The following is a 72,089-nucleotide window of genomic DNA, read 5'->3' as shown; positions in this document are numbered from 1 at the left end:
AGAGAGAGAGACCAATAAGAAGAAACCCTGTTCCTTCACACATGTAGTCACAACTGCACCAAATAAATTTTAGCATGAATAAATTGTGTTTAGTTTGGAGGGTCTTATTTTTAGGCAAGTTACAAGGCTGTTTGACATAAAACAGGAGCTAACGGCTGTGAGGAATGACTCCTGTAGTGCTATTGTGTCTGTCACAGCTGACAGATTACAGCTATTATTCTACCTAAAATGTCCACCGAAGTTCCTCTGTATATGTGTCTGTGCATGTTAATTGATCAACTCACATTATTAGAGTGGAGGAGATTTGAATAATAAGGCTGCCTCATTAACTAAAGAGACAGTGCAGTGAAAGGAAACATGAAGCTGAAATATATTTATAGAAAGGTGCTGTAGAATAACTGCACACTTCGCTGTTTCTGCTGATCCAAGATAATTTTCTACCACAGCACTGTGAAATTGCTGAGTGTATAACAATGACACTTTGGCCAGAGGATCCAGGACCATACGTTGCATACCAATAACAGGAAATGAGATAATTATGAGTCATTTTCATGGTGTTCGTTTAGGGTAACCCTTCCAAACACCACGACAAGAGGAGACCAGTAAAATCTGAACTGCCTTTTTCTATGATAATGTGGCTTGTGTTTTCCTTCATGAGACATTAAATAAGTGTTTGATGGTTGACTATAAATGTAATTGACAATAGAAAGATTTAAAAAACAGCAGCCACATGTTATACACCTGGGACTACTGTGAGCACTACTGCTGCTGAAACTGTTGTGGTAAATATATAATATGTAACACATACAGTATACTATTATTATTTTTTAATCTTTCATACTGTAATATGTGCAGTCACAGAAAGTTATCAAAATATTGTTAAAGTCATTAATGTGTTGGACCATGTTAGTAAACTATTTTGTACTTTGTTTAACTTCCTATGAAGTAAATACACATTCATTAGAGGTTGGGAACTATTCTAGCTGCATCTAGCCACCGTGGCACAAGGACTAACGAGCTTTTTGCCTCTTTGCCTTCCTGTCTTAAAAAAACATGATAAATCTATTTAAAGCACTGTGAAAATCTACAGCATTCAAATTTCAACCTGAGGGCCCAGTTTTATTTGAATGTGTAGCAACCCCATCTTTTCCCCTCTGTGTCAGTGTCCACATGATGTAGAAGGCAAGCCAGAGGTTTTATGCTGGACCACTGTCTTAGAAATTACTGTTTGGAATGTCTCAAGCTGTTCCACCTCTTAACATTGTATTTGATGATTTTACGTCTTATTATTTTCTTTTGTATAAAATGTTGCTTTGTTTTTGTGGTAAACGTTGCCATCTAGTGGTTCTGTGGTGCAGCAGCGCGTGGCTTTGGAAATATCTAGTATCAAAGCGGTGGGAAAGGCATAGTCTGTGAGTTTGAGGAACTAATTTAGATGCATATTACTCCGATAAGTAATATGCTAATAGTTAGATGTGTATAGTTATGTTATTATTGAAGTGTTAGCCTGAGCTACCACATACATTAGTTGATGGTATGCAGTTTTAGGAATGTACACTACCGTTCAAAAGTTTGGTGTCACTCAGAAATGTCCTATTTTTGACAGCAAAGCACTGTTTCTTGCAATGAAGATAGCTTCAAACTACTCAGAAATACACTGTATACACTGACAATGTGGTAAATGACTGTTTTAACTGCAAATAGCAACTGCAAAATGTTTTTTGATACAATATCTACATTGGTGTAGATGTAGACTTGGCAAATTGTCCTGAAGTTTGAGCTCATGTGTGCAGGTTTTGTGTTATCTGTATGCTTTAAAACTCGGGACAGAAGGAGAAGTTTTCAGAGAACCTTGGTGTGCACTTTGTGTGAGCATCAACTTGTTCGCTCCAACCGGGTGCCTTTCTTTTCTTTTACCTATTCTTTTCCTTTCTTTTTTTAATTTTTCTATATGCATATGCAGAAATAAATTTAAAGGACAATTTTTGGAATTCTTTTTTTCATTGAGTCGTCAGAAGCTCTCGTTATTAAAAATCGAAATCCATGTTAATAAATTACGTGATGAATGACAATCACATAGACCTGTTCTGTCTCATTGAAACCTGGTTGCAGCAGGATGAATATGTTAGTTTAGATGAGTAGACTCCAATGAGTCACATCAATTATCATGTTCCTAGAAGTACAGGTTAAGGTGGAGTAACAGCAATTACTCCTAAACCTAAACATATAATTTGAGAGCCTCATTCTCAGCCTTTCTCACGCAGACTCTAAAACCCAGAAACCAGTTGTGTTTTGTACTATTTACCATCCTCCTGCTCCATATTCAGAGTTCTTGACTGAATTCTCTGAATTCTTATCTGACTTCTGTCTTCAGTAGAAAACTTTACTGAATGACTGAGACTCATGTTTTGGTCAGAAATGCTTTTGGACCCAAATAAGAAAACAGAACCAGTTCTTTGTCAGTAAATATTTACTAATAAGTACAATAAGATAGTAAATGTTGCTGTGGCTGTTTTAAGGAGCAGAAAGAGAAAACAGTTGCTATGGGTTCAAGAGACAACGACGCAAGAATGGACGTGGCTAAGAACTCACTTGTTAAACCAAAGTAAACTAAGCTGTAGGGGAAACATAGTGAATAAAAGAAAGCACCAAATTTCTTTCACATTCAGCAGTCACCTTGCTGAATCTTTCATATGATTTGTGATGAGGTAAGGATTCGACTTAGTAAAGAGCCAGTGGTTTGTGAGACGGCTATAATATTGGCAACATTAGCTCTGTAAACACACCATGCTGTGAGGCTAATCAGAAATTTTAGCTTAATATCAAGTAATACTTTTAGTGTTTAGTAATACTTTTAGTTTTTAGTTTTAGTTTTAGTCTAGAACCCAGAAAAAAACACCTGTCTTCAGGAGAGGTCAGAGCAGGGGATGGCAAACTTGGTCCTCGAGGGCCGCTGTCCTGCAGTCTTTCCAACTCTCCCCACCTCAGTTACCGGTGATTACCTCAACCAGGTGTGTTCAGTCAGTTGAAAAAGCTAACTGACACACCTGGTTAAGGTGATCAGCAGGGAGACCAGCCCTCAAGGACCAGGAGTGCCCAGCCCTGAGTCAGAGTCATTATTATGGATCGGCCTGTAAGCAACAGGAGCAGCACACTTTTTAAACTGTGAGGACTATTTGTCTACAACTCCTCATACTGCCATCTTACTAACCCCAGTGACAGCTGGGCTGTTAGTTGTTAGTATTAGCAAGATCTGAGGGCTTAGTGGGCTCATAAGCCCTATGAAGTCATCTACTGTAGACCCACATACCCTCCATCAAGGCAGCATTCCTCTGTAAAGGAGCTGTTTTCTACCTACTGTCGTCTATGGATGCTCACAGGGGAAAATATCTGAGTTTTGTTAGTTACATTTGACATTCCAGGGTGAACTATAGCCATGACCCTTATAAGCACAGAAGTTCAAATAATTCAGTTCAATTCAATTTAAATTATTTTTGTTTATAGAGCATCGATTCACAATTCTGTAAAAAAGTCATCTCAAGGCACAAAGTAGGCTTAAGCAACTACTGTTACTAACTGGCAAACAGGAGCTAGGGTCCCATTAGCGGGAGAACAGGGCTGCTGAGGCCCACAAGCAAAACCAAATAATGGACCCAAATGCAACAACCACAGACCAGAATGCATGAACTGAAGTGATTTGATGACATCAACTAAACATCACTGGTAAAAGGTAATGTTCACTAAAAGCTAGACATGTAACAAACACAAACAATGACACACACACAGAAACAAACCTTGACACATGATAACAAGAACCATGAAATCAAAATGAACCGTCACGGACTGCGCACAAGCTAGAACCTTAAATAATCATACAAAGAACAGGTGAAACAAAACACATACATTACAACACAGGAAGCAAACAGGAAATGAAAACAGATGACAGGACTGAATCCAACCACCGGGAGGCCGGACAACGGCAACCTAACAAATCCCATGATGAGTGAGTGACTAGATAACCTGAGAGTTTAAATTGATGGTTTTCACCAGTGAGCTCGTAGCTTTGACATAAAAATCATTTGTTTTTCAGTGACTTTTGGGCAAGTGACGAATATTTCCATCAAGGTTGAATGTGTGGAAAACAGATGTGGCAGTAACTCATGTCATTGTGTAGGTAAAGGAGTTTTTATATATGTAATCAGCTGCCCCTCACCCTGTTTCATTGTTAGACCCTGTTCCTGTGGTCCGAGTCCTTGTACCCACTGTCATTAGTTAGATCTGTCTCCATAGCCTTTAGGATTGAAGCACCTACTTGTTTCTGTCTTTGGTTTATTTTTATATCTATTGTTTGGTGTAACACGCTGGATGCCTGGGTATTCATGTACTCTGTCTGTCAGTCCAGTGTTGTGTGTGTGTGTCTGTCATGTGTGCCCAAACCTGTGTGCAAAGAATAGCTTATCGTTCTTAGTTTGAGTGTTTGTATTTGGTGTCTGTATGTTTTTTATGGTATGTTCTGTCCTGTGGTCATGCATTTGGGTCCTCCTCTTCTCCCCCGTCTGTCAGTCTGCCCTCTGCTCACGTTGAACACATCTAGCCAAGTGAGGGTATATTTGGTGTTTCCCTGCTGTTAGGGATTCTATCCTATTTGTATCTGCTCCCGGTCATAGTGGGTTTAGTGTATGTTTAGAAGTTTTCTCCTTCTACAATGCTCTAAAAGATAAAATAAAAAATTAAAAATTATAAGATGACTTTAAATTTATTTATTGATTTATTAACTTAAAATTTTGCTTGAGTGTAATATGTTTGGCTTTCAGTATATACAGTAGTTGTACTTTGTATTTTGTAAGGTCCTTGTAACTGGAGGTTCCAGCCTTTGAAACATACAGTATTTTAGTGAACAGTATGTATGAAATTATCAAACAGATAAGTCCCTGCCCAGATCTTTAGACTAAACACTAGCTTCTAGTTTCATAGAAGACGTGAGAAGATGAAAGATCAGAGAGTATATAGAAGGTGAAGGAAAAAGAAGGAGGGAGGTGTAAGTTGTTATTATTATAGAGGGAAAACCTGCAGTATGGATCTGGTACTGTAGATTGGCCATCATGTGACAAATCATTCATTAAAAGGTAAAAGCTCTTGTTTTCCTGAAAAAATATTATTACCAGTTTCTATGAGAACCACTAAACTAATCTAAAATCTCCTAATAAAAACTTCTACAGTGAACATGTACAAGGACGACGGATTCCTGTCAGAAGCAGAAACAGTGGAGGCCACAGTAGCTGCAGTAACAGAAAAGGATTTAAAAATTGGTGTAGATGAACCAGGTGCTAACAGAGGAAATCACTTAGAACTAAATGGACGCTAATTGCTAAGCATTCTGGGAGCAAATATTTACTCTAGGGAAAACTACGGTGTCAGAATACCTTAAGAAAATCAAACTTTAGTAAGTGACTCAAGAAGTTCAGTTTGTTTCATGCAGAGTAATTCACACAGTCCTTCAATTCCCAGCATTAAACATGTCAATCTGTCTAACCCAGACAGAGATAAATCCAACAGTAATTGGTGCAGGAAATCAGGCAGGGTCTTCCAAAAAAATATACTGTAAGTTGTGGTCAGAAAAAAGAATCTTCAGGTGAGATGGTCACAGCTTTAGACTACAGTAGTACAGTAGTTGTAGCCTAAATATTTGTAATCCATCCTGCAGACTACAAACAAAAAACAACACACATCATGTCTGAAGATCATCTGACTGATGATCTGATCAAAGGGAAATGAATCACTGCAAACTAGCAAACTCAGATTTTATATTATTGCTTTGAACTGTGGATCCAAGTCTCGACCAACACTTATCTCCACTTTAGTACTAACAACATGAAAGCCCACGATCATTATCATTATTATGCCCAACTTACTTCAGCATGTGGTAGCTCCATTCCTGCCAGTTTGTGTTTTAGTGCTCTATGAAGGAGGTGAGGCTGCTCCTGCTTTAAGTGCTTGGATCTAGCTCTGCTTGCTAGTGGTCAGGTTTATTTCTCCTACTATGTACTGTAAGACCCATCAGTTTGTTAACTTGGTCAAAGTTGGTTAAAGTTAAGATGAAGTGTATGGAACTCCAAAGTGCTCATAATTAAATTAGTCAATAGAACATTATGAATTAAATACATATATAAATAAATGAGAGACAACTATGTAAACTGACCATATAATTATGAAATAACCGCAAACATTTTACAAGTTAAGCTTATTATGAAATATGTTTCATTATCCTGTAAAATCTGCTCATTACTCTGAAATTCTATTTCATAATGATTATTTTCATAATAATAACAACATTCCTTGCATCTGCTTTTTTTGCCAGGCTCATAGAAATGGCTATAAAATCATCATACATCAATACATCAATATTTTTTTAACCCTTTTTTGTAAATCACTTAAACAACTTGAGACCTACCCAAGACTACCAAGCTTTTTATTATCTTCAGAATTTTAATCCTTCAAATGCCAGTTTTTCTGTGTGAAGTACTGCTTTTCTTAAACAAAAAACACAAAAACATGTTTATTTTCCATAAACTAAATAGTAGGAGGATGGGGTTTTGGTTGTGATGAGAGATTTGGATATGGCAAAGATAAAAAAAAAATTGGTTTGATTGCATTAGTATTTTTTATGTAGTGCCAGATACTCGCTCTGGAGGCCTTCGTGGCTGAAAAACGCCCTATAGACTTCAATGTAAACCACGTTTTTTAATCTCACTGCCATCACACTATGAAACCATGCATTCTGGGATGTCAGCGTTTCATCTTGAATAAAGGTAGTGATATTTGACATTGTTAACATATTTCACCAGATTCAGCCTCTTTTCCATTGATTTAAAGAACGAATGATTCATCAGTAAGAACATTGATTTTATGAAAATTGCATCACATTTGTTACTTCAACAACAAAGAGAACACACAGTGTCCACATTTTGTGGGCCCTAGAATCATGTCAGTGGGTGCTTGCATGTAACGCAAAGTGCTAGAAGGAGATGGAGACCAGACTTGCCCATTTCTTGCTGTCCACTCTTTGCTGTCCTCTCTCTCTCTCTCTCTCTCTCTCTCTCTCTCTCTCTCTGTGAGGCGGTGTGTGAGTGGGAGCTGGGCGATTGTCAGACTGACTCAAACTTTTTGCTTGTAGTTTGTCAATATTTTTTTCCACGGTGGTGTTTTTTGTAGTTTTGTTCATGAGTGGGGTGTGTAAATAGATCGGGTAGGGATTTTCACCGACCGGCGCTTTCGCTGGTCGGGTTTCCCGGCGTCGGTATGCTGTTTACCGAGCTAACGCGGAAGCACGGCCTGAAGATCGCCGCTGGTGCACAAAGCATCAAGTCCTCCGCCAGGATGAGCGGCTCGGTGGTGATCTTCCTTGACAGCGTTGAAAAAGTGAACTCCGTGGTTCAAAGAAGCGTCGTCATTAGCGACTCATTTGTCCCCGTGTTTTCTCTGACTTTGTCGAACATTCCGCCATTTATCAGTGATGAACTGCTGAGTCGAGAACTGTCCAGACACGGCAAAATTGTTACCATCGGGATGCAAACAACCAGAGCTGCGACATGTGGTCTCACACAGGAGGCAGACGTACAAAAAGGACGAGGACCAGAACCTGGTCCTCATGCTAAAAGTTGATGAGTTTGATTACACCCTTTTTGTAACATCTGAGACCATGAAGTGCTTCGGTTGTGGGATAAGTGTGTGAACCGTGTGTAAGTGTCGTGCCTGCACCTGTATGCCAGAGCGAAGCAGACAGGCACTAACACAAAAAAACAACACAAAAAGTATCGCTATCGATATCGGCGATTCTGGTCCAGTATTTACTTGGAATCGGATCGACACCAAAGCTTGCAGTATCGCCCATCACTAAATAAGTGTAGTTTCCAGTCAATCACAGTTTTACTAATGGTCTAATGTTTCTTTATTCCTTCGTTGTCCTCAAACCAACGTAAGAGCCAGATGGATAAACATTCATACATTGTACAACAAAGTAAATGCTCTGTATCAACTAATTATCATAATCAATTATCAGTTTACCATGTAAATGAGCACAAAATACTGTAGCTCTACGACAGGGGTGGCCAACCCTGATCCTCGAGGGTGACTGTCCTACTTGTTTTCCAGCTCTCCCTGATGAATACCTTGATCAGGTGTGTCAGGTAGCTGCTTGATTGACTCAACACACCTGGTCAGGGTAATCAGTATTAGCTGGGGCAGGGAGAGTTGGAAAACCAGCAGGACTGTGGCTCTCGAGGACCAGGGTTGGACACCCCTTATATTCGATTGATCATAATATCGCTTTCAACTGGAGCTTTAACCAAAATTCTGTCACTAGGTTCCTTATTACTTTCTCTTCCTGTAAACTGCTTTTACCGATGTAACCATTTTATCCTTTCACCCGTACCTTTTTCCTTAGTGCTGCCTTCAGGGTCCCTTCAAAATAACACACTCTGTTTGACAGAATGTCGAAAGGCCATAATTAGAATATTTAATATTACACACAGACACAAATACATTTTGCATGGAAATACACAACATTCTCAGACAGTAGAGTCAGTATTTGCAACCCAGTGGTTTTCAAATCTGGGCAACATAAAACTGGATTCAGATGCGTCAGTTTGATAGACACTAAGAGCAACCACTGTAGCATTAGGAAGTCAATTGCTAGTTAACGTGGTTGCTAATTAATTCTGAACACTCCATTCTCCTCCACCTCTCTCTCAGCATCTACTGGAATACAATATGATTTTCTTTTTTAAAACTTGAGGACAGGAGGAGAAGGCGAGGTCTAATGTTCATTCTTGATCCAGGCAGGCTGCAGTCACCTTTGTCAAGTAGCAGATGTGGCATGTTGATCACTCAGTCAAATGTAGAGCAGAGTAGATGCTCAGTTCCTTCACTCTATCACTGCTGCTTTAGTGACTAAAAATATAATTGACTTGTCGGCCTTCCCAGCTGATAACAATGAAACCATCCGCGGGGAAATTTTTCTGAGCGTGGCAGTAGAACTAGGACTAGTGGAGTACAGGTTCACTACATCTCATTTTAGGTTTGTTGAGCAGAGTCAGAAGTTCAAGATAATTCAAATAATTTTAATGTTGAAAAATTTGTAAAATGTTATATTTCTGTAGGATCTGCATCAACATCTGTGGAAAAACATTCACTTATTGCATCAAGCAGCTCTTTTCTTAATGCTCACATAATGACACTGATCATTTTTTGCTATATGATATTAGTTATTTTCCTCACAACAACTCGGTCCATGACTAAATTGAATTCCACCTGCACAAAATGAAATTGAGCCATGCAGTTTGTTTCTTTTTTTTATTCTTTAGCTTGGACAATACTTTGGTATCAACAAAAACTGTGAATAAATGTAAAAATAAAAGGAACTTCACTACATTGCTAAGCATGAGGCAAAAATATTACATAGTATAGAAATAAAAAATCCAAAATCAATCAGCAAAGCTTAAAAGCCAGGCGAACAGAGTCATTATAATTCAAAGTAGATACAGTACTTAGCAAGGGATTTATCTGGCATTGCAACAAGGCCTGGCAAACCACCTAACTGGATTTAGGAATTGGCCGGCCGCAAACGGGTTTAGACACAGGAAGTTTGCTTAACTGAATAAGAATGCATTTTCTCAAATTAAGTACCTTTACCCAATCAGGTTAGTACACAAGAAAATAAAATAAGCACACGCATACATATTGACACTGGGCCCAAAATGATCCGGAGTCTCTGTGAGAGTTTTTGTTTTTTGACTTCTCCAGTGCTTTGAACACCATCCAGCCATCACTGAGGAGGAAGCTGGAGATGGCAAGTGTGGACCAACATCTGGCTGCTTTGGAGCATCAACTACCTCACAGACCACACCACAGTCCACAGTTTGTGAGGCTGCGTGACTGTGTATCTGATGTGGTAATCTGCAGCACAGGGGCAACTGAGGGGACGGTTCTCTCCCCTTTTCTGTTTACACTGTATACTTCGGACTTTAAATACAACTCCCACCACTGTTACCTCCAGAAGTTTTCTGATGACACCGCCATTGTTGGATGTGTAATGGTCACCTCCACCACACAAACAGGTGAACATCCAGGGCTCAGACCTTTGAGACTGTAGACACTTTCAAATACCTGGGCGTTCACCTCAACAATAAACTGGACTGGTCAAACAACACAGATGCACTGTCCAAGAAGGGCCAGAGTCACCTCTACCTGGATATCCATCATCGAATAACCCCTCCCACTCCCTGCACCACTGTGGAGGCTCTGACCAGCTCCTTCAGCACTAGACTGTTGCACCCACAGTGCAGGAAGGAGCTACTGCAGGTCATTGCTCCTCACAGCCATCAGACTCTACAATATAGCAATGCAGTGACACTGCATTTCATCCTTATTATTATATTGCATATATTGTTATATATTGGTATTACATATATTGTTGCTACATTGTTTCCTTTTCTGTTGGTGTTTTACTGGTACTACTGTTTACTGTTGTTTTTCTGTACTAGTATTACTGTTCCTTTTGCACAATCTTCTACTGTTGGTGTTTACTTTCTGTTGGTGGTTTATTGGTATTACCGCTGTTGTTTTACTGTAGTTTTTCTTGCACTATTATTACCATTCTTTCATTTTACACATTTTTTTCTATTGCTGTTGCCAATCAACAGCCCTCTTTAACATTACTATTAAATGCAAAATCACTTTATTAAACACAATAAAATATACCTGGACCTATGGTATATATATATATATATACACACTCTATTCTCACCCTCCGCGGTGGTCTCATCCATTTTCCAAGCTCGGGTCCTCTACCAGAGGCCAGGGAGCTTGAGGGTTCTGCATAATATCAGTATCCAGGCAACATCAGGAGAAAGGAACATGACTAACTAGAGAAATACCGAGCGCTCAGAGAAGAACTGGAGAAGGCTTGGAAGGTGATGGCCACAGTGGTGCCTGTGGTGATCGGAGCACTGGGGGCAGTGACCCCCAAACTGGAGGAGTGGCTACAACAGATCCCTGGAAAAACATTCGACATCTCAGTCCAGAAAAGTGCAGTCCTAGGAACAGCAAGTGTCATGGACTCAGTTTCTTAGTCACTGTTTTGTCCACTTCCGGTTTTGTGTTGTCACCACTTCCCGTTACTTGACCTGTCTTAGTGGTTCCAGCCTTACCTCCGTTCCTTGTTTACCACACCTGTTTGTCATCAGTGATCAGCTCAACTGCATTTAAGCCCCAGGAATCGCAATGTCCAGTTGCCAGATTGTCTGCGTTTCTTAGCCAGCATTCCAATGTTACTCCACTCTAGATCTCTTGTGTATTACCCAGTCTTGTCATCCTTGTCCTGATTTTTGCCTGGTCTCTAATATACTTGTGTGTGTATTTAGACACTCGCCTGTCTCTGACCTGCCTTTTGCCTGAACCTTGCCTGAATTGGTTGGCCTTCGCTGTGTACCACTGCCTGTCTGACTACAAATCCATTAAACGTCTTATCTTACCTCAAGTCCACGCTGTGCTTTTGGGTCCTAATTCCTGAGTTTGTGACAGCAAGAATACTGCGCAGAACCCTCAACACCTTCCTGGCCTCTGGTAAAGGTCCCGAGCTTGGAAAGTGAATGAGACCACCCGTGGAGGGTGCAAAGGGAGTTTTTTTTTAATATTATCTGATTTAAAATTATAAAAAAAAAAAAAAACTCCCTTCTCACCCCACGCGGGTGGTCACATCCACTTTCCAAGCTCGGGTCCTCTACCAGAGGCCAGGGAGCTTGAGGGTTCTGCGCAGTATCCTTGCTGTTCCTAGGGCTGCACTTTTCTGGACTGAGATGTCGGATGTTATTCCAGGGATCTGTTGTAGCCATTCCTCCAATTTGGGGGTCACTGCCCCCAGTGCTCCAATCACCACAGGCACCACTGTGGCCTTCACCTTCCAAGCCTTCTCCAGTTCTTCTCTGAGCCCTTGGTATTTCTCTAGTTTCTCATGTTCCTTTTTCCTGATGTTGCCATCGCTTGGTATTGCTACATCCACCACTACGGCTGGTTGGTTCGCCATTACCATTCTGTCAGTCTGGATCTGGAAGTCCCACAGGATCTTGGCTCGCTTGTTCTCTACGACCTTGGGAGGTGTTTCCCACTTTGACCTTGGGGTTTCCAGTCCATACTCTGCGCAGATGTTCCTGTATACTATGCCAGCCACTTGGTTATGGCGTTCCATGTATGCTTTCCCTGCCAGCATCTTACACCCTGCAGTTATGTGCTGGACCGTCTCAGGGGCCTCTTTGCACAGTCTACACCTTGGGTCTTGTCTGGTGTGGTAGATCTGGGCCTCTATGGCTCTGGTGCTCAGGGCCTGCTCCTGTGCGGCCAGGATGAGTGCCTCTGTGCTGTCCTTCAGCCCAGCCCTTTCAAGCCATTGGTAGGATTTGTTGAGATCAGCCACTTCAGTTATGTTCCGGTGGTACATCCCGTGTAAGGGCTTGTCCTCCCATGATGGTGCCTCTTCCAGCATCTCATCCTCTGTTCTCCACTGCCTGAGACATTCACTCAGCACGTCATCTGTCGGGGCCTTATCCTTGATGTACTTATGGATCTTGGATGTTTCATCCTGGATAGTGGCTCTCACGCTCACTAGTCCTCGGCCTCCTTCCTTGCGGCTAGCGTACAGTCTCAGGGTGCTGGATTTGGGTGGAACCCTCCATGCATGGTGAGGAGCTTTCGTGTCTTAACATCTGTGGTCTGTATCTCTTCCTTTGGCCACCTTATTATTCCCGCAGGGTATCTGATCACTGGCAGGGCATAGCTGTTTATTGCCTGGGATTTGTTCTTGCCATTGAGCTGGCTTCTTAGGACTTGCCTTACTCGTTGGAGGTATTTGGCTGTTGCCGCATTCCTTGTTGCCTGTTCAAGGTTGCCGTTTGCCTGTGGTATTCCAAGGTACTTGTAACTGTCCTCAATGTCTGCTATTGTTCCTTCTGGGAGTGAGACCCCTTCTGTGTGGATTACCTTGCCTCTCTTTGTCACCATCCTCCTACATTTCTCGAGCCCGAATGACATCCCGATGTCCGAGCTGTAGATCCTGGTGGTGTGGATCAGTGAGTCGATGTCTCGCTCACTCTTGGCGTACAGCTTGATGTCATCCATGTAGAGGAGGTGACTTATGGTGGCCCCGTTCCGGAGTCGGTATCCATAGCCAGTCTTGTTTATTATTTGGCTGAGGGGGTTCAGACCTATGCAGAACAGCAGTGGGGACAGTGCATCTCCTTGGTATATGCCACATTTGATGGATACTTGGGCAAGTGGCTTCCCATTGGCTTCAAGGGTGGTTTTCCACAACCTCATCGAGTTTGCAATGAAGGCCCTTAGAGTTCTGTTGATGTTGTACAGCTCCAAGCATTCAGTGATCCATGTGTGTGGCATTGAGTCATAGGCTTTCTTGTAGTCGATCCAGGCTGTGCACAGGTTGGTGTGTCGCGTTCTGCAGTCTTGGGCGACTGTTCTGTCTACCAGGAGTTGGTGTTTGGCTCCTCTGGTATCCTTACTACTGCCCTTCTGTGCTTCGCTCATGTATTGACACATGTGCCCACTTATCTTAGCTGCGATGATGCCTGACATGAGCTTCCATGTTGTGGAGAGACAGGTTATTGGCCGGTAGTTGGGTGGGACTGCACCCTCTGAGGGATCCTTCATTATCAGGATCGTTCGCCCTTCGGTTAGCCATTCAGGGTGAGTCCCATCCCTTAGCAGCTGGTTCATTTGTGCTGCCAGGCGCTTGTGGATTGCAGTGAGCTTCTTTAGCCAGTAGGCGTGGATCATGTCAGGGCCAGGTGCTGTCCAGTTTTTCATACCTGAGACTCTATGTTGGATGTTTGCCACTGTGATAGTCACTGGATTCTGTTCAGGGAGGTTGCTGTGGTCTTCCCTCAGATCCACCAGCCACTGTGCATCGCTGTTGTGTGACGCCTCCCTTTCCCTTTCCCTCCCTTTCCCATATACCTTTCCAGTACTGTTCAGTTTCCAGCCTTGGTGGGTCTGCTCTGCTGTTATTACCTTGCCATTGAGAGTACACTTTCGCAGGTTGTGTTGCGAACAGCCGGTTTATTCGTCTGGCTTCATTGTCTCTGGTGTATCTCTTTAGGCGGCTGGCCAAGGCTTGTAGCCTTTGCTTGGCAGTTTCGAGTGCTTCAGGTATGGGCATCTGGCTGTACCTCTTGGGCATCGATCTTTTCATTGCACCTCTCTGGGCCTCTGTCATTTGGCTCACTTCCCTCCGAGCTGTCTTGATTTTTGCCTCCAACCTTCGTTTCCATGGTGGGTATTATAGCCAAGCACCTCTAGGATCACTGATGCTGAAGCGTATATCAGCTCATTGGTTTCTGTGATTGGTTTCTGTGATTGTTGTGGTAGGGATCGCTCTCAATGCGATCTCATCTTCCATGAGACTTTCTGATGGTACTTCACTTAGCCGTTGTAGTGGGGTTCGGGGTTGCCTGTTTAATCTCGCCATGATCTTATCTTTCAGGTCAGTCGCTGCCTCAGCGTATCTGTGCTTATTGGGGCTTCGTACCCAATTTCCGGTTGGGGAGATGGTGAAACCTCCCCTCTGACCTGGCGTCCTGGCTCCCCCTTGCCGTAGCATTTGTGTTGTATCTCGTCAATCTCAAGTTGTGATAGCAGTTGCCGTTTGTGGATGTTGGAACACTGAGCTACTAGTCTTGAATGTGGGTTTCTCCGTTCCCATTCCGCGCATTCTTTGCATGTAACCCCTCTGACTAGGGTTACTTGACTAGCATTCCAACAGTTCTCTGTTCTCGCATCTTAGCCATTTCTTTCTTGTTCCAGTAGCCCATTTCTCGCCGAGGTGCTCTGGTTCCCCAACACCTGACGCAGACCTTGTTAGACCAGGCGACGTCTGAGCCAGTATCTCATGTGGTTCATTGTCTCTCATGATAAGGGTAGGCGGTAGCTTGAAGGGTCTTGCCCAAGGACCAACACTGGATGCTTATTTGCCCACGGGGATTCGAACCGGGGACCACCCGTTTACCAGTCTTGCGACTTTACCGATTGAGCTATCCAGTGAGCTTTATATATATGAATGATTAACTGTTTTGCAAAAGGAGGGTTAACATGTCAACATGTGTCAATCCAATAAGAATGGGTTTACACATTTGTAAAACATGTCTTTTTCTCTGCTGGAATAACAGAAAAACAGGTCAAAGGAATCAATAAAACTGTATTTATTTATTTATTTACTTACTTACTTACTTACTTACTTACTTACTTACTTACTTACTTACTTACTTACTTACTTACTTACTTACTTATTTATTATTACTACTCTTTATCTGTCCCGTCACTGGCTCTTTTACCCTGCACAAGAATCTTTCCGGAGACATTTGCTTTTTTGTTGATTTTGTTAGCCTGGGGGTTTCAATTTAGTGGTAATGTATTGTGAGCCCTGGAGAATCCCTGGAACCAGGGGTTGGAAACTACTGCAATAGATTGACACAGCAAATACAGATAGTACAGAAAATGAATATTACATTATATTAGGTATTTACTATACTATTCTACTAATAATAGTAATACTATACACAAATACTAATTATGACTCCAACCTCTAAGCCTCTTTCTCTGTACCACTGTGAGTAACGTGGCCATATGTTTAACCCCAGGCAGCACTTTCTCTTACTCCTTAGTCTTTGTTGCTTTCTCACTCCAGCTGGCACACAGACAAACAGTCTGAGTGGCTCAGCCATTCACAGTAATTTTTTTAAATTATGTTTTTATGCTGATTTCATGCCATCAAGCCTTTGGGACTTGCTTACACAAAAAATTCCCATGTTGTTTTCTGTTTCTTACAGTATCTGAGAAAAGCTGCTGCCTTTGGTGCCATAAAATGCAAGTCACTCTTTTGACTTTTACTCTCTTTTTCTAGCTTGCATTTATCCTCCCTTCTCTATCTTGGTTTCTTCTCTCATCCTAAGAAAGATTTTATTAGTTTTTTTAATCACATTTGATCAAAGTGCAGCCTCAGAGCAGCCAGTAATTGCAGTAACATCTCATTGATGATGCAAATCAACATGCATCAGTTTACTGATTCATCAAAGTGAACACGATGCATGCCCTTGGATTTTTCATGTACCAAAAACAGACAATAAACATCTCACCGTATGTTTAATTAAGGAAACTATGCTGAGAATTTATTTAAATTTAATTTAATAGTCATTTTTGCCATTAGAAAAGTACTGCATGGTAACAAAATCTTTCTGCATTTAATCCATTCTCTGGCAGAACAGTGGGCAGCCAATTACAATTTACAGCCAATTACAGCCAATCACCCTGTCTTGCTCCAGGACACACCTGGTAATGAGAAGGGGGGTCGAACTGGGAGAAAGCCCATCACCAAAAGTAAGAGGATCACTATATGGACATCCTTCATACATTGAGCTCTCTAATTTTTTATGTATTTATTAATTTAATCAACCAACCATCCTGTGTCCAGGTATTGGTCCAACCACCCTGCAATTTTATTGCTTATCTAGGCTTGAAATAAAGCATTGTAGGTTGACTGGAGGACCTTTTATGTGATAGACAACTTGACTTTCTGTTTCTGTCTGGTCTGCTCATCTGCTAGTGAGCCTGTAACATTTTGAGGGCAGTCTGTTTAGGGTTTCCTGCTCCTCTAGAGACTGTTCCCATGGTTTTCCAACTCTCCCTGCTAATCGGGTGCTGAGAATCACCGAACATACCTGATTAAATCAGTGGTAGCTGGGGCAGAGAGGGATGGGAAACAGAAGGACCACAATCTTTGGTGGAAATAAATAGGAAAACCAGGAAATAGGAGTGATGTGTCAGCAAAGATGGGAGAATCCACAGATCCTGACAAAAACAAGATACAGTACTGCATGATACTTCTGCATGAGTGTTAATAGTGAAGATAAAAGATGCACAACCAGAACAAAAGGGGATTCATACCAACCAAACAGACAAAATTCCCACTAAAATGACTAAACGTTGAACATGATAACAAACCTACACTGTTTAAGCAATGCTACTGTATGGCTTTTGTCATATGCGTTTATAAAGTACTGAGAAATTCTTATCAGATAACAGATCTTTGTTGAATAAATTGTAACATTGAAGAAACAATTCCACTGCTAAGGCCACGCGTGACATTTGCATGTGGGCAAGAATTAAATTCCCAATACACTTTTCATTTGATCAGCAGCTCTGAGTCAAAGCCTGGCGCTCTGTGAAATGTCAGACACAAATGGCAAAGTCTCATCCTGTGCAGTGTCCTGTCTGCTACGGCTGCTTTGTAATGGATGACTATTAATCTGATTTGTAAATAAATGAGCTGAAATAGTATCGGATTCCCTGAATGATTGATCTGGTGAAAAGCTCTTCTGAAAAGATCGATCTCTCCAAGCTGAGCACAATGGAAATGGAAATTTAAATACCGGGAACAAAATGTTTACAGCAGTAACCATGAGAGAGTTGGTGTTACGTGAGGTCTGATCCATCTGCAGGTTGTTACTTAGTGTCAGCAGGAGACAGAGTATCACTCTGTTCCACACACACTTCGTGGCGTGTGTGTGAGCGTGACAGTGACTGTTGGCATTCACTGTACACACATGTGCTCTGACCTCTAGTTCTTGCTTGTTCTCATGTAAAGAATAAGCAATACCACACCATTACAGTATTCATCTTGTCCCCGTGTTTCATTTGTTGGCTGCTGTTAAACCAAACAAAAACTTTAGTTGGCAACAAAATGATTAGTAAGGCTCAATAATTTGCTTGAGCGAATCCCACGGTGAGTTTCAGCTTTTATTTGAACCTAGTTTGTGCCTGTTACAAATTCCTGCCAAAGTAATTTCAAGTGTGACTGACAAACTACAACTAACTAAAACCCAAAGGCTCAGATGACAGTGAGGTTGAGGAATTAACTATAATAGAATAGTTTTCAAACTCAGCTATTTTATTTAGGCCACACAGGCAGAGGAGCCAGCGTTCAGATCAGACGGGTCAAAGTGCTGAACAGGTAGTCTGATACCATCCAGACTGATACCTGCCTACCTACAGAAATGGGCAGCTTCTGCTGGGAGTCTGTCTTCTGAATCTACTGAAGCACCAGAGCTGGACCTTTACACTGTAACAGCAGCTCTCTATATTATTCTGGTAACACATCTTGGCTACATCCTGCTGACGTCACTTCCTGCACCCTTTGCTTCCTTGGTCACAAAATAACTTGCACCTGAACTGCTTCACTCATGGACGATGTTGGCTTTTTGCTTAATGTTGCCCTATTTCTCTGGGCCTGTTTCACTCCTGGTGAATTGCTTGCAGATTTTTATGAATTTACTTATTCACTTATTGCATTTCTGAGAGTTGGGGTCTTTACATTCAGGTACATACTGTATGCACCTTTTTTGTCAGGTCGCCTTAATGGAGGACATGCAGCTCCACTAATGTCTAGACCTATTGCTTCACAACTCAGAGCCACAAGTGACAGCTACAGGTGGTCTAACATGGTCTGTGGACACAACACATCATGGCTCTAGCAGGGCTTATCCCTCTAGTACCACTAACTGTCGACATTTTCTACATTTCCAGTCATGCAACCAAAATGCTTGATAAGGCTTTCCGGAGAAGATTTTTACACCCTTTCATGATTCATGAAAAGAGACATGTGATTATAAGAAGTGCTGGTGCATAGAGCATCAAGCAGAGCATGTTTACAGACCAACCTTCATGCAATCAATAGCGTTGAAGGAACGTCTCTGACACTAACCTGCGTTTCTAGTGTAGGCTGGGGTGGGTGTGAGTGCTCAGACGGTAAACATGTCACTCTACAGGACACCAAACAGAACAAAACAGCCAAAAAGTCAAGAGCTGCTCTCCTCTCCTTTGTGTGCACATCCTATCCTCAGCAAACAACAGTACATGAGTGTGTTGTCAAAGTAAACTAAAACCCAAGTTGACATGCTCTCATTGATTTGTGTGAAAAGGCTGCTGAGGGATAAGAGCTGTGATGCTTTTGGCATAAACAAATAAAATGCTGCTGCCAGCTAGTGGTGTGCACTGAGGATTGAGATGTAGAGTAAAGAGCAGCACCACAAGCTGAGCTCAGATCAATACGCTCTCACATGGACAGCTCCGCCAGCTCCCGCCTGTCACCACTAATCCAGGAGGCCACAGATGAACACGGCAGGTGCTGCAGGTGTGATACAGTTCCCAACGTGACCGGTGCAAGCCCTGCAGGTGTGTATTCTATTGACATCGGAGGTCCTCACATTTATAAAACAATATTATTATAAAATAATAATAATATTATTATAAAATTATAAAACTGTATGTTTTTCTTTTGTTAAATATGTTCACTATGACATTTTAACTAGTTTACAAATGTTTACTGTAGTTTTGGGTTAAACAAAAAAGAAAAAATCTAGAGCGTGATGCACCAGACACTCAATATAATATTTAACAAAACAATAATTCCTCTGGAAACGACAAAGATGCTTTTGTCTGTCCATCTCATCTTCTCTGATAATTATAAGACAGGAGCTAAAACTCCTCCACTTGTGTCACAATCTGTTGTGGTGAAGAAGCACCTGAGCTAAAAGGCGAAGCTCCCAATTTAGCGGTTGCTCTATGTCTCCACTCTGACCTATGATAAGATAGGATATGACTTTATTTATCCCACAATGGGGAAGTTTGCAGCAGCCAAAACAGTAACAATAATAGCAGTATTATAAAACTTCGGAGGCACCCAGACCTTTGGGGTCCTTTGGGGTTTAGGGAGGTTGTCCATTAACTGAATATAAATGATTATATTATGTATACTTCTACTACCACTAAAAAGCAAGATGTGTTTTAAATCAGCAAAACGTGCAATAACATTTAACATTGATGGTTCATGTCCAGCGAAAACTGGGAAAATGGAAATAATGTGTGTTGTGGTTAAAAAATGGTCATAAACTACAACACCCAGAATGCATTGTGCTCTGATGAATCTCCTGAACTGCAGTGTTTGGACCTACCTGTCGTCTAGACCCCCCACCCCCCCAGCCCGGCCGTAACTGGGGCAGGTTCAGAAAAAAAACAGGAAGCACATGGCAAAAAGTCCTCTAAGATGTACTTTTGCAGAGGAATAAATTATAATTTTTCTGCATAGAAAATATGCAAGAATCTGATTGTCTCTTTACTCTTAAATATTACCTGCCATCGTTTGGGTCAACCCCCATTGAAAATCGATGACGTTTTTCTTAGTTTGCCTGACTGGGAGCGACGAGAATCAGCTGATCAAGACACGGTCATCGCGACGCACACCTGGATCGAACCGCAACAGTGCAGACACGCAGACGCCGGACATCACCACCAGGACTGAGCAGTAAGACAGAGGCAAGTCGTCTTCTTCTTCTTCTTCTTGTTTTTTATGGCAGCTTGCGTACTACCGTGCAATACCGCAACATACTGAGTCTACACGTCTACTTTCTTTCCTAACTTTACCGAAAAAAGAAAAACGCCCAGTTTCAGTGATCTAACATTCCATTTTTCGCTTATCCAGCTTGTATCCATAAAAACATCACTTCCACCCCGGTCTGCCTTATTCCATGCACTGTATTTAAGATTTCCACCACCACATCCTGTCTAGCTTCCAATTTAATTTGTTTAATACTTATCAGTGAGCTACTTGAGTCTGAATCTATTACCACCCTTTGTGCCCTACATACAGTACCTCTACCCACTTAAGTGCATACCATATTGCCGCTAATTCCCCTGTAAACACCGATAACCCATCAGTAATTCTTTGTCCTTGCTCTACCTTAACCTCTGGTACCACAAACGCCATCGCTATATGCCCATGTATTTTTCCACCTCATCTGCACTAACTCCTTCCTCCCTTTTTCTTTCTAGCAGACTCAGATCCACCTGGACATCTTCTATTACTCATGGTGGAACTACTGACAGTGGCACCGTTGGGTTTAACCTTCTTACTTCCTACTTCCATTCTTTTTACTATTTCCCCTATTACCCACCCCTAACTCCTGATTTTCCCTATTCTGGTCTTCTCCTGACATTGTCTCAACAGTACCTTTGTTGGATGACTTTCCCTGTGTCCTTTTAAATTGGCCCAATAATTGATTGCCAACTGCTGTCTCCTCTCTCCCAATGGCATTTCATTCATTTCAACCTGTAATGCTGATACTGGTGTGGTCTTAACCGCTCCACAGCATAACCCTAGAGCCTGATATTGAATTCTATCTAATTCCTTAAGTAATGTTATACTACCTGACCCATACTGTATATAATACTTTCATAATCCAGCACTGATCTAATCAATCCATTATATATTATCTTCATATTTTTTCTGTCAGCCCCCCATCTACGCCCTCTCAGATATCTCATTACATTTAACATCTTTTTACTTTTCTCTACAATTCCCTTTACATGCTTTTGTCGTCCCTACAGAAAATCTGAAACCGCACTTCAAAGCCCATTTCTCCACCTCATTTATCGCCTCTTGCAGCTTCCTGTTAATGTACTCTCCATTTCTCCCTCTTTTCCACATCACCCCATCATCTGCAAATAATGGCACCCCCACCGATTTGTCTACTTTGTCAAATATATTATTTATCATAATTGAAAAGAATACCGGGCTCCCCTGTGGAGTACCTTTATATACTGAACATCCGTCACTCATTGCCCCTTACTACCTTTACAACTATTTTCCGATTTGTTAAAAGGCCTTGATCATCGTAACCCACACTGATATTGTCATGATTTGGGTTTTGTTTCTAGTTGTTTCCTGTCGTCACGCCATGTCCTGTTTTATTTTTAAACTTCCTGTTCTCTGTCAGCTGTCACTTACCTGTTCCCAGTATCCACACCTGTCAGTAATTACGTAATCACTCTGTGTATTTAGCCACCACCTGTTCCCATAGTCCTTTGCCAGATTGTCGAGTTTCTTTAGTTCCACACTCCGTTCCACCGTGTCGTGTCTAGTTCCCTCGTGTTTGACCCTGATTACCTTGACCGCGTATCCTGCCTGATCCTTGTTTGTACCGTCGCCTGTGAAAAGAACCTGGACTAACTATCTGACCGTGAGTTTGCCTTATCCCTGCCTGTACTTTTGCCGAGCCCTTTTTGTGTATGACCTGGACCGCCTGACTCTGCCTTATCAAATAAACCCGTGTTTTACAATCATCATCGCGCCTCTGTGCTGTGCATGTGGGTCCGACGCCTGCCCCAAGTCTGACAGAACAATCTGGCCAAACTTGAACCCAGCCAGCACTCAGCCTCCGGTCAAGTCAGTGACTGTTTTTCCTTACCTTTTTTTTAACGGCGAGAATTATTCACCCGAGGGAGTATGGAGTTTACCTGCGCCGAGTTACCTAGCGACCTCCAAGTTTATTTTAAAATCCTCGCGGAGGATTACCGATGGGCTAGTAACCCGGAGAACCAGCGCAGCGCCGTGGAGGTGGCGATTTTGACTCTGGAGGACGAGGACAGCGTGTTAGAGCGCCCCAGTGTTCGTCGCCTCTATGAGCGATTGTGCGCAAGATTCGAGGAGTTAAGCGACGCGCTCCGCACCACGCCAGCGCCGGTCGCACCGCCGATGGTTTCGGTTTCCTCCTCCCAGCCCCGTCGGACCGTCGTGTCTGCACCAACCTGCCCAGCTCCATGTTTGTTCCGCTGGGAGGATTTCCTGCACTCACGCGGTCCCCCGTCTCCAGCCCAGCCGCGCGCTGTTCAGTCTCCAGTCCAGCCGCGAGCTGTTCAGTCTCCAGCTCAGTCGTGTTTTGCCCAGTCTCCAGCTCAGTCGTGTTTTGCCCAGTCTCCAGCTCAGTCGTGTTTTGCCCAGTCTCCAGCTCAGTCGTGTTTTGCCCAGTCGCCAGCTCAGTCGTGTTTTGCCCAGTCTCCAGCTCAGTCGTGTTTTGCCCAGTCCCCAGTTCAGCCGTGTTTTGCCCAGTCCCCAGTTCAGCCGTGTTTTGCCCAGTCCCCAGTTCAGCCATGCCCCGCTCAGGCTCCAGTCGCCGTTCAGCCTCGCCACGCTCAGGTTCCAGCCCCAGTCCAGTCGAGCCCAGTCCAGGTTTCAGCCCAGTCGAGCCCAGTCCAGGTTTCAGCCCAGTCGAGCCCAGTCCAGGTCTCAGCCCAGTCGAGCCCAGTCCAGGTCTCAGTCCAGTCGAGCCCAGTCCAGTCGAGCCCAGTCCAGTCGAGCCCAGTCCAGTCGAGCCCAGTCCATGTTCCAGCCCAGTCGAGCCCAGTCCGGGCTCTAGCCCCGCTCCAGTCGAGCCCAGTCCAGTCGAGCCCAGTCCAGTCGAGCCCAGTCCAGGCCCCAGTACAGTCGAGTCCTGTCCCAGTACAGTCGAGTCCTGTCCCAGTACAGTCGAGTCACGCTCCTGTCCCAGTTCAGTCCAGTCACGCTCCTGTCCCAGTTCAGTCCAGTCACGCTCCTGTCCCAGATCAGTCCAGTCACGCGCAGGTCTTGTCCCAGTCAGAGGACACCACCTGTCGAACGGGTGCTAGGCACACCCGATCAGGCCCGACGTCTGCTCCGTCGAGCTCGGCGGTTGCAAGCAGCCAAGCCGGCTCCGGAGTAGACGCCGTCTCAGTCGCTGCCGGCTCTAGTGAGGAGCCTGAGAGCAGCGCCGCCGGCTCTAGTGGGGAGCCTGAGAGCAGCGCCGCCGGCTCTAGTGGGGAGCCTGAGAGCAGCGCCGCCGGCTCTAGTGGGGAGCCTGAGAGCAGCGCCGCCGGCTCTAATAAGGACGCCGCTCCTGTTCCTGTCGGCCAAGTTGAGGCCGTTCCTGTTCCTGTCGGCCATGTTGAGGCCGTTCCTGTTCCTGTCGGCCATGTTGCGGCCGTTCCTGTTCCTGTCGGCCATGTTGAGGCCGTTCCTGTTCCTGTCGGCCATGTTGAGGCCGTTCCTGTTCCTGTCGGCCATGTTGAGGCCGTTCCTGTCCCTGTCGGCCATGTTGAGGCCGTTCCAGTCCCTGTCGGCCATGTTGAGGTCGTTCCTGTCCCTGTCGGTTCCGTAGTTCCTGTCGGCCAAGTAGCGGTCGTTCCTGTCCCTGTCGGTTCTGTAGTTCCTGTCGGCCAAGTAGCGGTCGTTCCTGTCCCTGTCGGTTCCGTAGTTCCTGTCGGCCAAGTAGCGGTCGTTCCTGTCCCTGTCAGTTCCGTAGTTCCTGTCGGCCAAGTAGCCGTCGTTCCAGTCCCCGTTCCTGTCGGCCCGAGAGAGGTCGTTCCAGTCCCTGTCACCCTCGGAGCCGCAGCGCCCGCCGGCCTCCAGGAGGAGGCGGCGCCTGCTGCAGCGCCCGCCGGCCTCCAGGAGGAGGTCGCGCCAGCTGCAGTCCCTGCGCACCTCCAGGAGGAGGTCGCGCCAGCTGCAGTCCCTGCGCACCTCCAGGAGGAGGTCGCGCCAGCTGCAGTCCCTGCGCACCTCCAGGAGGAGGTCGCGACAGCTGCAGTCCCTGCGCACCTCCAGGAGGAGGTCACGCCAGCTGCAGTCCCTGCGCACCTCCAGGAGGAGGTCGCGCCAGCTGCAATCCCTGCGCACCTCCAGGAGGAGGTCGCGCCAGCTGCAGTCCCTGCGCACCTCCAGGAGGAGTGGGAGAGCAGCAGAAGGCATGAGAAAATAAGGAGAGGGGAGAGCCAGTCGAAGTCCCGGAGGATAAGGAGAGGGGTCGCGCCCGTCGCCAGTCCCGGCGGACCTACAGGGGGGGTCGGCCCGTCGCAGTCCCGGCGGACCTCCAGGAGGGGGTCGCGCCGTCGCAGTCCCGGCGGACCTCCAGGAGGGGGTCGCGCCCGTCGCAGTCCCGGCGGACCTCCAGGAGGGGGTCGTTCCCGTCGCAGCTCCCGCTGCACCTGCATCGGTTCCTGGCGGCTCGGCTCCGGCCGCACCTGCATCGGTTCCTGGCGGCTCGGCTCCGGCCGCACCTGCATCGGTTCCTGGCGGCTCGGCTCCGGCCGCATCAGCATCGGTTCCTGGCGGCCCGGCTCCGGCCGCATCTGCACCTGTTTCTTGTCGCGGTGGTCCAAGGAGGACGCCGCTGGTTCCTGTTTCTCGTCGCGGTGGTCCAAGGAGGACGCCGCTGGTTCCTGTTTCTCGTCGCTGGTTCCTGTTTTGGCCCTCCCCCGGTCCTCCCTCCACCCACCCTGCTCGTTTGCCTTGAGGGGTGGGGATTCAGTCCCTCCTCCTGGGACCACCCTCCGCCCGCCCTGGTTTGGGGGGGGGCTTCCGTGGGCGCCGTGGAAGGGTGTCATGATTTGGGTTTTGTTTCTAGTTGTTTCCTGTCGTCACGCCATGTCCTGTTTTATTTTTAAACTTCCTGTTCTCTGTCAGCTGTCACTTACCTGTTCCCAGTATCCACACCTCTCAGTAATTACGTAATCACTCTTTGTATTTAGCCACCACCTGTTCCCATAGTCCTTTGCCAGATTGTCGAGTTTCTTTAGTTCCACACTCCGTTCCACCGTGTCGTGTCTAGTTCCCTCGTGTTTGACCCTGATTACCTTGACCGCGTATCCTGCCTGATCCTTGTTTGTACCGTCGCCTGTGAAAAGAACCTGGACTAACTATCTGACCGTGAGTTTGCCTTATCCTGCCTGTACTTTTGCCGAGCCCTTTTTGTGTATGACCTGGACCGCCTGACTCTGCCTTATCAAATAAACCCGTGTTTTACAATCATCATCGCGCCTCTGTGCTGTGCATGTGGGTCCGACGCCTGCCCCAAGTCTGACAGATATACTTTTATCATCAGCCCCTCCCTCCACAGTCTGTCATATGCTTACTAACCCTGGATCCTTCCCTGGTTAACAAATAGGCACTATTACTGACTTTTTCCACTCCTTTCCTATTATACAGTACATCTCTAATAACATACCCTTCCCTTTCTCCCCTAAATTCTATAACATGCTATAGCTCACTTGATCCTTCGCCACATCTTTACATTTCCTTAACGCTCTTTCCAGCTCTGCTCCACTAAAGTCCTTGTCCATTACATTCCACTCCTTTCTATCCCCTCTTAGTTCTACTGTGTTTTGGTTTACCGTGTCCCTTCTTCTTCACTACTTAGACTATCTAAGCTATGAACTTTACTTAAAGCCTGTTTCATAACCTGTGCTTTAATTTTATCCTCTACCAGCAATTTTCCCTCACTCTTCATTATTGGATATCCATATTTCCTCCTCTTCCCATCCAAACTCCTAATTACATTCCAAACCTTTCTTAATGACGTGTATTTCCCTAGTGACTCACAAAACGTCTGTCAATGCTCTCTTTTTGCATTTTTAATAGTTTTCCTCACCACTTCCACCTTCCTCTTATACTCCAACAGATGTTCAAAATTATTTTTTAACAGTCTTAAATACCTTATTCCTTTCCCTAATGGCTACTTCACATTCTTTACTCCACCATCTTTTACTTTTTACCTTTCGCTTTTGCAATAGTTATGTTTGCTGTTTCTTCGAACACCTTACTCAATTCTTGATATATATGTCTACTTCCTTGCTTCCTATCAACCTCCCTCATTGTTTGCTCACTCAATCTCCTGAATGTGTTCCAATCTGTTTTTTTTTAAATTCCACCCCCCATCCCCTTGTTCTTGTTCTCTGTTTCCTCTAGGCTTATCTTAATACTTGTAGGGTAATACTGTAGTTGCTACCTATTGTACTTTCACTCAATATCTCCCACCTACATTCTCCTGCTAAATTCTGAGATACTATTGTTACGTCTATAGCTGATTCTGTGCCCCTCACCAAATCACACCTAATACCTGTCCTAACACACCTAACACACCATCCCTGTCTCAGCCATTATTTCCTCTATTTGTTCACTATTCCCATCCCCTTTTTCTCCCCACACTTTACTGTGTGCATTAAAATCTCCACACCAGATCACCCCCGGTCCCTTACTACCCATCATTTGCTCTCATTTCCCTTTTTTCCAATGCCTTAAACTTGATTTTTTTTTAAATTATCAACTTAACATTTCTACCCTTTCAGTCTCACTTCAATTTCCACCATTTCTAGGTCTGGTATCCCATCCACTTGTATATACTGTATCCCTTCTTTTACAAAGGTACCACAGCCACCCCCCTGTCTTTTCTTTCTGTCTTTCCATACACTATCATGTCACGGCGTTCAAGGTGGTGGACACACATGCGTTTAATGATATCGCAGTCAGACACGGTACACAACAGTGGCAACTGGATACAGGCTTGTGTCAGGCAGTTGGTGGTCAATGACAGGCTAGGTTCAACACTCACGGAAAACAAGATTGGTGGCAAGGCAGGAAACAAGGTCAGGATAGCTTCGGTCATACACGGCTTGGCACAAAGATCATAACACTGGAATGCTGGCTCAACGACGCAGACAATTTGGCAGCTAGATGGGGTGAATACTGATGCTTAAATGCAGGAGAGTAATTACTGATAGCTTGTAGGTGGTGACAATGAGAACTAGAAGTAAAGAAGGAACTAAGGCAAACGGCAGCCACAGGAAGTGGAAAACAAAACAGGACGTTGACATGAGCAATGTCATAGAGTTTGTGACATATCATATCCCTTAATTACAATTTTTAACACGGGAATGCGATCTAACAATCTGACCACCGGGCTATGGCTGAGACGGTGCTTGAATACAAAATAAAGTGAGTAATGACTAACAGGAAACAGCTGGTGAGATCATGTGACTGGAAAGTAAAACTAAACTAAATGTGACAAGACAAAACCGGAAATACAAGAAAATAAAACAGGAAGTGAGTCCAATCAACCTAATGCACATCTTTGGACGTCGGGAGGAAGCCAGAGAACCCGGAGAGAACCCACGCAAACACGGGGAGAATGTGCAAACTCCACACAGAAAGGCACCAGGGCCGCCTCCGGGAATCGAACCCAGAACCTTCTTGCTGAGAGGCGACGGTGCTCTTTTTTAATAGGTGTGTCGCAACAAAGCTGCTCGCCACACCTCTGTGCGGTTAGGACACAATAGGTGGCAGTAGTGCGACATTGAGAATGCAATCCAATGCAGTCCTCTACAGAAGAAGACCCACTATAGGACTGCATGACAATGGCCAGCTGGTCTGGTAGCGTAGTAGAACCATACGTCTACGATCCCAAATCTGACCCTGAAGCTGAAGAGGAGGCTGCTGAAGTTACCACATTTCGGCTGATGCCTCATTGGTAATGTTGCATTTACTTCATTTTATTTGATCCATGTAATTTGTAAAGCTAATAGTGGTTGCTAATGCTTATGCTAAATGGTCTACAGTATGCACCTTGAATATTCACAATGTCAGGGCTCGGGCAGGCAGACGGCGAACCCACATGCACAGCACGGAGGCGAGATTATAATCAACAAAAGGTTTAATTCTCAGGGCAGGGTCAGACGGTCCAGGTCATACACAAAAAGCTCGGCGAAAGTACAGACAGGGAACAGGCAAAAACTCACGATCAGTAGATAATCAGTCCAGGTTCTTTCACGGGCAGGATACACGGCGCAGGGCAAACAGGAACAAGACACGAGAACACGAACATTCAGGGAACTCAGGAAACTAGGGACGCTCAACGCAGGGATTCACAAGAAACACGAACACTCATGGGACTCGAATACGACAATCTGGCAGGGAACTAAGGACACAGGTGGTGGTTAAATACACAGTGACTAGATGACTAACAGAGTGCAGGTGTGGGTAATGAGCAGGGACAGCTGTGACAAGACAAGAAACCGGAAGTAAAGCTAGAACACAAAACAGAGACCGGGAGACTACCAAAATAAAACAGGAAACGGAAACTGGAACCAAAATAAGACAAGCAGGACATGACGTGAAAACAGGGAACAACTAGAAACAAAGACACGGATCATGACAGTACCCCCCCCCCTATGGCGCCTTCCACGGCGCCTACGGAAGCCTCCCCCCCCAACCAGGGCGGGCGGAGGGTGGTCCCAGGCGGAGGGACCGAATCCCTACCCCTCAAGGTACATGAGCAGGGTGGGTGGAGGGAGGACCGGAGGAGGGCCAAAACAAGAGTCCACACGAAAACCTCAAAGTCCATGAACAGGAAAATAAAAAAAAGTCCAGGGATTCCGTCACGGAGGGTGACGGCGTGGCGAGATCCTGCTCAGCAGCCGCTGAGCCAGGATGGCACTCTTAGTGCCCTTGAGCTGGGGCGATGTCCCCGGGGACCACCCCGCATGGCAGCGTCCACCAGGCGGACGCTGATCCAGGCGGTTGAGGAGTCGAGGCGGACGGCGCCGCAGGAGCAGCGCCATCCCAGCAGCAGGATGCGCCGAGGGCGAGGCCACCAGTCCGGCAGCAAAGGCAGAGACGAGGCAGGAACCAGCGGCGTCCTCCTTGGACCACCGCGACGAGAGACGTGAACCAGCGGCGTCCTCCTTGGACCACCGCGACGAGAGGCAGGAACCGAAGCAGATGCGGCCGGAGCCGGACCGCCAGGGACCGATGCAGATGCGACCGGAGCCGGACCGCCAGGAACCGATGCAGATGCGGCCGGAGCCGGGACGGGAGCGACCCCCTCCTGGAGGTCGGCAGGAGCTACGGCGGGAGCGACCCCCTCCTGGAGGTCGGCAGGAACTACGACGGGAGCGACCCCCTCCTGGAGGTCGGCAGGAACTACGACGGGGCGACCCCCTCCTGGAGGTCGGCAGGAACTACGACGGGAGCGACCCCCTCCTGGAGGTCGGCAGGAACTACGACGGGAGCGACCCCCTCCTGGAGGTCGGCAGGAACTACGACGGGAGCGACCCCCTCCTGGAGGTCGGCAGGAACTACGACGGGAGCGACCCCCTCCTGGAGGTCGGCAGGAACTACGACGGGAGCGACCCCCTCCTGGAGGTCGGCAGGAACTACGGCGGGAGCGACCCCCTCCTGGAGGTCGGCAGGAACTACGGCGGGCGCGACCCCCTCCTGGAGGTCGGCAACTACGACGGGAGCGACCCCCTCCTGAGTCGGCAGGAACTACGACGGGAGCGACCCCCTCCTGGAGGTCGGCAGGAACTACGGCGGGAGCGACCCCCTCCTGGAGGTCGGCAGGAACTACGGCGGGCGCGACCCCCTCCTGGAGGTCGGCAGGAACTACGACGGGCGCGACCCCCTCCTGGGGGTCCGCCGGGACTGCGGCGGGCGCGACCCCCTCCTGGGGGTCCCGGGACTGGGTGCCGCGACCCCCTCCTGGGTCCGCCTTGCTGCTGCTGCGCTACCCCCTCCTGGAGGTCCGCCGGGACTTGCTTCTGGTCTCGACCTCCTCCTGGAGGTGCGCCTACTCGGTCGTCTGCGCACCTCCTCCTGGAGGTTGCGCAGGACTGCGGCTGCGCAACCTCCTCCTGGAGGTGCGCAGGAACTGCGGCTGGCGCAACCTCCTCCTGGAGGTGCGCAGGAACTGCGGCTGGCGCAACCTCCTCCTGGAGGTGCGCAGGAACTGCGACTGGCGCAACCTCCTCCTGGAGGTGCGCAGGAACTGCGACTGGCGCAACCTCCTCCTGGAGGTGCGCAGGAACTGCGACTGGCGCAACCTCCTCCTGGAGGTGCGCAGGAACTGCGACTGGCGCAACCTCCTCCTGGAGGTGCGCAGGAACTGCGACTAGCGCGACCTCCTCCTGGAGGTGCGCAGGAACTGCGACTAGCGCGACCTCCTCCTGGAGGTGCGCAGGAACTGCGGCTGGCGCGACCTCCTCCTGGAGGTGCGCAGGAGCTGTAGCTGGCGCGACCTCCTCCTGGAGGTGCGCAGGAACTGCGACTAGCGCGACCTCCTCCTGGAGGTGCGCAGGAACTGCGACTAGCGCGACCTCCTCCTGGGGGTGCGCAGGAACTGCGGCTAGCGCGACCTCCTCCTGGAGGTGCGCAGGAACTGCGACTGGCGCGACCTCCTCCTGGAGGTGCGCAGGAACTGCAGGTGCTGCCTCCTCCTGGAGGCCGGCGGGCGCTGCGGCTCCAAGGGTGACGGGGACTGGAACGACCGCTACAGGGCCGACGGGAACGGGGAATGGAACGACTGCTACAGGGCCGACAGGAACGGGGTCAGAGACAGGGGTGACCTCTACTTGGCCTACGGGAACGCCCTCTACTTGGCCTACGGGAACGCCCTCTACTTGGCCTACGGGAACGCCCTCTACTTGGCCTACGGGAACGCCCTCTACTTGGCCTACGGGAACGCCCTCTACTTGGCCTACGGGAACGCCCTCTACTTGGCCTACGGGAACGCCCTCTACTTGGTCGACAGGGACAGGAGCTGGAACGACCTCAACTTGGTCGACAGGGACAGGAACTGGAACGACCTCAACTTGGTCGACAGGGACAGGAACTGGAACGACCTCAACTTGGTCGACAGGGACAGGAACTGGAACGACCTCAACATGGTCGACAGGGACAGGAACTGGAACGACCTCAACATGGCCGACAGGAACAGGAACTGGAACGACCTCAACTTGGTCGACAGGGACAGGAACTGGAACGACCTCAACATGGCCGACAGGAACAGGAACTGGAACGACCTCAACTTGGTCGACAGGGACAGGAACTGGAACGACCTCAACATGGCCGACAGGAACAGGAACTGGAACGACCTCAACTTGGTCGACAAGAACTGGAACGACCTCAACATGGCCGACAGGAACTGGAACGACCTCAACATGGCCGACAGGAACTGGAACGACCGCAACATGGCCGGCAGGAACTGGAACGACCTCAACATGGCCGACAGGAACTGGAACGGCCTCTGCTTGGCCGACAGGAACTAGAACGGCGTCCTCCTCTGAGGAGCCGACAGGAACTGGAACTAGAACGGCCTCAATATGGCCGACGGGAACAGGAACGGAGTCCTCCTCTGAGGAGCCGACAGGAACTAGAACGGCGTCCTCCTCTGAGGAGCCGACAGGAACTAGAACGGCCGCAACATGGCCGACAGGGACTGGAACGGCCGCAACATGGCCGACAGGGACTGGAACGGCGTCCCCTCCGGAGCTGGCATGACAGCTTACAGCTGCCGAGCTCGACGGGGGAGACGTCGGGCCTGATTGGGTGGGGTTAACAGTCGTCAGACGGACGGCGCCCTCTGACGGGGACAAGGACGGAACTGGGGTCAGGGCAACACACGACTGATCTGGGGTCTGGGCAACACACGGCTGATCTGGGGTCTGGGCAACACACGGCTGATCTGGGGTCTGGGCAACACACGGCTGATCTGGGGTCTGGGCAACACACGGCTGATCTGGGGTCTGGACTAGGTTCGACTGGGCTGGGACCTGGAGACGACAGGGCTGCACCGGGGCATGAGTAACACACGGCTGACCTGACTGAGAGGTGGGGCATGAAGCGACCGCTGGCTGCAGGCCCGGGAGTTGCAGGGCCTCACGCAGGACAGGCTCCCTCCGGACGAGAGCGGCTGCTTCCTCGAACAGTTGTTCTCTCGCGCCCTGGTCTGTAGCCGAATTGGCGGTGTTCATGAGGTGGGCGAAGAGAAAGGCAACTGGAGGAGAGCAGAGGAGGTGGACCCGTCGGGCGACGCTGTCTGGGATGCCTGTTATCAGAGGGACACAGTCAGTCAGAGAATTAAGGGGCTCCTCTGTCGGGGAAGAAGGCTGCTCGGCCCCCATGACCGAGACCGCGGGACCCGGGATCCTGGACCCGCGCCGCCGCCGTCGCCGTCCGGAGCAGCTGCGACTGTCCGTCGTTTGAGGCGCTGGGCGCGGTGTGGACCGGACCTCTGTACCGGGATCCGCATGGTGAAACGGGACCGCGGCGTCTGGAGCTTGGGCTGGAGACTGGGGAAAACACGATTGAGCAGGAGACTGGGCAAAACACGATTGAGCTGGAGACTGGGCAAAGCACGATTGAGCTGGAGATTGAACAGCGCGCGGCTGAACTGGAGACTGAGCAGCGCGCGGCTGATCTGGAGACTGAGCAGCGCGCGGCTGAACTGGAAACTGAGCAGCGCGCGGCTGACTTGGAGACTGAGCAGCGCGCGGCTGACTTGGAGACTGAGCAGCGCGTGAGAGCAGGAAATCCTCCCAGGGAAATAACCATGGAGCTGGGCAGGTTGGTGCAGGCACGACGATCCGACGAGGCGGAGAGGATGAAACCGAAACCATACTTCCGCGGGGGAGTTATATTTGCCGTAAAAAACAAGGGGAAAAACAGTCACTGACCTGACCGGAGGCTAAGTGCTGGCTGGGTCCAAGTGTGGCCAGATTGTTCTGTCAGGGCTCGGGCAGGCAGACGGCGAACCCACATGCACAGCACGAAGGCGAGATTATAATCAACAAAAGGTTTAATTCTCAGGGCAGGGTCAGACGGTCCAGGTCATACACAAAAAGCTCGGCGAAAGTACAGACAGGGAACAGGCAAAAACTCACGATCAGTAGATAATCAGTCCAGGTTCTTTCACGGGCAGGATACACGGCGCAGGGCAAACAGGAACAAGACACGAGAACACGAACATTCAGGGAACTCAGGAAACTAGGGACGCTCAACGCAGGGATTCACAAGAAACACGAACACTCATGGGACTCGAATACGACAATCTGGCAGGGAACTAAGGACACAGGTGGTGGTTAAATACACAGTGACTAGATGACTAACAGAGTGCAGGTGTGGGTAATGAGCAGGGACAGCTGTGACAAGACAAGAAACCGGAAGTAAAGCTAGAACACAAAACAGAGACCGGGAGACTACCAAAATAAAACAGGAAACGGAAACTGGAACCAAAATAAGACAAGCAGGACATGACGTGAAAACAGGGAACAACTAGAAACAAAGACACGGATCATGACACACAACACGACTTACCTGGATACCTGCATGACCTACCTGGGAACAAAAGCATTGGTTCAAATTATATATTGACCTGACTTGTTTTTACTAAAAGTTTACTGCTTTTAATTATGTTTTTTGATGATTCTTGATAAATCTGAGAGTAATATGTCTCTGTATCTGAAGTTGTTACAGGTATCTTGTCTACAGAAGCTATTGAGCTGGTGCTGGGGATTCCTGGGGTGAAGAATCTGAGTTGCCATCTCTTCATGCTTGTAGATGAAGGCAGAGTTTCCTGATAAATAAAACACTAAAACACTCATTGTATGATGGATGTAGACCACCTGTGGAATAACTCCTTTACCATTTGAGTAGAAATGTGTTTTTTGTGTCTGCAATACTCATTAAGAATTTTTTTTAATTTTAATTTATATTTACACATTTTTATTTATGGTCGGTTCACCTTTATACTAGAAAGAGAAAAACAAAAAAAATCAATACTATGATTTCCTAAATAAAAGTGTTTTCCCCTCAGAAAAACAGAGTTCAGTGACATACGTAATAGTTAAAGCCAATTTTATTGTCAACCACAAAATGCACCACTACCCCAAAGCTAGACCTAACTGTTATCTTCACACTCCAATGTGTGATGTATAGGTTACTGGGTTAATTCAGAAGTCTGGGGGTTTGAGGACAGAAGCTTTTGCAGGGCCTTGCAGATGAAATGCTTGATGGAAGTAGGATAAACAGATCATGTCCTGGGAAGGGGGTAAACTCGTTATGTTGCAGATTTGTTACTGCAGCAGGACAGGTATAGTTGTAGACAGGTGACCAGGGAGATGTGGTGATCTTTGTTCTTATCACTACTTGGAAGACTGAGCGGAAGCAGTCGTCTACCAGATGGAAGCTGTGGCTGTGCTCACCATCACCTAATCAAAACAAAGGTACTGCAATCAGAATTGTAGATTAGTAAATGTTCAGTTTTATGTAGGTCAAAACTTTCTCTAATGTAATAATACACAATACCAGACACAAAACTAAACGAGGACAGGCCTGCCTGTGCTAAAACAACAGATAAACATAGTTTTTAAATAAAATTTAAATCTAAACACTGTATACCAATTAAAAATAAAATCTTCTATTGCTTATCTTACGATTGGTACACGTGTACATACCTTCACTCCTGAGCTGGACAGATGTTTGTGTACCAACCTTGCATTTAGGTAACTGGGATGTGCCCCCCTACAGTATAGAAAATACAATGTTAAATTTACTGTAAATTGTATTGGTCCTACAAATATAATGGCTATGGTACACAAGCTATATGTAACTGACCAGATAAGCAGCAGTTATTGTAGAGATGTGACTAATTAGCAACTAAGCTTGCAACACAACACAGTTACTATTCCAACTAATCATGTCAGAATTTGATAGAACAATGACATAACTCCAAATCATAAGTTGATTTAGGCTGTGACACAGGATAGGGTAATAACAAACATAACTGCGTTCATCTGCAGTTTCTTATTGTAGCAATCAGCTGTAGCTCTAAAGTGCAAAGGCCTAACAGCATGCCAACGGCTAACGCAACACACAAATAGGAGCAGCAGCACATGTCAACAGGACAAAAGCTCAATCCACCACTTCCTGCCTGTAGCCAATCGAAGGCCCATAGCCATTAGTTTTTTCCCACACAGGTGTGTGATTGAGCCAACTCAGAGTAGCACATTTGAAAGCAGTGTCCCCGCTCAGGGACGTGGATGGCCCCGCCCACTTTCATTCAACAGACGGACATGAAAGAGAGAATAATGAAATAAACAGCTGGTTAACTTTGTACAAACATGGCTGTAACTTTGCAATGATGCAAGCATTTGCATTTACATGAATGTATAAGAATAACGAAATTCACAAAATCTACATTTAAAAAACAGACACTGAGTTCTGTGTCTACATGAAAGCGGGCAAAACAACGTCTGTCTATGACTCACTGCCGAAAGCGGCTGGTGAACCTCTTGGTGTCAGGAACGGCAGAGAGAGGACCCAAATGCGCAGTGCGAGGTAGGTGGTAAAAATCAAAGTTTAATCCATAAATCGTGTTACAAGGCGGTCCAGGTCATTCACAGAAAATCTCAGTATTGCAGGTACAAAGGAGCAGGCGGGATCAGGTCCAAAAGCAGGCAATGGTTCGTTAACAGAATCAACAAGATTATGGTACCGGCAGGGAGTAGGCAGGAGTCGGTGGTCAGGAAAACAGAATCAATACAAGGTAATCAGGACGGAGACAATTGCTGGAAGGTGGCGACTGGTATTGACAACTATCTGGCGAGGTACTGGGGTGAGAAGTGGTGCTTAAATGCAAGGTGAATTGATTACTGATGAAGTGCAGGTGTGGATAATGACCGGGTGAAGCAGGGATAGCTGTGACGTAAACCGGAAGTAAAGCTATATCAGAAACAGAAACCGGGAGAACTACCAAAATAAAACAGGAAATGGAAACTGGAACCAAAACATGGCATGGCTGACGAACAAAGTTCTTTCAAAATAAACTGAAAACAGAACCAGAACCTGACAGTACCCCTCCCCGTCTACCACGGCGCCCACGGAAGCCCCCCCCCCCCCCCCCCCCCCCCCAACCAGGGCGGGTGGGGGGTGGTCACAGGGGGAGGGACCGAATCCCTCCCACCCAAGGCACACAAACAGGGTGGGCGGAGGGAGGACTGGAGGAGGGTCAAAGCAAGAGTCCATAAACCAAAGCAGAGTCCACAGAGTTCGTCCTCAAAGGCCCCATGTGGCCCAGAAACCCCCTCTTCTGGAGGGTGGTAGCAGGGTAGTCCGCCACGACGGCTGGCGGGTTCCGGGAGGGCAGAGCCGAGTCCAGCCCCCTCCTGCCGGAGATGCTCTGGGGATCCCAGGGTCGCGGCGGACGACGACGGCAGATGCCGCGCCATCGTCGTGGCAGGAGGAGACGTTCCCCAGACGAGCGGCCATGACGACGGCGGAGCCGAGGCAAATGGCACCGCAGGAGGCAGCGCCACCCAAACGGCAGGAGGTGCCGAGGCCACCAGTCCGGCAGCCAGGGCGAGAACCGATGTGGAACCAGCGATGAAGACAGATGTGGGGCCAGAGCTGGGACCAGAGACGAAGCCAGGACCAGAGACGAGGACATACGTGGAGACGTGGCCGGAACCAGAGACGAAGACAGACGTGGAGCCAGAGTCGGGACCAGAGACGAAGACAGACATGGAGACGTGGTCGGCGCCTCCTGGAGGTCGGCAGGAACTGCGGCAGGAACTCCAGCTGGCACGACCTCCTCCTGGGGGTCGGCGGGGACTCCCCCTCCGAGGCTGACAGGAACATGAACGGCGTCCTCCGTGGAGCCGACAGGAACGGGAGCTAGAACGGCGTCCTCCGTGGAGCCGACAGGAACGGGAGCTAGAACGGCGTCCTCACGGGAGCCGACAGGAACGGGAGCTAGAACGGCGTCCTCGCGGGAGCCGACAGGAACGGGAGCTAGAACGACCTCTACCGGGCCGACGGGAACTGGAACGAGGAGTTGAGAACTGGGGTGAGGAGTGGTGCTTATGGAGAGGTGTGGATAATGACCGAGTGAAGCAGGGACAGCTGTGACATGACGTAAACCGGAAAAAAAGCTATAACAGAAACAGAAACCGGTAGAACTACCAAAATAAAACAGGAAATGGAAACTGGAACCAAAACATGACATGGCTGCTGAACAAAGTTCTTTAAAAAAAAACTGAAAACAGAACCAGAACCTGACACTTGGGAACACGGCTGTAGCTCTGCAGTGACATATTATGTGGTACAGGTGAAAGGGGAAATAACGAAATAAACGGAATATAAAACCGAAACGCTTTCAAACGCTTTTGGTTTATATTATATTCTTAATTTGCACATTTGTTAAAACTAGATGGGTGTACTGTCGTCTTTTCTGTAATTTGTGTCACTTCACTTCCCATGACTGAACGATACCACATCCTAGGGGTGGACTTGAGATTTCACATATGAATGCTATCCGCACCATTGTCCAGATGCTAAAAAAATATGTGAGCAGCCATGGTAAAGACTGGGACATGAAATGTCCCCTGATGCTAATGGCTATCAGGTCCATCCCACACAGAGCTACAGGTGTCACACCTTTTGAGATGATGACTGGAAGATAAATGACTTTGCCCCTCCACCTCTTCTACCCAGCTGGTCAGGCTGGGTAGAAACTCGTTGTCCTACAAAATGTACCTGGCCTTCTTAGCCTACAACAACACTTTCAGACAGGGACAGAACAGCAGAGCCTAGGGTGGAACGAGTCGGCAACCGATGGCTACTTAGCACTCCAGCCACCGAAGCCTTTATGGTCTACGACCATACACCATGGCACAACTACTACGTTGGCCCTACCAAACCAGACCCTATTTCTAAAGGTACCTCAGGGTGCCACAGTTCATATTGAGGAAATCATCCTCCATTACCTCAAGGGCTACAATATCATGATTGATGACACCCTTCAACAGAAACTCCTGCCAGAAGGGACAAAATTGGTGAAGTTTAGCCTCAAGCAGATGGGGCTGACCACAACATGACTTGCCCAGTAACCTACAGCGAACATCCAATCAGCAAGGTTGCCCTGGGCTCCTTCTTAGTGGTTGGGCCATTACAGCAATGGTAGCAAACGGAATGTATTAGTATATTAGAGAATTGTAAGCTAGGCTAGATTCTTCTCTGGTACTGTAGTGCCACTACGCTTTCCTCCATAACCTAGCGCACCTGCATTCAACCAAGCCACCAGGATCTAGGGCACCCCAGGCTTCTGCCTTTTCTCTCGCTCTACTTCTCCCACACATCTTTCTTCACCTGCCCTATCCTCCCTTCGTTTGGTTTTATTATTTTTCTTTCGTGGTTTACAAGAACCATATTATACTGTATATATAAACAAATGTGTTTAGTGAATGTTAGACTTTTGCCTCTGCTCAGACATGCTTTTGCCTCTGCTCAGACGTGCTTTTGCCTCTACCCAGACATGCCTCTAACCTGCTCAGACTTGCCTCCAACTGTAGTAAACAAGGACTGTTTGGAATACATGGACTGTCAATGAGCATTGACAATGCCCACATGAGATGACAAGTACATTGAGGAACTTAAGGAACACATCAGAGAGCATGGACCCTTTCAACGTCTTGTTCCAAAGCGATGGCTGACACGCCATCAGGTCCCACATGTTCAAAAAAAGGAAGTACTTCATCCTAATCGTAGTGAGTTGAAACAGAAAGATTTCAAATTTTTCTCACTTTCTTTCTTCTCTTGCTCTCTCTTCCCCTTGTTCTCTCCGGACCCCCTTGTTCTCCTTCTTCTCTCCATCACCTCCTTGCCTTCTGCCCCCGGCACGCCTGGAGCCTCCAGCAGCAGAACCAACGTGGACATTGTCACATGAATCTAAGGGGTGCATATTGAAGTGCTGTAATCTATGATTGTGCTAGCTTAAGCTTGCTTTATTGTGGTACTGTGCTGTTGCTCTGTTTCTGCTGTGACCACGCCAAGCGCATGATTCAATTACTGCGTGCTTCCGCATTTACTTGACTATATTGCTGAATATAGCCCCACGTGTTTGTGAAACTACAAGTCTTAGTTACGGTAGTTCCACTTCACATTGCTTCACACGCTTCCTTTTTCTGTGAGCGCCAGACACTCACTCACTCACACACAAACACACACCCTTTTATCTATGCTGAGTTATTCAAGATATTGTTGATACTGGAGTTAATATTAGTTGTTTAATAAAGCGGAATTTAATTGGTCATTGTCTGTGATTATTATATATATTATATATATAACAACTTTTGTCAATCTAAATTATAAACATAAGTGGTATCTCCACTCAGGAGCTATAAATCCAATTATTATAATTTGTGATCCTCGCATATCCCCAACACTTGTTTGTTTGGTGGCCCGAGTCGGTGGGTCACATGAGATCTCAGAGGTGGGGGATGGAAGGAGGCTGGTGTGTCTCTGCCTCGCTCTGGCATACAGGTGCAGGCACGCCACTTACACACAGACAGACAAGCTAGTTACAGTAGGTCGTGTCTTTGAAAAAACGGCAGCAGTGCGAAGGAATAAAAATTCAACCAAAGTATCGATATTTTTGTCAGGGTATCAGTAGACATTAATATTAGCATTGGTATTGATATTAGGATTGATTCGCCTACCCCTAGTATTCATTTTCTATCACATACACCTTGAATCCATATCTTCCATGCATCAATATCAAAGGAATATCCCCATTGTGGGATTAATAAATATCTTGTCTTGTCTTGTCTTGTACAATAGATGCATGATAAGAAGTACAGGCCAACTCTCCTGCACTACTTGTACCACACACAACACATGCATTTATCAGCATTTTTTTCAAACCTTTGTTGTGTTAGATGCATTAAAATATTGTGCTGTGAGTGCTAACCATTATGAGCTTGGTGCTGTTCAGTGCTTTTTATATGTATTTAATCTTACATACTGTCATCTCATTGTAATTGACAATCAAACCTTAATATTTTTGTGGTGTGACTGTAACTGTCAGGACAATCACCCCTTCCCCCAAAACCTGCAACAGCTAAAACTGAACTATTAAACTAAAAACCGTGTGTTATCGCCGGATTTGCAATATTTTAAAACTGCACTTTACAGTAATCACTCGTATTTTAAACATGTTCACATAGAAAACGACCCTTTTGTTGTGTGTTCTTTAAGACAAACTTCTTATTTCACATATCACTTTGAATCTGCCTTTACACGGTCATAGTGTTACCTCACCTGCGACAGAATTATAAAGATCATAAAGCCACAGTAACACAGATTGACTGACTATGTCCAATCGCAGCCTATTATGTAGCACTAATATATGTCAGTCAGGCTGCAGCTTGCAGCCTTATCTATGGTCTCATCTGTGATGGTTGCTTGGATAAATGGTTGAAGACTCTCCAGTCATAGCACTAACTACTTCCATTCATCCATCCATCCATTTTCCATACTGCTTAATCCCATATGCGGGGTCGCGGGGGTGCTGGAGCCTATCCCAGCTGGCTATGGGCGAGAAGCGGGGTACACCCTGGACAGGTCCACTAACTACTTTTCATTCCTAAATGTTTCGTCTCAACAGTCGACAACAGGTACTGTATGCTTAGTGAGGACATAGACTCTCCAAGCCAAAGACATGTAACCAACCTTAGCTAAGGGTGTGACCCTCCTCCTCTTGTTGTAGACGTGACCACTGTGTTGCCCACTTACATTAATAGGAAAAATGTTACCTCCAGTGCTAAACCATTGTCACTCGTGCTTATCCTGAGTGTCATCCAGAAGCTCTGCAAGGTAATGTAATGTGAGATGGAAGAAGCAGTTCATGTGTGCTTAAAAGAGAAGCTGAAGGAAAAAAAGAGAGGCGCCATAGAAATGGAGGTATTGCAGACACTTCACCAGCTCTGTCAGTTCAGCCTCCCTAACTTGTCTAGTTCTGCAAGCAGACAACTGAAGATTCATGAGTTCACTGCCTTGACAGAAGCTGAGCTCATCATTGTAGGCACACACAGTAGTTCACATGAAATCAGTGTCCATTAACTCTTTTTCCTTTTTATCTCCAGCCTCATAGACAATGTATTGCTGTGCCAAAAAATAAAAAAGGAGTAATTCCAATGTACATTTGATGATTAATTCATTCAATAATTGTAACTGCTCTGTTGTCGTTTGGGGGTGTCGTGAAAAATGCTGAAAAAGGTGGAATCATGCGTTTGTGGTAATGTGTTATCAAAAGTCATGTGTTCCTGCTGTCAGCAGTTTATGACAAATGTCAAACATTGTACTGATGTCTAGTTTTTAAGACACTTCACTTTTGTTTGAGTACTGAATAACAGTAATGATGATTTCATAAGACAAACTAAAACCGTTAAAACTGAACTACTAAACTAAATACTGCGTGTGTCAATGCTGAATGTGTTGTCAGTAAACAACACTGGCCACGTGCATACTCTGTGTAGATTGTGTTGGTTCACCTCCACTTTCGCCCCAAGACTTGTTTTACAACTGCAACTGTGCTGCATAAAAATGTAAAGATACATGATAGTGTCAAACAAATTAAATGATTATCATTAAATGTGAAACTAACTCACGATTTCTTCTTGTTCCTTTGTTGATCAACTGAACGCACCCCAGTTAAGGTAATCAGAAGCAGTTTGAATGTTGGCAGCACAAATGTTTATTCAACCTTGGAGTGAGATTAACTTGGCCCGAGTCTGCCCAGCATGGCCTTGTGTCCTTTACTCAATGGACCAATCTGGACCTTGGCAGTGTTTAGTTAGTTTGGTTTGTTGGTTTAAAGTAACCGTTCAAAAATAAAAATTGCTTGGACCCTAGTAAATGACAACAATAGCAGCAGCAGCCGTGTCCTGGGACACGGCTGCTCAGTATGTGCGTGTCTGGACAAACGTGAACACACACACGTCAAACGTCAGTAAAGCGTTCCTAGATATGATACAAGCAGAGCACAATAAGAGTCAGCCAATAGAGTCAGAAGGATAAGGTGAGAGGCCAGGTCAGCAAGAGGAAGAGGCATCAAATAGTACTGAAAACGCCTGGAAGGAAGGTGTGTGTGTGTGTGTGTGTGTGTGTGTGTGTGTGTGTGTGTGTGTGTGTGTGTGTGTGTGTGTGTGTGTGTGTGTGTGTGTGTGTGTGTGTTTGTGTGTGTGTGTGTGTGTGTGTGTGGGGGGGGGTGTGTGTGTGTGTGTGCTCTTGTTTTGGTAAATCCACAGACAAGGAAAACGGCAAATATTGGTGCTTTTCTGTAAGATATTCCAGACAATCCTCAGCACCCCATCATTCAAAGCAGGGTAATGTCGTGGCTCAGCTGTCACTGTGGTTGCCATGGATGAGACTATTCCAGAATCTTACAGCTCTGGTACTGGTTTCTGAACAGAGCCAGGTACCGGAACAGTGAAATCAGGGGAAGTGACACCTGAACATATTGTAGGTGGAGGGAGTCACACTATGCTCTGTTATGATTAGTTGTGACAGCTGGTTTATTTGAGAACAGCCAGGAGAGAATAAATAAAAGGCTCGGAGGAAACAGGGTGAGGGCAGAGTAACTAAAGAAAACCAAACACAGTCTGTGATGAAAGTAAAGGATAAAGAGGAACTAGAGGAAAAGTGTTTGGTAAAATAAGTGGCTAGTGGCAGACGCTAGGGGCTGAACAATAAAAGCTTCAGGAGGGGGGCACGAATGACAGAGAAAGGGAGAGAGAGAGTGGGAGAGAGAGAAAGAGAGAGGCAGGGCAAAGACAATGTGTGTGAGGACGTCTTTTCTCACAGGAATTTAGTTTTACTACCAGTATCGTAACTTTACCTGCACAAGTCACACAAGTCCAGGCCAGGCCGGATTCCTAGGAACGGACCCCGGGTTACAAAAGATGACCAGGAAGTATATATCGTCTCTCAGTGGTGGAGCATTTGAACACAATTCTACCCAAAATGAGACTGAGCCACATGCTGCTGGGAATTTGCTGGATAAGGACAAGACAAAGGTGGAACTGGGAAAAAAGGTGACTCTACTTCGAGGCATGTCCATCATCATTGGTACCATCATTGGAGCTGGAATCTTCATCTCCCCGAAGGGAATCTTGAAGAACACAGGCAGTATAGGGATGTCCCTCATAGTTTGGATTGCCTGTGGTGTGCTGTCACTATTTGGTGAGTTAGCTGTGAATGAAGGAGATGAATGAGAAAGATCTACAAACACACACACACACACACACACACACACACACACACACACACACACACACACACACACACACACACACACACACACACACACACAAAATCTGGGTAGCCGAGATAGTTCATATTAACCTGACGCATCTCTGACTAGAAGGTTTATCACAAATGAAGATTCTAAGCCTGGTGGAGAGTACAGTAGAGAGTGTGTCTGCATTTGCATCTAGAACTGAAACTGGTTCTTTCATGCTAGCTAAATGCCCTGCCTCCATTCTACATGTAGAGGCATCAATGCCACTGATGCCTCAGAATTAACAGTAGTTTGGGCGGTTTATCTTTATTTTTTATAATAAATAGCTTCTTGAGTGAACAACGGTTTGTAAAGCACAGTTTGATTAAAGTCCAGTAAAACACACACAGAAACACAACCCTGTGTATGAAATTACCTTCATCTCTAGGACAAGTTGTTGTGTTTAGCCATCCAAAACGACAAAGTGTCGTTATCATCATCTTATTGCAGTTATACAGAGCTGTTTTGTTGTGACCAGTTCAGCGTGTTGGTACCAAGGCTTCCTCTCCAAGACTCTCAAAGTTCAGAGGGAATCTGCTCTGCATTAGAACATAGCTTCAGCAGAATTTAGCGACAAACTGTCCTGGGGCCCCTTCAGGGACACACAGGCCCAGGCTGTCAAGGCCCTTCTATAGACAGAACAGAGGGAACTAAATCCAGGCAGGATTAAGCAAATGAGTCCAGTGACACTTCAAAAGCGGAACCGTTACCTTTTCATTTGTATGGAAATGGACAATAAAGCCTGGATTTCAGGCCCTTGGGCTTCAAATCCTTTGGACTACTCCACCGTGAAACACAAACTTCAAGCAAATTGCAGGTTGTACAAGCCTATCATCCACATCTCTCCCTTGATCAATGGGCCAGACCTGATCCCCAGATATTGAATTAGCCTTAGAAAGGCAGGTTGTTGTCTTGTCGCATTGTCGCAGATTTATGTGACAGCAGATCAATCCTGCATGATTACAAACCCTATACACTCAAAAAGATAATCATGCTTAAAACTAGGACTTTAAGTTATTTATTTACATGTAAATTTTCCATGTAATTTTATCACATAAATATTAAGTTAGGGGTGAGATATATATATATGAAATCTAAAGTCTTTCAGTCAGGTTAGGGTTATGCCATCAGATACCTAATGTACAGGAACTTGACTTTAACTACTTTTAACTACATGAGGAACTTAACTTTAACTACTTCATCAGTTTATGGTTTGTGAAATAATTACATAAAATAAGATAATTGGATCCTTGATTCACTTGTGGAAATTGTATTCTGAAGTTTCTCACTCAAGGAACTTTTGGGACCAACTGGGCTTGATTAGACTGTTCAAAGCCAATGTGAATATTTCTAAAACATGAACATAAATATATAAGGTTGATTTGAGTTATGAAAACAAAAAACATATAAACATATGAACGTAATTGAAAATTATACAGTTAATACTTTATTGCTTGGTAAAGCTTTAGTCTGAGAAGCAGAAGGTTGTTCAAACACAATTTACGCCATCAGAAAACAAAGTTTCCACAAGCGAATCAATAAATGAGGTCTTACCTTATTACATGTAGATATTTCACATAATCATAAACTGGTGAAAGAGTTAATGTTAATATGAAAGGTATTTGAACAAAATACGAGCATTATGTGTAAAACGTAATGTAATCCAATTGCATAACCCTAATGACCAACCTGTTTCATAGATTTCAAAGGATATTTGTATATGTATATAATACTTAAAAATTAGGGGCAAGTATTATTTTTTTAGTGCAGGACCATGTATGATAAAGCTGCCTTCTAACCCTTGGATCATGCCCTAACTGGAGGCCTGTTGGCTCAACTTTAAACTCAAGTTGGAATCAAAACAAAATTCATCTCAAAGCACTTTACAATTTGAGGTTTAAGGTTTTAGCTGCTCTTCACAAGGTGCTGTTAGGTACTGCAAAAGCCCAGCATTTGTCATGGGCACGTAATACAAATATTTAAAGTCCACTTTTAAGAGGCAAACAGTTCCCGGCCTGTCAACTTTAAGCACAATGTGTCATCAGTGGGAAATGGTAAGGGGGCGGGGTATAATATCCAGACCTTCCTGTATGACCTGATTATTACATCAGTCCCAGTGTAATACAGAAATGTTGTTTTTTTTTAAATTACACAATTATCTGCTAACATTGCTAATGAGTCCTCTCCAAAACACAAACCTGTCTAGGTGCCAGAGTGGCAGCTAGGCCACAGCTGTCACCCTGGCTTTCACAGGAAGACAGCAAAGGTAAAATAACTGAGAAACACAGGGCTCTGCCGTGCATTCTGGAAAACAATGTGCTCAGAGAGAACATGGCAAATCCCCCTGGTGAAAACCTCTCCAGGTTTGAAAAAGGTATCCAAGCAAAAGGTCATAACATGACATGGTCATAAGTAGCTATGGGGGATTTACTGTATGGGCACAGGCAGAAATTGTGTGCTGTGCAAAGCAGGGATTAGGTGGGATTGGCCAGAGGTAGGCTCATTATAATGTGAATCTGAACAGCCTTTGTGGCCAATAAACACATACCAGGTGGCATCCCTAACTTCACATTAAATGCAGCTTTACTATTTCACAAAGACAAAATGATTTCACAAAGTAATTACTTGAACGTAACCTGAACCAATTTTGGGAAAATCTAATAAATAGAAGGAAGCCTGGCCTGCAGTGGTAGCATTACAGTCCAGGAAAAAGTGTTAATTAACTGCCCAAATCCTCTAGTGTTTGCACAATAATAAAAGGTCCAAGCACACATTATCCTTCAAAACCCCAACCATGATTCTCCATGATTCCAACCATGACTTTCACCACCCACAGTGAATGGTATGTGGGTGCTATCTGCTCTGTGGCTCCTCTTTGCTCTGAGAGACGGGACCCTCTGTAGACGTGTCCTTGTTCCTGAGCCACATGTCATGTGTCACCTCTGTCTCCACAGGAGCCCTGAGTTACGCTGAGCTGGGGACTTGTATAAAGAAGTCCGGTGGACACTACACATACTTGCTGGAGGCCTTTGGACCTCAGCTGGCATTTGTGAGGCTCTGGGTTGATCTTATTGCTGTAAGGTAATGATGGGCTTCTCACTTTTTAAATATTGTTGTAAATGAGCAGTGGATCACGTCACTGTGTGATACTCTATTAATAAACCACTGTATATATTAGTCTCTAAGCAGACAGATAGACTAGATGGTAGAAACAGGTGTTTTTAAAGGGAAAACATGATAATAGATAAAAAAAACTAAACCACAGCAACATGTGTCTGCAATTTGATCTAAAAACTAAAATGAATAGCATAGTTCTGCATAATAAAGCATCGGACTGATAAAGGCCCTGCTTAGGTGGGATGGAACACTGAGTTGGGAAATGCTATATGTGCAGCCGAAGCGAGGTACTGTAATACAAACAGTCTGGCGGTTGTCCTGAGCTGGCCCCAGGCGAGCACAGACCATGGGAAATGCACAAAGACACAGGCAGTGAATGAAAACAAAAATGAGAGACACAAAGGGAGATTTTCGTGGCTGTAGCGGCTCAGGGGCTGCTGGGGGAAATAAAGAGGGGATTCCTGAGCCATAAGATGAGCCCATGGAAGCAGTCAACCTTATTTGATTCCAGCCTATGGACAAACACCAGCGTAGACGGCTATGCTATTGTGGGAACAGTTTGTCTTCCACATAGTCACACCAGTTATGTGGAACTGACATCTGTTGGATTGTGTTCAAACTCATTGGCATTAGGAACCTGGATGTGCAGAAATATTTAGTATCAGCTTAAGGAAACAGTCTTCTGCATCTAAATTAAAAGCTGTAATTATTCCTTTAGGCCACAAGTCACAGCCTTCATCTTCATCTGATTTGTTTTCTATTTTCTATTCATTCTGTATCACTTGTGTTTGAAACACATGTCAGACAGACTTAACTGTCACAGCCAATTAGCTATTTACAATTACCATTAAGTATGAATAAAATATTGTTGTGGAAAATCTTCTATAGTTATTTGAGAGTTGCTCATTCACAAAGTTATGGATTTTCGAATAACTCAAATTCTTACATGGAGAAAAGCACTTACAATACATCTCAGCACCTTCTGACCAAAGACAAAACCTGTATTTATTTCTTGTTACAGGCCCACATGTAAAAAGCTGACTGGTCTATGATGTCCACACAGTACACAGTAAATACACAGTCAATACACAGTAAACCCCTTTACTCCATTACAGATGTTTAATTGGTCAGTATAACAGTAACATTCTGTCTCTTTGAGTGCCAAAGAGGCTCAATAAACCATGCCACATCTAATCACCCCGATTCCCCACTTCAATTTATTGTTAATTTAATTTGTGTCCTTGTTTGTTTGTGCTTGTCCACAGTCATAGAGGGAAACATGGTTTCTTTACACAGACAATTCCTCAGACCTGCTCTGTTTAAAGAGTTCATCCTGTTGTTCTTCTGCTGCTTCCATGTCTGTTGTGTTATGATGATTTTTGACCAATCTGATTATGAAGACATGATGACCATGTCACAAAATAATATAGTGACTTTTAGAAAAAAAACACGTACAGTATCTGTCTTGAACTTAAAGACATCATATAAGTCACATGTTGTTTAAGCCTCTACTCTGTAGGAAGCTTAAACAGCTGTTAATATAGTTTTCTGGTATTCTGGAAATCAGCTAGTTAATTTTGAGTTAATGAAGTGGGTTCTTTAAAATGTTTTTTTCATATGTTTTGACATATTAATTTGTCAAAAAAATTAAGAATTACTTAAAATCAATTTCATCTAGAAATTAGAAAGTACGTGCACAAAATAAAGGAATGGGTGAATGTTCACATTCACCCTTCATCAATTGCTGCTTTCATGAAGGAGGAGTCTTGATTAGAGCAAACTGGTAAACGAATAACCCTTGGAAAAAACACAATGTCTGTGGAAAAAGACAGTGTGTCCTCCTTCATACCATCTGTAAAACATCTGTAAGTCATTAACTCACAGTATAACATTCCATTAAAAAAACGTGTTTCTACTGCAACAGATAAAATATGAGTAAATCAGTAAACAGTTTATTTCAGTCGTAGCTTCTTGAATTCTGCCTTCATAGGAAGAACATTTGTTAAATGAGATTTACATGTTTAGCATGTTTAGGTTAAACAAAGAACTGTGTCACAGGTCAGGAGTCAAAAAAAGTCAGTTATGGTCACAAAACTAATGTATTAATCCAGCAATATCTTTGTGATCTCACAAACATTAACACATTTTACCCTTTAAAGCTTCAACAAATCTCAGTAACGCAAGTCCGGATGTTCAATATGAATCCTATAAATGTACTCCCACTGAAAAACCATTAAAGAAACGTCAAGTGGACATTGTTATGGTGTACCTCTTTGTGGTTCAGAAGTTATTCAGTGGCAGTCGTGCATTTCATGTCCAGGCTTCAGAGACAGCCTACGTAGTCTTATCTGAACAAATACACCTCATAATACCAGCAATATGACACAGCCACAGTCTTGTAGTGCTTGTGAACGAAGTATCGGTTTTTGTTGACACACACACACACACACACACACACACACACACACACACACACACACACACACACACACACACACACACACACACACACAGATCGGGGAATTCACATTTCCTCAGCATTATTACACACAAGAAAATATGTAAAAGCAAAGAAATTTATAAAGGGAAACAATAAAACAATATAATACAGTCATGTGCTCTCTGTTATACTACACACTAAATAGAAGGAAACATGTACAATGCAAATAATAATAAAGTATATGAGACAGTAATGAAACAGCGGAATTCACAGTACAGGAATAACTTACCGTAAGGTAACAGAAAAATGTAAAACACAGGTAATATTAAAAGACAAAATCACATTAAAACTAATAAAAGAAAACATTAATAAAACAATAGTATGCAGAGAATCCATCCATTCATTTTCTACCGCTGAATCCCGTGTGGGGTCGCGGGGGTGCTGGAGCCTATCCCAGCAGGCTGACACAGAGACAAACAACCTCGCATGCCCACACCTACAGGCAAAGGAAAGTAGCCAATCAACCTTACTGCATGTCTTTGGACCGGGAAGCAGGAAAACTCGGAGAAAACCCACGCAAACTCCACACAAAAAGGACACCCCTGGAATTGAACCCAAACCCTCCTTGCTATGAGGCAACAGCACAACCTACTGCACCACTATGCCACTCTATGGAAAAAGACATTTTTCTATTTTATTATCTAAATCACAATTAGAATATATAGAATTTCAAAGTTGCAGCATTTATTCAACATGATATATGGGTTTACCATTGTGTCAGTGCCTTAAAGTAATACAGTGAGTTTGAGTTTGAGTTTCTTTCTTAATGCATCACAGCTTTATTCAATGCACATGTCATTGTTTTCATATTGTGTGCCCTGAAGGCCGGCAGCAATGGCAGTCATTTCACTGGCCTTCGGGCAGTACATCCTGGAGCCTCTGTTCATGCCATGTGAAATCCCCCCTCTGGCTGTGAAACTGGCCACCACCATCGGCATAAGTACGTATGAATGCATTAAACAATATATCAAGCCTTTATAACAACTGGCCAAGAATCATAGCACATGTTGCAGATAAGTGCATGCATATGGTTTAGTAATGTAGTAGTTGCATTAGCTGATCTTGTCAGGAACACACGGAGGAGGACCCAAATGCACAGCGCGGACGAGGGTGATAGTTAACAAACAGCGTTTATTAACCAACGTAGTCAGGCGATCCAGGTCATACACGAATAGTCACAGTTCTCAGGCACGAAAGGGAGCAGGCGAGATCAGGTCCGGGAAACATGCAGGAGTTCGGTACACAGATAAACACGGCAGAGGTACAGACGAGGGCTAGACAAAACTCGATAGTCAGACAGTCAGGAGAATTTCCACAAGGTCCAAGGCGGAGGTACAGACAGGGTGTTGACAGGAATCGGCGGTCAGGTACGGACAGGATCGTGCAACAAGTTTAGCTGAGACAGGTGTCGTGCCAAAAAGTGACTGTCTGCCAGAAATTGATTTCCGCACGCGGGAGCGCGCACCGCCTCGTTAAGGCGTTTTGCTCGGTTTGTGTAGGACTACAGCTGCTTATTTCGGCTTCAAACGGCCATAACTTGTAAATATTATCCGCTACACGTTTTCTAGTGGACGCAGTGACGCCACGTCTTTTAGATTTTGTGTAAACGACGGAAATAATCGTCGTAATTCCCTTTTCAGCGATCGTAGATCGTGACTGTTTAATTCTATGATATGACGCGAGGACTCAGATCTACGACCCAATATTGCTGCAACATGTTTGTTCTTCACATTTTGTGTCTGATTAAAACTGCACGAGTGACCACCGAGTTGTTTCACCACTTTTAACTTCCTGTATGGGACCAGTTAAACCAGTAAGATGCTTTCATGTTGCCAAAACGTGATTATTAGAGCCAAAGCTTTTGGTCAGAAGCTTAATTGTGTCTTATTTTAAATACTCTGAGCTCTGCTTTGTTATATTTACAGATGTAATACACCAAGACCAGTAGAACCAGTAGCATGCTGGTTTTATGTTGCCACAGAGGGATTAAAGCCAATACCTGTTTACTGAAAGCTTCTTTCTCCCTTATTTTAAGTTCATGGAGCTCTGCTGGATTATAATAATAGATTTATGAGCATCCAGTACATCTTATCTCTTTTTACACCTGTCTAAGACCACTTAAACCAGTAAGATGCTGTGTTCACGTTGCCGAAAAGTGATTACAGCCATTATCGTTTGATAAGAAGCTTATTTCTGCCTCATTTTTATCTTTATCAAACTGTTGTTGGTTTTATTTACAGGTTTAATGAGCATCCAGTTCACTTGACCACTGTCTGTACCTCTCTGAGACCAGTACAACCAGTAAAATGCTGTTTCCACATTGCCAAAAAGTGATTTATGCCAATATTTTTTAATAAAAAGCCTACTTCTTCCTCATTTTAACTTCATGAATCGCTTCTTGGTTATATATTAACAGATTTAATAAACATCCAGTTCACTTCACTACTCTCTATACCTGTCTGAGACCAGTACAACCAGTAAGAAGCTGTTTCCACGTTGCCAAAATGTGATTCATGCCAATATCTTTTGACATAAGCTTATTTCTGTGTCATTTTAAGTTCAAAGAGCTCTTTTTGATGAACAGATTTAAGTTCACTTGACCACAGTCTGCACCTGTGAGGTATAATCACTTTTTGGCAACATGATAACAAGCCTTTTCTTGGTTCTACTGATTTCAGACTGGTGCAAGAAGTGATCAGATGGATTGGATGTTAACTAAATCTTCAGTTTGATCCAGAACACATCTAAAGGTAAAATGAGGCAGAAATAAGTGTCTCATCCAAACAGAGAGGCTTGAATCACTTTTTGGCAATGTGAAGACAGCATCTTACTGGTTCTACTGGCCTCAGACAGGTACAGATAGAGGTTAAGTTAACTTAAATCTGTTTAATATTAATAAGGAGAGCTCAACTGGCTTAAAATGAGGCAGAAATAGGCTTCTTGTCAAAAGATATTGGAATGAATCAATTTTTGGCAATGTAAAACGAGCATCTTACTGGTTGTACTGGTCTCAGACAGGTACAGACAGCAGTCAAGTTAATTTGAAAGTGTGAATATGAACAAGGAGAGCTCCACTGACTTAAAATGAGGCAGAAATAAGCTTCTTGTTAAAAGATATTGGCATGAATCACTTTTTGGCAACGTGGAAACAGCTTTTTAGTGGTTGTACTGGTCCCAGACAGTTACAGACAGCGGTCAAGTAAGCTGGATGCTCATTAAACCTGTAAATAAAACCAACAACAGTTTGATAAAGATAAAAATGAGGCAGAAATAAGCTTCTTATCAAACGATATTGGCTGTAATCACTTTTTGGCAACGTGAACACAGCATCTTACTGGTTTAAGTGGTCTCAGAAAGGTGTAGAAAGTGATTAGATGCACTGGATGCTCATTAAATCTATTATTATAATCCAGCAGAGCTCCATGAACTTAAAATAAGGGAGAAAGAAGCTTTCAGTAAACAGATATTGGCTTTAATCACTTTGTGGCAACATAAAACCAGCATGCTACTGGTTCTACTGGTCTTGGTGTATTACATCTGTAAATATAACAAAGCAGAGCTCAGAGTATTTAAAATAAGACACAATTAAGCTTCTGACCAAAAGCTTTGGCTCTAATAATCACGTTTTGGCAACATGAAAGCATCTTACTGGTTTAACTGGTCCCATAAAGGAAGTTAAAAGTGGTGAAACAACTCGGTGGTCACTCGTGCAGTTTTAATCAGACACAAAATGTGAAGAATAAACATGTTGCAGCAATATTGGGTCGTAGATCTGAGTCCTCGCGTCATGTCATAGAATTAAACAGTCACGATCTACGATCGCTGTAAAGAGAATTACGACGATTATTTCCGTCGTTTACACAAAATCTAAAAGACGTGGCGTCACTGCGTCCACTAGAAAACGTGTAGCGGATCATATTTACAAGTTATGGCCGTTTGAAGCCGAAATAAGCAGCTGTAGTCCTACACAAACCGAGCAAAACGCCTTAACGAGGCGGTGCGCGCTCCCGCGTGCGGAAATCAATTTCTGGCAGACAGTCACTTTTTGGCACGACACCGGCAACGCTGGCATGTGGTACTAGGACTCAGCAATCTGGCGAGGTACTGAGGTGCGAGGTGGCGCTTAAATATACGGTGAACTGATTACTAATGAATTGCAGGTGTGGATAATAACCGGTGGAAACGGGGACAGCTGTGACATACGGTAAACAGGAAGTGAAGCTAGAACAGAAACAGAAACCGGGGGTACTACCAAAATAAAACAGGAAATGGAAACTGGAACCAAAACATGATGACATGGCTGACAAACTAAATCCTTACAAAATAAAAGCAGAACTGGAACCGGATCGTGACAGATCTCATGCCCCACAATGTACCAAACCATCATTCTGCAGTTGTAAACAGAACTACAACTGTGCTGCATTTAGACACAGAACATAAATTAAGCATCGTTTGTTGGTTAGATCTTGCTGGTTGTCAGAACTGACAATTTAATTCTGAAATCTTCTAAAAACAATTTACAAGCCCTTCAAACAGTATGAAGAACGCCTGGCACGCAGGCACGCAGGCAGGCAGGTGGGAAGGTAGGCAGGCAGGAAGGCAGGAAGGAAGAACCCAAACACACAATCCACAAGACATATAGTGTACAAGTAATGAATCATTTAATGGAACCCAGGACAAACAATAAACTTGCAGGAACACAGATAAATCAAGACTAAACTTAACAGGTAGTGTAACAGAACAAGGACAGAACATAGAGGGGCCAAAGTGACCTCCACCTGCTTAGGAGAATGAGGCTCTTCTGGGTGTTTAGGCTAATGCTAAGGACTTTTTATGACTTTGCAGTAGCTTCTGTTATCCACCACACTGCTGGATCATGGACAATACTGTCCCTTTCATTCACTGCATCAGACAGTGGAGGCTCTGAGCATCCTTAATACACACTGCTGTTAGAAAACTCAACAGTTCGACACAGATACAGTATAGACAATTTATCTACAGTTTTGTAAAAATGTGGATTTGATGTTTTTATTATTGCACAAAGATGAAAAAGCACATTTTCTAATCCTTGTCTTTCCAGCTTCTGTCACATACCTTAATGGCATGAGCGTGTCTTGGACCGCCAGGGTTCAAATCTTTCTCACCTTCAGCAAGCTTCTGGTCATTGGCATCATCATAGTGCTTGGGATGTATCAGCTTTTTAAAGGTAAGACATCCTCACCCTCAACTAAAAGCTTTCACTGATGCTCCAAGCTGCTCCACCAGTCAAAGTGTTTGGGGACATTTCCAGACTTCACACTGTGGCACAACAACTTGTTCTTGAAGCCTTGCAGAACGTGATACACATCTGCTCACAGCAAGCAACAGAATCAGTTGGAAGGCTGGAAGCGGTAGGGTTTAAATCGCTCTAGTTTACAAATGTGTGGCTGGTTTGTATGTACATGTAAACAGAACGTCTGGGCCACTCTAGAGATGAAGGTCATTTTCATACAGGACTATGTGTGTTTGCAGGAGAGACCAAAAACTTTGAGGATGCTTTTGATCTGAGCAGCATAGAGCTGTCTGCTATGCCTCTGGCCTTCTACTCTGGGATGTATGCTTATGCTGGCTGGTAGGCAAGACCCCCCGCACACACATTTACAGTGGACACAGGGAGAAACCAAAACTCATTTAGCTTCAATTCACCATTTCCAACCATTTCAATCAGAGCTGGTTCCTTTCTCAGGTTCTATCTGAACTTTGTGACAGAGGAGGTGGAGAATCCTGAGAGGTGAGTCTGCTCCATCAGGGGTGTGCTACATTCATGAATAACCATCAATTATACCTGCTTGAACATACATGCTGAACAGTCATAAACCAGATATCATAAATATTTATTCATTTATGATAAAGACCATATACCTGTTCACATTGCTAAAGATACAAACTTTGTCTGAAGCAGATCAAATAATTACAAACGTCATACCTGTGTGTGTGTCTGTCTATATATAGCCATATATATATATACAGTTACACTGGATGAGGAAAATGAGAAATACAATGTGTACAATGTGCAAGTATGGCCACAGAGACTGTCTAGTGGAATTCGGATAATGTTCAGGTTGACTAGTATTACTAGATTAACATCTTTTTTTCACATTAGTGGCCGCCCTTCGTCAAATCTGTCATGTGGCATATGAATGGGAGGAAGCTGCAGAGCAGAAGATACAATAAAATAATGATCAAGGTGTCTATTGATGTGGTTGTCCTCCCTCTTGCCCCCAGGACTGTGCCATTAGCGATCTGTATCTCCATGGCAATCGTAAGCTCTTGCTATGTGCTAACCAATGTGGCGTACTACACTGTGATGTCAGCAGAGGAGCTCCTGTCCTCACAGGCTGTAGCTGTGGTAAGCACCGCTTCAAAACTTATATGAATTCAGGTCCAAGGTTATGAGTAAACTCTGGTGTGTCTGTTCTATATATCTTTAAATATAACAACTGTGGTAAAGAGAGACAACATCAAAAGAGCAAAAGTTATAGTTTTCTACTTTCTCTGTGAACTGTTGAACATGTGGAACCAGTAAAGAATATCTGACGTTTCCGGTGCCCTCTCAAGTAAAGGTTTTATTAATCATGAACCATTTGCGTATTATTATTTTCTGCAAGTACTTTACTTCATACTTACTATGGATTTGTAGTAGATATTACGCCTACAAAATATGACCAAGGTAGTAACTGATCCCTGTCTACGCGCAGAAGCCCTTAATTATGTTACGCAGATATACATTATTGAAATGTTCCGGATGAAAAGTGGAGTTGGTGGAGACTGTGCAAAGATTCTGGTGTTACACAGTCAAGGTCACCAACATCTTTGGATGCTTTAAGGGAGCCTAGAACTTCATGCTGTAGTGTTTTACGTGGTAGTCACACATTACATAGGTTTAATAACCTACCAATGGAAGTAATGTTGATCTGAATATTGCATTATGATTGGATTGTTAGGTGCTGTGTGGAGCGTTTGCTGATGGCTGCAGTTGCTTTGTGCTGTGACGTCACTGAAGTGTTGCCTTCCTGCACTTAACATGTCACTCTGAGCCTCAGACATCTGCTAATGTGATTGTTCCCTCCCAGCTCTGTTGGTGCTAATCACATCACAGCATTGGTTGCTTATTAGACCGAGGTCTGCCATTAGTGCTACTGTAAGACTCATTCACTAAGAGACGTCTGATCTTTTCTAATGCACTTAGTTTTATTGCCCTGTGCTCAGTGAGTGATAGCAGCACCTTAAGATTGGCGTGAGGAGCATTTTGCTGTTCTTTAGCTGTGATGGGATAAATCCATTACTGTCTAATCTTCCTTCCTCACAGGTTAACTTTACATCTCAAACCTAATTACATAGTTTAACTTAAGTGTAAAACTTGTCTGGAGGAGACTGAAGGCACAGACTCACAGTCTGAGTGAATGCTGCACTCTCACGTTGCTCAATTATTAGACACACAGGCTTTGGTTCCACTGAATAGTTTTCTTAAGCAGCAGTATATCTGAGCCTTTGTTCGGGCAACAGTTAAAATAGGCCTGGACCTGGGCTTGTGGCCTGTGTTTGTAAATTCTGCCTGTGCTACTTTCAGGGTCAAAGGTAGCGAGACCTGCCAGACAGTAATAACCACACAGTCCAATGTGGTGCTTGTTTTTGTAGTAATGCTGTTTCAGTGGTGGTGTAAGGAGCATGCTGTAGGTTTGTGTCAGGAGTCGTACTATGGGATATATTGCATTTTTGCTAAGTAATCTTATTATGTGACAACATTAATAATGCAAATTGAACTCTGATGGTCGTTTAGCTTAGATCAAGTCAAAAATTGGAAGTAAGACTGTGCTCAGATAGAAGAGGTGTCATAAGTCCATGGCGAGTGGGGTTCTTGCTGGCTGGCTTTATTCCCAGGGCTGCTTAGTGTTCGCTCTTGCTCACTCTGCTTTCTCTGTGTCTCCTCCTGTTTTTACCTGTCACAGACTTTTGCAGAGAAGTTGATGGGGAACTTTTCAAAAGCACTTCCAATATTTGTGGCCTTGTCCTGCTTTGGCTCCATGAACGGAGGCCAGTTTGCCTTGTCAAGGTACAGATGCTTCCTCTTGGCTGACAGTTAAAAATACGTTACCTAACAGCTTAATGTTTACCTTTGGTGTTTCTGTGCCCATATGTTCACCAGAATGTTCTATGTGGCGTCACGTGAAGGACAGCTCCCTGAGGTTCTGTCCATGATCCATGTGCGCAGACACACTCCATTGGCCGCTGTTCTTATATTGGTCAGCATCAAGCAATAATTCACACATCAAAATCAAACTTTACCTCATACTGACTGTATTGCATGTTATCATTTATTTGCACAGTAGATGGTAGTTGTCGGCATTAGCATTGCTTCTGTGTGTGTGTTTCAGTACCCTATGACCTTGCTGCAACTGTTTGTGGGGGACCTCTACAGTCTGCTGAACTTCATGAGCTTCCTGCGGTGGCTGTTTATTGGTATAGTGGTGCTGGGTCTAATTTATCTCCGATACACAAAACCTGATCTTCCCCGTCCCTTCAAGGTCAGTGTCTGCACACCAGGGTTAAACTACCTGAATCATAATAAAACTATTAACACAGCAAAGTAACTACAGTATGTGTACTCAACAGTAACACTACGTGTATACAGCAGTAAAACTACTTGTATACTGTACAACAGAGACATGTATACATTGCCTTACGAAATTGTAAAACACATGAGAAATAATAAGAGATATAATCCTGACTGTCACAGGTTCCACTCTTCATCCCAGTGGTTTTCTGCTTCACCTGTTTCTTCATGGTCTTCCTGTCTTTGTACTCGGACCCAGTCAACACAGGCATAGGATTTGCCATCTCCCTCACTGGGTTCCCAGCATACTACATCTTCATATACTACAATAACAGGCCGAAGTGGCTGCAGAGAGCTTTAGGTATGTCATAACTAAGTAACTGTTACAGTGGATCTTTATCTATACATATGAAATATTAATTATGTTTGAAAAATGGAAACTACAAAAATGTGCTTGTTCCCAAAATGTACACAGTAAGAAAAGGCCAATCTATTTCTTTCTAGGTATATCTTCTCTAAACCAATGATCAAATCAGCGACAAGTCAAATGTTAATAAAAAGTTATACTTTAGGGTGAACGTGAAGAATTTCTGTTTGCCCTGTGAAACTGGTCTGAAGATCTCAAAAGCATGAAAGGCTAATGTTCATGTACAGTAGCAGCAATGCCATTTGAATGTTCAGGTCTACTGAAACATTCTACAAAGCTATTCTGCAAAGCTAAAAGAAATAAATGTGGAAGTGTCAAATCACACCTTCTTCAACATTGTATCATTATAGCTTCTTCTATAAATAAGGCTTTTAGATCACATAATTGGGTCAGAACATGACTGATCTGTTTCTCTCCGTTCCCAGATTCCTTCAACAGAACCCTGCAGATCATCTTGGAGGTCGTCCCTGCTGAGCAATAAACAGACACAAACTGTGTCCTCTCCCTCACATCACAAACATTTACTGAGCGGAATTGTAACTCAAACATAAAAGTCTCAGTATTGTTTCCAAAAGACTCCATTAAAATGGAAGTAAAAGTGCTATGTCATTGTTTTTTGCTCCTTGTTACACAAGTTTTATTTTGCAACTGAATGTCTTTGAGTGTGTCACCTGAAAACGCCTACAGCAACGTGAGCATAAACTCCAGAGTGAGCCTTGGCACCAACCCTGTGTTCTCAGACTGTAACGCAGATGTCACAGCTTTAGCAGGAGGCAAAACAAACACAATGAGTAACAGTGGATTGTGTTAGATAATTAAATGATAGTTTTTAATTATTTAACATCTGTAAAAAGGTACAGAGTAGGAAATATATGGGCAACTTTAACTGTTCACAGACATATCAGTCTAATGACACATGGGATTTGAACCAAGGACTGCTCAACTACTGATCAATATCCACTCAGGTAGGGCTTGAGCACAGTTCCTGAAGTTAGAAATGTTTAAGTTTACTCCAATGATGATGGTTCACTGCTCCACCTGCTAGATTATTTTCTGTGAGTTGGGAGTACTAAGTCCTCTAAAAGAGGAGTATCAACGTACAGTACAGGGGCCACGGGCCAAATCCAGGGTTTAATCAAACTTGCGAGATGATTTTGTAAAGTATATAATGAACTTCATTAAAAAAAAACAACTGCTGTTCTAATTACATCTACTGGGTGGCGCGGTAGCAATTGTGTGATTCAAGCAAACTGTTTATACCAGAGCAAGTGGTCAAGCAAGTGCAGCCAGTCTGGATGAGCTACTTTGTTTTCCCACAATAATTATTATAGCTTCTGCTTTTAACATTATGTGCCTTGGCACCCTCTTTGCCTCAATGTCTTAAAGAAAGGTCATGAAATCGCAGTGGCCTTAAAACTAGTGAGGGTGGATTTGTAAAAACATGCATGATGAAGGCAGCAGAAATTGTGTGCCCTGAAACGCACCAGGCTTTTGCAAATATAAGCCTGTCAAGGAACACAGTTTCAGACAGGATTCCCGATCTTTCGGTGGATTTGGACAGCCAGTTGAAGCAAAAAGGAAAGTAATTTATTGTGTTTCCGGTTGCAGTTGATGAAAGCATTACAGATGTAGCACAACTGGTCAATTTCATCAGTGGAGCTGATGACATATTGACCGTCAAAGAAGATGGTCAATATGTCAGCTGGAGTTGGTGCCGATGCCAGATAGCAGACGACAGCAGCTGATATTTTCACCGCACTTGTCGGCTTGTGGACATGGTCGGAGTGGACTGGTCCCGCGCTGATAGCATGGCTACGGATGGTGCGGCCTCAATGATTGGGCAAAAAGCAGGCACAACAAAGTTGTCACGCGGTATTATGACAGTATACGTTCTTTCACGTTGTCATTGTGGCAACTTGCCGGTGGTGATGGAGCTCACTTCCCCTGTACAGAATGCTACTGCACGCCTGTTGACTAGAACACAGAACAGAGACCATATTACACCAATTCTAGCTTTTCTTCACTGGCTGCCTGTTCATTGTAGTATATAATAAATATATATATATATAATAAAATATATAATAAAATTCTTTCATTTGTTTTTAAGTCTCTATATGGTTTGCCCCCACCCAACCTCTCTAAATTACTACAGTTGCACTCCCCTTCCCGCTTGCTTAGATCAACTGCGCAGCTGCCCTTGGTTGTGCCAAGGTCATGGCGGAAACTCATGGGGAGATAGGGCATTTGCCGTTGCTGGCCCAAACTTGTGGAATACACTGTCTGTGCTGGTTAGACAGGACAGTTCATTGAGTTAGTTTAAAAGCAAGCCAAAAAAACAACTTCTCATGATGATTTTTTTTGATTTTACTGATTTTAACTTTAGTATGTCATTCTGTTGTTCTGATTTGTTTCTATTTGTTGTGTTTTGTTTTGATGATCTGCTGTTAGTGGCTGGAAAAACAAGACAGTTGTCCCTTCCAAGAGTCTCTGTGACAATACATAGAGTGCTGCTCTGTTTACACGTACACACACATATATGTTCGCCGTTAGCAGTAGAATCCGTAACTGCATCCAGCAGAAACTGGCAGCCATGAAGCCAATATTGCCTAAAAAATAAGTATTATTCTTGAATTAGTTGCTGCCAGCCACTCATAGCTAATGCACAAGTTACAATTAGCAACATAAGCTAACACTACTTCCAACAGTCCAAAACACATACATCAGTTTGTAACACACAAACGTCACAGCACAAGCTCAGACAAAAAACTTCATACAAGAGAATCTTGATTCCAAAATCCTTGATTATTCCGGTTAGTCACATTGAACTGCTATTATTTTTTTTTAGATAGTGTGCTGGCAGAGATGACACCCAGGCTTTTAACATGAGGGGAGGGAGAGATGGAGTATTTATCAATAAGAATATTAAAGCTGTTAGATTTGGTTAAGCTCAATTTGTTGCCAATAAGTAACATTTCTGTGAAGTCTGTCTAAGAGGAAGGAATGTGAGCTGGTATCAAAGCAGGATGAGTATGGACAGATGACCAGAATCAGATGCAAGAAGATAATAGGTAATTTTAAGCAGAGCTGATTCTGCGGAATAAAGAAGATGGAACCCAGAATGGAATTATTAATAGAGGTCATTGTGTGTCAGATGGTAATGGAGCTAAGAAACAATTGTTTTTTTCTAAAATCTTAGAGAGAAATGGAAGATTGGAGATGGGCCGCAGGTTATTGAGTTTGTTTAAATAAGAGCCACTCCTTTTAAGTTTGGGGCAAACAGCAGCTGTTATCAAGGGGAGAAGGAACAATTCCAATCATTAGGGAACTGTGAACTATGAAAGTTATAAGGGGGTAAGGGAGGAAACAGTTGCTTTAACACAAGCAGTAGGAAGGGGATCTAACTGACAGGTTGATCTCCCTGTCTGGAGAGGATGCTCTGGAGGAAAACTTGCAGTGGAAGTGCTTGCTGGATGGAAGTAGGGTAAATAGACCATGTCCTGGGTAGGTGGTAAACTTGGTTATGTTGGAGACTTGTTTCTGCAGGAGAGGTATACATGAAGACAGATTACCGGGTGGTGATCTTTGTTTCATCACTATTTGGAAGACTTCGAGCAGAAGCAGTGCTCTACCAGATGGAGGCTGCGGCTGTCCTCGCCATGACACCCCTCAAAAAGGTACTGCAAACGGAATTGTTGGTAGAATGTTCAGTATGTTTTATGTAGGTCATAACCTTCTCTAATGTAACAATATACAAGAATAAAGAAAAAATAAGCCTGCCTGTGCTAAAACAACAAACGCTTTAAAAAACTTTAATCAATAACTTCTCAGTATTGTACGTATACTCATGAAGAAGCATCTTGTTAGAACAGCAAACACCTGAGCGCTTTGTCTTTGAACACAGTAGCTGCTCTCTATATCTATCTTATTCTACTGGAAGTTCAGTTTTGGTTTGATTTTGTTGTGGGGGCTGGTGTGTCAGGTTTTGCTGTGAGATGTGACCCCTGAGTCATGGTTGGTGCAGGTCCCAGAACCAGACACTCTTTCATGTGACTGGATGAAGCAGCAGAATGTGAAAAGAGGGGGAAATGGCACTTGCAACATGCTCCGTGTGCGTAAACCAAAGAGTCATATTTTTTTTCTTCCCCCGACGCCGGTCGAGCTGGCTGCTGGTTACAACAGCTCCTGTCCTTCTTCTTCTATTTATTACTTTCTTCGCTTATCTAAGCTTATTGCTCTCTTGTTTCGTTAAATAGATTGTTGTGTACATAACCTGTACATAACCTGTACACAACTTCTATCACAACTTCTTCTGTACTAACTATCTATTTTTTAGGCAAGAGGTAGGGAGGGGGCCTGGCTGTGTTTGTGAACATGAGGTGGTGTAAACCAGGAAACTGCATCGTTAAAAAAAAGCTGTGTAACAGAGACATTGAGCTGTTAGCGGTGGGCATGGGCCCATTCTACTTGCCATGGGAGTTTACACGTTATAGTAATTACTGTGTACGAAGCACCCTTCGCTAATGCTGACAAAGTCTCTGAGACCCTTACCGTATTTTTCGCCATACAAGACGCACTGACATATAAGATGCACCCAATTTTAAAGGAGGAAAATCTAGAAAAAAAAGATTCTGAACCAAATACTGTAGTAAAATATTTTATATCAACTGTATAAAAGTTAACAGCAGTTTAAGAACAATTGTATGCCAAACATGTAACATGAACATTAGTAATACCGTAATAGCCAGTAACATTGCCCTCACATTAGCAAGAATAGCCAATAACACTGCCCCCACATTAGCAAGAATAGCGAGTAACATAGCATCGCCGCTCCTCACCTGCTGCTGACGATCCGCGCAATGGGAGGATCGACAAGCAGAGGGCGTGATGACATCAGCGCGCACCGCCGGGTGTACGATGGCCGACGGCTCCGGAGCTAGACCGAAGCCGCCGCCTTTCCTATGGCAGTGACCGCGCTCCGCTCCGCGGATCTCTGCATTCTGCATTCTCTGCACCAACTTTTGCCCTTCAGTTTTGGGGGAAAAAAGTGCGTCTTATACGGCGGAAAATACAGTAATTACACAGTTACACTGTGTATGCTAATGGGAATCAGATATTGACTATTGCAAGGTAGGCAATAAGGTATTGCACTCTAAGTTTGCATATAATGCTGAATGCTGTAATATTGAGTTTATTCCTCAGGAAAGCCTAAACATTTTAAAGAATAGCTGAAAGTGGTGTGAAGTGGTGTGAAGTGAAAGTATAGCTCAACAGATTCATCTGAGAAACGAACAAAGCTGAACAAGTTTAAGCACACTGCTTTTGACCGATTACTGTATACATATTTATTACAGGTGTTGGGGGACCTCATCTGTATAATCTGTTATTAACAGAATTATTATTAAGGTCCCACATGCTCAGAGAAAGTAGGTACTGTGGCCTGCATGTAATCATGTAATGTCTTCATCCTGATAGTAGTGAGTGAGAACAAAGAGATTTTAAATCTGAGCGCCAAAACCAGGTGCCAGGCTGGGGAACCATACCTGGCTGTGCCGCTGAGACGTCCGAACTCCCAGCTGATACAAGCGAGAAACGGAGGAGAAACTTGGAAGTCAGCCATCCTGATTGGACCAAACAATAGGATGGGTGTGACCAAAAACACGGTTATAAAAGCTGCCGTGACCAAAGACTCGCTCCTTGTTCTCTCCGACCCTTGTCCTCTCTACCTCGAGTCCACTGCAGACCTTTCGTCTTTCCGTCCACCTGGAGCTTCCCTCTGCACCGGCACGCCTGGAGCCTCCACAGCAGCCAGCAGTTGAACCAACATGGACATCGTCACAGAGAATGGGCCTGATCACCCATCTACTCCAAGCCACCCGGCAGGAAACCGCCATCTTAATCATCTCGCCCGGTGCTGCCTCAGCTGATCACGACGTGATCACCGCGACGCACACCTGGACCGCACCGCACCACAACAGCGAAAGCGCGCAACGCCGGATCTTCTCGCCAGGATTGAGCATGAAGGCAGAGGCATTCTTTTAAGTCTGAGCAGAGTAGAACTCTTAGGGGATCAGTAATTGTTTTATTGTTGTGTTGTTTTCTTTTCCTGTTGCTGAACACAGGATCTGATCTCTGTGTATTTCCACGATCACGTGACTGTAACGCTGTTATAGATCTGCGTGAATCTAAGAGGTGCACATTGAAGTGCTGTAATCTGTGATTGTGCTATCCTAAATTTGCTTTATTGTGGTACTGTGCGGTGCTCTGTTTCTGCTGTGACCCAGCCAGGCGCACGATTAAACCACTGCGCGCTTCCACGATCACATGACTATATCACAGAATATAGCCCCACGTGTTTGTGAGACCGCAAGCCTTATCCACGCTAGTCCCACTTCACACTCTTTTACACGCTTCTTTCCCTGTGAGCGCGGGACACGCGCGCTCCATTCAAAGGGCCCACCTGTCATATAGTTATATATTTAAGCTAATAACCAAAATTTGTGAATCTAAATTATAAACCTAATTGGTATCTCCACCCAGGAGCTATAAATCCAATTATTATAATTTGTGCTACAGACATATCTCTAGCATAATTGGTGCAAACCTGTGTGAGGCTAATCAAACTCAGCCCTTTTTGAGACTAGGTGGTGTTGTTAATTTATTTGGCACTACCACAACCCTCACACTGCCCCAACACAGGCATAAAAAAGGTTTTCTCACAGGTTTCTGTTAGGGTGCCACAATTATTCACAATTCACTCACCATAAAGTATTGCACTTATGTGCATATAAAGCTGCATGATTTAATGTTGAGTTTACTCCTCAAGAAACAACATTTTACCAATTTGAAGAATACCTGAAAGTGGTTGATACAAAAGGGAATACCTGGATATATTCATGTGTAAACGAGCAAAGTTAAAGAGCCTTCTCTTGATTAAAAATTAATTTGTGTAAATGTTTAATAGTGTTAACTTAATCAAGACACTGGTAACTAAACAAAAAGCTGAAAGTTGCAACTCTTTGAAAGCTAAAACTCTGATGTAGATGTAAATGTAAAAATGCTTGTAAGGCAAAATCATGGATCAATCATTGCAAGAATAACTCCTTTACACACTGTGTTAGGCATTGCACATTTTGGGTTGGGAAAAGCTTAATAGTTGGAAAAAGCTTAATATTTCAAACGCTGTAAGAGATATAAAAACGTTGGATACATCCGCAGTATTCCTGAAGAACAGTAGCTGAATATTTTGAAATTTGAACGACATCTATAGCTCAAAGCGTGTAGGACTACAGTACAGTACAGTAATGTCCATCCATCCATTTTCCAAGCCGCTTATTCCCTAATGCCAAACCCAGCCGGCTATGGGCGAGAGGCCTGGACGGGATCGACAGTCCATCGCAGGGCAACACAGAGACAGACAACCATTCACACACACACTCACACTTACGGGCAATGGAGAGAGTCCAATCAACCTAATGCACGTCTTTGGGAGGAAGCCGGAGAACCCGGAGAGAACCCACGCAAACACGGGGAGAACAGAAAGGCACCTCTGGGAATCGGAATCAAACCCAGAACCTCCTTGCTGTGAGGCAATGGTGCTACCCACCGCACCACTGTGCGGTGGGTTTTTATTTTTCTTCTGTAATGTACAGAAGAAAAATAAAAACAATGAATAAAAAAAGATTAGAAAAACACAGAATGCTGGAAGCATTCACTATATTGTTGTGATTAGCAGGTCTAAAACCTATGACAAACATTTGGGCTGTTCTTTGGAGTCCATACTCCAGGATTTAGCATATACTGTACCTCAGCCCTCACTTTCCGACCTTTGCCATCAGTCTCAGTCATTATTATGATTTTCCATCCCTTCTTTGACCTTATTTTGACTCAAGCAGTCAGACCACATCAGCAGCACTGTCCTCTGCTGAAGTGGCCTGGGCTGTTGCAGTGCTAGTGTGTGTGTGTGTGTGTGTGTGTGTGTGTGTGTGTGTGTGTGTGTGTGTGTGTGTGTGTGTGTGTTTGCGTGTGTGCGTGTGTGTGTGTGTGTGTGTGTGTGTGTGTGTGTGTGTGTGTGTGCATACACTGCCCCTGGGTGGGATCTGCAGGTCATCTGTCTGTGTAACTGCTGCCCTGTGGCACGTTTCACTCCCTTGCTACTTCATGTGCTGTAATAGAGGCTTTTACTGCTGATGAGACGATGCCAGGGAGAAGACTATATTCCTGGGAGCTTTTACTTTAGCACTGAGCCATAAAACGCTGGCTTAAACTCACCATTAGCCTTTGTGTGATCACATTGCAGGGGTCTGGACTCTACCTCGCTGCGGATGCTTCATGGATGAAACTGTTCGGTGAAAGGGGTACTTTAATGATTTTTAAAGAAGTGAAATCGGTCTTAATTAACACATCAAGGGCGGCCAGATTTATTTGCACATTGTGTTGCATACAGACACAGTAAGTGTCCCATCAATCAATCAATCAATCAATCAATCAATCAATCAATCAATCAATCAATCAATCAATCAATCAATCAATCAATCAATCAATCAATCTGTCCACCATCTGCTGCAATGATTATTTCATAGTTTGATTATTTCATGGATTGTTGAATTGGACTGTGTATTTTCTGTTCTTCTCATGTTTTCCCGCTACCTGTGTTAGCTTTATCCAAAAACTGACTCACCTGGGTCACCACTCGTGAGAAATGTTGCTTTAGACAGACACACTCAGCGAAACATCTGCTGAGAAACCCATTCTGCTCATTAGTGACTCCATAGTCCTAAACGTAAAGTGAGAGAATCCGGTGGTCATAGTTAAGTGTTTGCCTGGGGCCAGAGTGGATGACATTGAGTCTTATCTTACACTTATCCTTAGACAGGAGCTTAAGTAAGCTAAGATCGTAATAAACACTGGAGCTAACGATGCCTGGTTACACCAATTGGAAGTCAAAACAACTAACATTAAGGCAATGTGTTCGTTTGCCAAAACAATGTCGGGCTCCGTAGTTTTCTCGGGACCCCTCCCCAATGTGACAAGCAATGACATTTATGGCTGTCATTGCTCCAACGCTGGTTGTCTATGCGGTGTCCTGCAAACAATGGCTTTGTGACTAATTGGAGCATTTTTTGGAGAAAACCTGGGCTGATTAGAAGAGACGGCATCTGTCCCACGTTGGACGGAGCCTCTCTGCTCTCTAGTAACATGGCCATGTTGCTTAGTCCCCCCACTCCGTGACAACACAGAGTGGAGCCCAGGACGCAGAGTCGCAGTCTTACACGCCTCCCTGCATGTTCTCTATAGCTGCCACCCACTCTTAGTCTTAGTTATCGCATACAGACTGTGTCTGCTCCCCGACCACCTAAACTATACAAGTCACATATCAAAGAGGAGGGACTTACCAGAATTTAATAAACATCAAAATGATTCCTCTTACAAAACAATGTAACAGTGAGCTAATAGTGGTCCTATGTCTAAATCCTTGTTAATAAATGACCTGATAAGTGACCATCACATGGATCTGTTCTGTCTCACTGAAACCTGTCTGCAGCAGGATGAATATGTTAGTTTAAATCAGTCGACTCCAATTAGTCACATCAATTATCATGTTCCTAGAAGTATAGGTATAGGTGGCGGATTAGCAGCTATTTATAACTCAAATTTACAAATTACTCCTAAACCCAAACATAGTTATACCTCATTTGAGTGCCTCACTCTGAGCCTTTCTCACCCACACTCTAAAACTCAGAAACCGGTTCTGTTTTGTATTGTTTATCATCCTCCTGCTCCATATTCAAAGTTCCTAACTGAATTCTCTGAATTCTTATCTAACTCATATCTTACAGTAGTTCTCACCATGGATAAAGTCATTGTAGTGAGAGACTTTAACATTCATGTACTGTACAGTAGATGTTGACCATAACTATCTCAGCACTGCTTTTAACTCATTGTTAGACACTATTGGTTTTACTGACATATGTGTTTAACATTGATAATTTAATAGTTGTTCCTCAAAACCCTCTGTTATTTGACCATTTCTTATTAACATTTGAACCTATAATTGACCTTGCGGGAGCTGGAAAGAAACATTTTTTTTTCTGGAAAGAAATCTTACTATAGCAGATGCTTATGACGACGCTGTTGCCAGATTCAAGCAGATGATTCCATCATCATTTTCTCTCTCATTGCCTTGTAGCTACACAGAGAACAGTCACCTTGATTCTTATGAACAGGTTGACTGTCTTGTAGATGATGCTGCAGCTTCTCTAAGTACAATGTTAGACACAGTGGCTCCTGTTTCTGTGCTATGATGTTTTTAAATCCCAACTGAAAATCTTCACAAAGGTTATTCCCACTAGGGTTGTCAGATAATGTTTTAGCCACATTTTTGATTTGATTTAATATGGATGAGCTGATTAATGGTAGAACTTCTTTGAGTAATCTGGTTGGGATTGGGTCTAAAATTCAAGTGAACTACTTGGAAGAGTTAATTATTGAAATTAACTCCATGTGAGTTATGGGGGAAAAGCTCTCTAAGACAGAAGAATTTATTAAAGTTGTTGGATCTAGACACTGGTATCTGTCATTTGGAGGAAGTTGCTGATGAATGTCTTCCCTAATAGTGATAATTTTATTATTAAATTAGTTCATAAAGTCATTGCTAATGAGATTTAAGAGAATAGTAGGCTCAACACAGCTATGACTCTTAGTCAGCCTGGCTACAGTGCTGAAAAGAAAAGTGAGGTTGTTTTTGTTTTCCTCAATTAAGGAGGAGTAAAATGTTTTCTTAGCAGCACAAAGGGCTTTTTTATATATTATTAGACTGTTCTTCCGTGGAATGCAGTCCACATTTTTCTTGTTAGAATGTTACTGCCTTTTTATTTGTCGGGTCCTGTGCTTTAGGCTGCGGATCTTCCATGGAGCTAACCTCCTCTGATTAACTGCCTTCTTCTTCAGAGAGTGACTAATGATCTTCTCTTAGCTTCAGAAAATTGTCTAGTTTCTGTCCTTGTCCTGTTAGATCTTAGTGCTGCATTTGATATAATTGATTATAATGTAACCCACATAAAATCAATAGAGATGTGGGACGAATGTATTAGGCAATATAACTAGTTAGTATAGCTATTATTATATTTCCCCAGTAGGTGGCAGAGCCAGCATCCCTATTGAAGGATAAATTTAAATTTAAATTACCTCACCTGATATGCAGGGACACCAAGAGAGAAATTGCATAATTGAGTCGTTCTTTGGCTGCTGCACAGTGGCGAAAGTTTGTTTATTTGCTAAATATATCTAGAGCATAGGTATTTACTCACCATCCACTTGTTCATCCCTAACGAGTTGAAAGAGCAGCGTGAGGAAGAAGGTTTTGTTTGAAGTTCTCCTGTAAGCCACAACAAATATCTGCTTAAACAAAGAAGACTAAAAAATAACTGGAGTTATTCTATGGTCAGAGCAGTTGTAAGAACTTTAATTGCATAATGCCATCTGATCTGTAATGGCAGTTGGAAATTATATTTATTACTGTTTTTTGTGGTTAAATGAATGTTGTTGGAGTGTGTTACTGGCAAGGACCAGAAGTTCTCAGCGTCAACGTCTCCTGACAGATAAGACTTAGACTGACCATTAAGGAAACAAACTACCCGGGTAGAAAGGACTTGTTTTGGGTTTTCTTTTATTTTCTTATTTTCATCAGAGCTCTGAATATTGTTTTTTAGTGATACTTATATGTGATAAGAAAACTGTAAGAAATTGTGTACTGTAACTGTAAGAAATGCTGGTAATTGTTTAGTAAACTAAAGTGTTTGCATGTATTTTTTTCCCTCTCCTTCTCGAAAAGAGACCTAGTAGAGTCTTGCATACAAATTGGTTGCTGTGTGTAGGTAGTGGTTACAATACCATTCTATTACAGAGACTAGAACATACAGTAGCATTGGAATTAAAGGTAAAGCACTGGGATGGTTTAAATCCTACTTGTTGAACAGATTCCAGTTTGTTGTTAACGACAAATCCTCCATGTCTTCCAAGGATTAGCTTTGGAGTACCACAGGGTTCTGTGGTCCAGTTCCATCACTGTTCAGTCTATACTGTACATGTCTACTCTTTTTTTTTTTTTTTTTTTGTTCTGTCCAGCAGTTTAACAAGCAGCATATATTACGCGGAATGCCATATTGTGATGGACAGCTTTGCTTTAATAAGAGGGGTATATATAAAATATATATACTCTTCTTGATTAATGGTTTATTTAATGGTTTATTTAGCTAGTCCCAAATATGTGTGATGTTGCTGTGTTGGTGGACAGGTTAGGTTTCTGCTTTAGGATGTGGTTCTCCGAAGTTGGGGGGCACTACCAGCTGCTGAAATCAAGCAAATCTGTTAAGTAAACAATCGGTGCAAAATGTACCTTAGGCTAACACATTCATAACTAAACAAATTTTGTACTGTGGTTTACCTTGGAGATTAATGCTAATACTAATACCAATAATAGTCTTAAGGTATGTGCACATACTCATACAAACATATACATATCATATACATACACATATTGATTGTTATACATATCACATACTACTTAATAAAAGGCATGACATACAACACCACAATTTCCATATTCACACATTATTGATATTGGTAGTGATAAGTATCAGTAGTACTTAAAATTGGGTTTGGAAAGCCTGTTTATCAGCTCAGGTGTTGAGTGTCCCACTACAAAGTTAGTAAAGCTGTAGCTTAACATTGTTCACCCAAAGGGTGAGGCAGACGTTGGTGCATGAACAATGCCACTTGTGGAAGCCAGGGTGATGTGAGGAGCTCAGCCACTACGCCCATCCAACAAGCAGAGGAAAGAATCCTAGCAGCCAGGGAGCCCATGCACCTTCAGTTCCAAAAGGGCAGGTGTTGCAACCCAAGCCGCCCACAAAGAGCCCCCCAGGCAGAGCTGCAGCAGCCACAGAGACAGCACCCGAGGTCAGAGTGGGCCACCGTGGATCAACGCTGTCCGCCCCATGAAAACCAGGGGCAAACACTCCCCCCGGTGGGAGGGTCGGCCTGAAAGAGTGGAACCCGAGGACCCATGGTCCGTAGGGAGCCTGCTAGGAGATGCCCCCCCGCCCAGAGTGGGGCCCACCCCCAGTCCACCACCCCTACACGAGCGGAGCGGGGCCTACCCCATCGGCCCGACCCCATCCCCTGGCACCACACCGGGCTCGTAGCACAAGGCCAGCAATTGGTGGGGGTCAGCAGAAAAGAGACCACCCAGGCAGACGATCAACATATCCGGGGCGGAAAACCGGATCCACCACACTCCAACCGCACCACACGCATACAAACTCACACAAACACAGACGCATACTGTACACCCACCCACACGTACATCAACACACACACACACACACACACACACACACACACACACACACACACACACACACACACACACACACACACACACACACACCATAAACTGTCACAAAAAGGGCAGTTTATGGTGAAGGGTAATGAGGCTGCTGAATTTGCAAAGGAAGCTACGGGAAAAGAAAGCATTGATGTGAATATTAGGTATAACAAGGGAAAATTAAGAATTTACTTCATTTAAAATAAAAAATGAAATGGCAGGTTGATTGGGATAAAGGGGTAAAGTGTAGGATTTTTTTTTACAGGATTCAAAGGGAGGTACAGTAGAAAGGATAGTTGGGTGTAGTGAGAATAGGACCAGGAATGACATTTGGGGCTGAATGAAATTCGGGCAACAGGACTCAATAGCACATTAAAGGTGATGGGGAAACATAAGACAGGAAAGTGCGAGTGTGGTGAGGGTGAGATATTGGAGCA

General features: G+C 44.3%; 1 protein-coding gene and 1 long non-coding RNA gene across 2 annotated transcripts; one reads left to right on the top strand and one right to left on the bottom strand.

Annotated features, from left to right (window-relative positions):
* Positions 1 to 34,254: 34,254 nt before the first annotated feature.
* Positions 34,255 to 42,854, bottom strand: LOC129604743 (uncharacterized). Its single transcript, XR_008695924.1, has 3 exons — positions 39,097 to 42,854; positions 34,972 to 35,038; positions 34,255 to 34,725 (listed from the first exon to the last, which is right to left on the bottom strand). It is a non-coding gene; the product is annotated as an uncharacterized LOC129604743 (long non-coding RNA).
* Positions 42,855 to 42,957: 103 nt separating this feature from the next.
* slc7a11 (solute carrier family 7 member 11) lies at positions 42,958 to 60,319 on the top strand. Its single transcript, XM_029165446.3, has 12 exons — positions 42,958 to 43,534; positions 46,586 to 46,712; positions 50,073 to 50,188; positions 54,329 to 54,454; positions 54,760 to 54,859; positions 54,974 to 55,018; positions 55,513 to 55,636; positions 57,237 to 57,340; positions 57,434 to 57,530; positions 57,663 to 57,812; positions 58,025 to 58,202; positions 58,694 to 60,319. Exons 1-12 carry the CDS (start codon positions 43,255 to 43,257, stop codon positions 58,747 to 58,749), a joined length of 1,503 nt encoding a protein of 500 aa, XP_029021279.1. The 5' UTR covers positions 42,958 to 43,254; the 3' UTR covers positions 58,750 to 60,319.
* Positions 60,320 to 72,089: the final 11,770 nt, after the last annotated feature.

This window comes from Betta splendens, chromosome 10 (genome assembly GCF_900634795.4).
Source record: "Betta splendens chromosome 10, fBetSpl5.4, whole genome shotgun sequence".
Classification (NCBI taxonomy): domain Eukaryota; kingdom Metazoa; phylum Chordata; class Actinopteri; order Anabantiformes; family Osphronemidae; genus Betta; species Betta splendens.
The sequence above is the reverse complement of the archived record's forward strand: the minus strand, read 5'-3'. Positions and strand labels throughout refer to the sequence as shown.

Coding starts and splice junctions, on each gene's coding strand:
- slc7a11 (XM_029165446.3), top strand. CDS start 43,255: ATGACCAGGAAGTATATATCGTCTCTCAGTGGTGGAGCATTTGAACAC. Junction 50,189..54,328: donor GGCCACCACCATCGGCATAA/GTACGTATGAAT, acceptor TTGTCTTTCCAG/CTTCTGTCACATACCTTAAT. Junction 54,860..54,973: donor ATGTATGCTTATGCTGGCTG/GTAGGCAAGACC, acceptor TTCCTTTCTCAG/GTTCTATCTGAACTTTGTGA.